At 50.2% G+C, this 71,079-nt stretch overlaps 1 protein-coding gene and 3 pseudogenes across 1 annotated transcript; 3 read left to right on the top strand and 1 right to left on the bottom strand.

Moving 5' to 3' along the window:
• The first annotated feature begins 1,384 nt into the window (after positions 1 to 1,384).
• Positions 1,385 to 4,233, top strand: LOC128847943 (olfactory receptor 6F1-like; annotated as a pseudogene).
• Positions 4,234 to 11,381: 7,148 nt separating this feature from the next.
• On the top strand, positions 11,382 to 12,300 carry LOC128847942 (olfactory receptor 6F1-like; annotated as a pseudogene).
• Positions 12,301 to 29,913: 17,613 nt separating this feature from the next.
• On the top strand, positions 29,914 to 47,993 carry LOC128848180 (von Willebrand factor A domain-containing protein 5A-like). Its single transcript, XM_054047992.1, has 17 exons — positions 29,914 to 29,969; positions 30,293 to 30,495; positions 31,041 to 31,263; positions 32,394 to 32,566; positions 33,232 to 33,346; positions 33,911 to 34,083; positions 34,197 to 34,285; positions 34,552 to 34,696; positions 35,934 to 36,013; positions 36,256 to 36,370; positions 36,572 to 36,736; positions 37,525 to 37,628; positions 37,917 to 38,125; positions 39,152 to 39,307; positions 40,605 to 40,741; positions 41,229 to 41,355; positions 41,815 to 47,993. The coding sequence occupies exons 1-17, from the start codon at positions 29,930 to 29,932 to the stop codon at positions 41,892 to 41,894; spliced, it is 2,334 nt and encodes a 777-aa protein (XP_053903967.1). The 5' UTR covers positions 29,914 to 29,929; the 3' UTR covers positions 41,895 to 47,993.
• A 16,366-nt stretch (positions 47,994 to 64,359) lies between these two features.
• On the bottom strand, positions 64,360 to 65,376 carry LOC128847278 (olfactory receptor 11A1-like; annotated as a pseudogene).
• Between the last annotated feature and the right edge of the window lie 5,703 nt (positions 65,377 to 71,079).

Genomic DNA, 71,079 nt, shown 5'->3' with positions numbered 1-71,079 from the left:
ACTGGGGAAGGGGAATCAATCTAAATTACGCAATTTCAGCTACGTGAAGGGGAAGGAAGATCAGGTGCATAATTTTAGCAATTTTACCCCTTACTTAAATGTTATTCAGTCCTTAGCCCAGCAAATTCCCATTGTATTTACCGGGATAATGCCGGATATTGCTTAGTAATTTTCACACCCATGGGGATGGCAAATGCTCTGACCAGGTCAGGATTTCATGAGCACAATGACCACCCAGTGGAACTGGATAGCTAAGCACTAGGGCTGAGATCCTCAAAGGTATAAAGGTACTAAAGAGGCAAACAGGTGCCTAGCAGGGTTTCCAAAAGCACCTTGGTGCCTAACTTCCATTGAAGTCCCTAGAATTCAAACTATACTACATTAAAGCACACTAGGGAGCCTTAGGGTAAAATTTTCTAAAGCACCTAGGTGACTTAGGAGCTTCAGTCTCATTGGCTCTTTAGTTAATTAGCTGAACTTGAAAATTTAACTATAAATCCTATTTTCAAAAGTGATTTAGGGCTAAATTAGTCAAGGTATTTAGGCACCTACTGGGATTTTCAAAACACCTAGGTACCTAAAACATTGGTTTATATTGAAAAGGGAGAAAATATAATTGTTGATTGCCTGTGTTGATTAGACTTTGATAAAAAATATTTAAGGTTGGGTGAGGGAGTTAGGCACCCAACTCCATTACATTTCATAGCTCCCTTAGGATCCTTTGCAAATTCAAATCCAAATGGGGGGGGGGAGGACTAAATTTAAATTATAAATTAACCTGATATTGTAACTTTAATGAAAAATCAGAATACCAAAAACAAGCAATCAAACAAAAATTCTGAATGTTCACTGTAAAATTCATTGATAGATTTCAAGTTAGGGACAACTTTTTCGAAAGTGGCTTCTAATTCTGAATGCCCCAAATTTGAGACTTCAGGATTAATCCATCTGTGAAAGAAACTTTTGGCCAGCACTGGGAACCAGATTTTTTTTTTTTTCTGAAGGTGTTTTAGAAACTCGGCATATCATAGTTTTGCTGTATTTGTAGGGCTTATGGTGTGTTTAGCACAGGTGTCTAGGAGTGAGGGTACCTGGATTCAGTGCCTAGCTCTTTTAGGGACGCATAGAGTAGCTTTTATATCAAAGGAATAGGAATCGGGACTCTTGGGTTCTATATCCACTCTTTGAGGGGAGTTAGGATAGTGGTTGGAGCAGAGTGGGGCTGAGAACAGTAGCGTAGCTAGCGGGGCACATTTTTCAAGGCACCGCTTTTAGGGGTTACCTTATATGGCTCCAGCGGGTGGGGCCCGCTCCTCTCTGAAGGGCAGCCCGGCCGGAGGAGCCATGGGGGGGGAGGGGGGTGGCGGGCGCGTCCGGAGGAGCGATGGGGGAGGGCGCGGCCTCCGCCTCATCCTCCCATGTCCTCGGGGACAAGGCGGCCGCTGCGCAGCGCGGGGACATGGTGGCGAGGGGGACCCGCAGCTCTCCAAACACGCCGCCGCTGCTGGCTCTGCTCCGCAGGCAGCCGCCGGCCTCTGTGAGCCAGGCGCAGCTCGCACACACACGCCCCTCCTCCTGCCCGCCCTCCCTTATCGCGGCTGCTCCCGCTCCCCGCCGCGGCTGCTGGGAGCCGATTAATAATTGATGGCAACAGCCCGGCTGCCGGAGCAGGGGCGAGGAGCACAGCCGGGCTCGGGCGGGCAGGTGGCCGCTTGCTGCTCAGCCTGCCGAGCTGCGAGCCCCGGCCCGGCGGGCACCGGGCACCAGCAGCAGAGGGGCGGGGGAAGGGCTGGGCAGGGACAATGACAGGAGGGATGAGATGGGGGTGGGAGAGGAGCTGGGTGGGCGCGGGGCAGCCGGAGGAGGAGCCAAGGGGGGCGTGGCCAGAGGAGGAGCCAAGGGGGGGGGTACCTTTTTTATGTTTGCTCCCCTGCTCCTAAAACCTGGCTATGCCACTGGCTGAGAAACAGGGCTCTTGGGGTCTATTCATGGTTCTGGTTGAGAAGTATGTTCTACTGACTAAATGGGGAGAAGAATTGCAGACTCCTGGCACAGCTGGTCAAAAATGTTTGGAATTTACAGTTTTGATGAAATTCTTCATCAGAATTTAAAATTCGGATTTAAAAGGGATGCATTTTTTGTGACTTTTTTTAAGGAAAATTTCTTCCTGTTTTCTGGTCCTCTCTGACCCTGAGCTTTGCTATAATTGGCTCATTGCATGACCTTGCACCCCTCAGTGTCAATTTGTCAAAGGAGGTTGAAACTGACTCATTATTTTCAACCACCAAAAATGAATGCTGGTTTATATATGTAAATTGTTATTTATGCTCAAAAATTAGGCAACTGTCCTTCGAACTGCAACTCTGTATAACATCCCCGCTCCAACTTGGGACTTCAGCAGGCTTAGTACTTGAGACTTTCTGCACAAAAAGAATTAAACGTCCTATTGCATTGTAGGAAGGAAATTGACAGGTACAAATCTCATGTGTTCAGTATTGACCTACCTCTGCTCCCACTGGCTCAATGATAAAAATCCTATTGACTTCCTTGGGAGCAGAATTAGGCCTATACTGAGAACTTTTGAAAAGCTCACCCTATTTAGCAGGGATTTTCAAAAGAGACTATGGGTTTTTGTTCACTTCTAACTGACTTTCAGAGAGTACTGAATGCCTAACACCCATAGGTCCCATTTGAAAATGATTTTGCTCTTGAATCTTGAATAATTTACAGGAAAAATGTTGTTTTTTCTGTTGAAATTTGTCAGGGTTTTGTCAAAAAGACAACCTCTCCACGCACACACTCAAAAACCAACTTTTTATTTGAAAATTTTCAATTTAAAACAACAAAAATATAAATTAAAATAAGATACATCTTGGGCTTTGGATGCTGACCATGGGAAAAAATATATTTCATTGACAAAAACTAAAAATTATGTTTTTCAAGAAACACCTAAAAATGGAATTTCTATCATGAAAGTTTCTTTTTTGTCAAAAGCCACTTTCCACTGAAAAAAAAGTTTCCACGGGAAAATTTATGACAAGCTTAAAATTCACCCTGTGAGCAGGAAGACTCCAGAAATGTAATAGCAATATCATATTTTCAGCCTTAAACCATTATTTCTTGCCTCTTTTACTTATCTGCTTTTTCTGTGCATCAAAATCATCTGCATCCCACAAAGCCATCGTTGTGTTTAATCATTTTAATTTCATGTCTTCATTTGTTTTGTCAGGAAAAACAGCTGATCACACTGGAAAAGGGCAATCATACCATTGTGAAGGAATTTATTTTCCTGGGATTCCCTGGGACCCAATATTTGCAGATTTCGCTCTTCGTGCTCTTCCTTGTTATGTACATCTTGACAGTCACAGGAAATGTGTCGATCATAGTCCTAGTGGCAACCAGCCTTCATCTCTGCATCCCAATGCACTTCTTTCTCTGCAATCTCTCCTTCCTGGAGGTATGGTACACCGCACCTTGTATCCCAAAGATGCTTGCCAACCTTGTGTCCCAAAGCAAATCCATCTCCTTCATAAGCTGTGTCTTACAAATGTATTTTGTTTTCTCCCTAAGATGCACAGAATATTTTTTCTTGGCTGTCATGGCCTACGACCGCTATTTGGCTATATGCTATCCATTGCACTATAGCTCCATCATGAACAGCACCTTGACTGCTCAGCTGGCTGTTGGCTCTTGGTTGAGTGGTTTCCAACTATTTCTATCCCAGCTTTTCTGATCGCCAGGTTGTCCTTCTGTGGCCCTAGGGTCATCAATCACTTTTTTTGTGACATAGCACTGTGGATAGTTCTTTCCTGCACAGATACCTACCTTATTGATCTGGTGGCCTTTATCATCTCATTCATCGTCATCCTGGGCTCCTGTGTCATAACCCTGGTATCCTACATTTACATCATCTCCACTATACTGAGAATACCATCAGATAAAGGACAGAGAAGTGCCTTTTCAACTTGCTCTTCCCATCTCACAGTCATGATTATCTGGTACGGTTCGACCATTTTCCTACATGTCAACCCTTCCATGCAGAACTCCTTGGAATTGACCAAAATAGTCACCGTCTTGAATACTATTGTCACACCCCTGTTGAACCCTTTCATCTACACACTGAGGAACCCAGAGGTAAAAGAAGCTCTGAGACATGTATTCAGGGAAGTGATGTTTTTCAAAATGTCCTGGAAGTCATTGACTGTCACAGAATATATGGTGAAAGAAAAATAAGTCTGGACATGGAAGATATACCAAAGTTTATAGTGTACTGAAAAACCCCCCACAATCCCTTAGGGCCAGAATTCTAGAGATCATTCGATGCCTAGCTCCAATGGAAATCAATGTGAGTTAGGTGACTAAATACCTTTAACAATCTGGTCCTTAGTGTCTCACATCCTTGAACATTTACGGCCAGATTGCTAAACGTATTTAGGTGCCTAATGGGATTTTCTATGAGTTTTAAAGGGCTAGATGCTTTTAAAAAAAAACCCTTAGCACCTAAATACCTTTCAAAATCCATCCCTTATGCATTATGATCCTGATACTTTGTATTTAATTTACAATGAAGAAAATTGCACATGTGCCAATTATTTATTTATATTAAAGCATGGCCTATGTAGATGATATAGATACAGATTATATTGATAGACTTGGCAGAATTCAATTTTTTTTATAATTTTGACAGAGAATATCAATGTTTATTTTTAAGCATTTAAAAAATATTGTCTATATTTTCACATTTGCAGGAAATTACTGTGGCGTGTCAGACAACAAGGTGGGTCAGAGAATAATTATTTAATGACAACTGATTTTTTGAAAAGTTAGAACTTTATAATGATTAAAACTCAAATTGTCAATATCACAAGTCAAAATATACACAGTATATTCCTAAATCAAACTCCAATAAGTTCTGAAGCAGCATTTTTCTTACTTTGCTTATCTGTACATTTCTATTTTTATTGATGGAACCATTTTTTGGGGGGGTGGTCAGTTGACAGTCTGTATGGTGAAAATGGCATTTACCGACATTTACTGATAAAAATGTAATCCTTCCAAACCTAGGTATAGATAAAGATAAACCCACAGGAACTTCAAATCAAAACCCCAGTGGAATTTGAAGGGGATTCATAATAAAGTTCCAGTTCTAGTTCCAGACTGGATAGAAACCCAGATGAGTATTTTTGTAGGCTTCTTTCTTTCTTTCTTTCTTTCTTTCTTTCTTTCTTTCTGGCATTGCAAAATTTTGTAAATATTGATTTCACAAGGATTCTGCCAGTTTAGACTGAAGATATTGGGAATAGCTTGCAAAATTTTGATTATGTCAAAACTGAATCCAGAACCTAATCCTGATTCACCTTTAAAATCAGATGCAAGTCATAATGTAATACCTTGGCTTAATGCATGAGATGGTACTTCCCCTAGGGGTTATTACAATAGCCTTCTACTTCGTCACAGCTAGAGAAGTTAATTTTTTAGCTCCATTGCTAAAGACCTGTGTCTTCTGTGTTGAAAGTTCCAAGGTCCTGGAAACCCCCAATTTATAATAAGCCTAGATCTAATCAGGATTTGAATTCACATGTTGCCTGCTCTATCCACTTTTACTAAGAATTCCTCATTGTCTTGTATTTTCACCTCCTTCTATGGCGACATATATCTAGTGATGCCTGTGGAAGTGGCTGAGAGAAAATAAGACACCTAACTTCTTTCCAAAACTTGAGGTTTGAGAAATTTCACAGAACATCTCCTTTAATTTTCTAAATGCCATTGCACTTTCTGAGTTCATTCATTGTGAATACAAATATCAAAAAGAGAAGGCCCAGAGGTGTCCTCATGCTACCTTCAACCTGACTGGAGCCATGTTGCACTGGGATTCTCAAAAGAAATGAAATATTGGAAGACTACAGAAGTTGGGAGACATTTTGGGGGAAAAAAATCATTATTGCTAAGTCCAAGCATTGACAAATCGTGAATCAGGGCCCCCAAAATCATGAGATTGGCTTTAAATAATAAATGTGTGGTTCTTTTTATTTGCTGTCAGGTTTTTGAGTCTGTAGGGTACACTTACTTCATGTTTTTTTTTTTCTCTGTAACCGTGAGTGTGTCCTGGTGGCAAGAGGACTGGACTGCAATGAAGAGAACTCAGTTTTATTCCTGGTTCTGCCATTGGCTTGGTGGGTGACTTTGAGCAAGTAATGGCTTCTCTCTGTGCCTCAGTTTCCCCATCTATAAAATGGGGATAATGATACTCACCTCCTTTTTTTGTGATCTATGGATGAAAAGAACTACCTAAGAAAAAGGGATTATGATTATTTAAAAGAAAATATGAAAGCTGATATGTTGATTCAAGCAGTTGAGACTTTAAGAAATATAACAGATATTGTGAGACAGACAGTAAAAATCATAAGCTCCTTGCCCCACTTAAATCAACTACAGAACTCAATTTCAGTGGGGCCAGGATTTCACCCCACATTGTCCACAATTTTATCTTAACCCAACATTCAAACCCTTTGAGGCTTGTCTGATGTATAGGGTCAGACCTTCAACTGCCAATTTACAGTAGATTAGCATTCTGGCTACAAGATGTACTTAAAATATATGGATGTGCTATGTACAATTAATATCACTTCATAAAATAACATGGAACCGGTTAAGATTTTGTGCAATCTGATTTACCTAATATTCACATAACGATCATTGTAAGTGGTGAGTCACTGATTCACGTAATCAGTGTCCATGTTTCCATGGAATCTTGAGCCCATTGGGTTTTGTGAGTGTAAATTCTAACATTTCCGTGCACTCACAGGTGTTAGAATAGTGAAGTGACTCCGAAATGTGCTGCTTTTGTGGATATCTATTATTTTGTCTGGGCCTGGTGCAGGCTGTTTTCAAAATGTTAAAGGTTGGGAACGTGATACGTACAAGGAAGTTTATATCCACAAATCATTCTTAACCAATTTAGTTTATTCTGTGAATTCTACTTCTATGAGACACTATGCACTTTATCCGTCTGGATTTATTTATTTTTGGAATACCTAGATAGCACAATAAATTAGATTAGATAGATAGATATTTATGGGGACACAGAAAGAGATAATTTTTGTTAATGTGATCTCCATACAGTTGATACACCTTCATTTTCCCTGATACTGGAATAAAATTTTACTGGTAACTTTGGTTTTTCTTGGCAAATATGGATGTTTTAAACGGAATTTCTAGATTGTGCTTCACTGGACCATCGGAGCACCTGAAACAATTCAGGATATATCATTTGATAGTTCACAAGGATAAAAGAATGATTCAAGTTACTGATTTCACAAGGTACTACACTCAATGTACGGTGATAGCAAGACATAGAAACACAACAATGAATGTGGATGAGGGACCTGATCACCTCATAGGATATGATTTTTATTGTGGCTTTTTGTCTAATGTGCAGTATAAATCCCATCTTCATGGTTTGAGAAGCTGATTGTTCAAATTAAAGACTTATTTGTCCTTCCTATGGAGTGATTATCAAGTTGGGATACAAGCTTGCGTACTGATGTTACATAGGAACATTGGACCAAATTCACATCTGGCGTAACTCCCTTGACTTCGGAGAATTTGCCCTCGTGTCTCGCAGGAACAGAGCGGGTGTACAAAAATCTACTTCAACATGAGCCCTATATAAATACAAAACAGGGATATACATTACACTTTAAAGTAAGAGTACTGCAGTTACAGTGTAGTTACAGTGCAATGGTCCTGTAATTACAGTGTGCTTATGTTTTTTCAATATCTGTGAGTAACAGTGAACCATATAATCAGGAAGTTTGCTGCACAACTGAGAGCAATCGCAGAGGCTGGGATTTTCAGGGCAGCCTGCAGGAGTTTGGCCCCCAGATTCCATTAACAATTTTAGCCAAAATCAATTTGATTAGGACACTTGAACTGGATCCTCAGCTGGTGTAAATCCAATGGAGCTACGCCAGCTCACACCAGCTGAAGATGTGCCCTTGAAAATATCATGAAGAACAGCCAAGTGCATTCATAATTAAATCTGTTATGTAGTTGTCCTTCAGTGTATATGATTTTCTGGAAAATACATATTGAAAAGATAAGCGTGTGGTAATTACAATGTAACTAAACTGTTATTCCAGTACCCTTATAATAAAGCATGACTGGACATGAACATTATTTACTGCTGAACACATTTTTTTTTTCATTTGACGCTTTGGCTGACCTTATAAAAGCCACCTAGAAGATTTGGACCAGATTTTTAAAGTCATTTGGGTGCCTAGTGGGATTTTCAAAAGTATCTGGTTGCCTACACCCATGAGTGTTAGGTGACTAGATGGTTTTGAAATCCCTCTAGGAACCTAAATACCTTTAAAAATCTGGCCCAAAGTCTCTTAGGTATCTTTAAATATCTCATATTTGTACTTCTTGGCACATTGTTTCTTAATTTCCCTTGTTATTCTTCCAAGTCTATTTTGATCCTCCTTTTCTACTTCTGTATATTTGTATATGGCCCATTCTTACTCTTAAATGGTTAAATAAAGTTTATATTTTTGTTTGTTTTTCCCTTGTGTTGTGGAGTGTGCATTATTTAAAAGTACGCTAGTAACGCACTGCACAAAATGATGGAATAAAGCCTAAGGATCAACCTTTATAACATGTTCTCTATGTTATCAGTGAAACCCAGGGAAATAACTCTTTGGGGATGACAACTGGGGAATCTGTCTATTTACAATTTATGAATTCTTGTTGATCCTGTGAAATTGCTGTATCATTGAATGCATCAGTGTATGTGGAGTTAGCAATCTACTGTCAGGGTTGTGTCACATATTTCCCAGAACAGGGAAAATGGAGGGTCATAAGCCTTAATAGCGCCCATTGATGTGGAAGCATCTCAGGAAAATGAAGGGTAGAGAAACTGGTCTGACCAAGATTATCTGCAAGGACGAGGTTCACTGGAGCAGGGACTGAACCTGGAGCTCCCAGGTGAGTATGCAAATCACTAGGCTATAGAGTCATTCTCTCTCTCTCTCTCTCTCTGGCCCACTAAAATTTAAATATTTTATAAAAAGTAGAACAGCTGCAACAGGAGAGAGGCCCTAAATCCCAGTGGTTAGGGCACTCACATGGAAGTGGGGTTCAGGTCCTTGCTCTGGACAGGTGGAGTAGGGATTTAAACTAGGGTCTTCCATATGCGTACGAGTGCTGTAACCACTGAGCTATATTGGAGGGCAGTGTGCTACCTCCTCCTACCCGGTATAAGCTGCTGTCTCCATTAGAGGCTTTCCAGCTGAGAATATCAAGCAGAGATAGGTGCCTCCCTCTGACCTGGATTTAGGCACCTAATCCCCTTTGAAGGGCAGAATCTAGGCTGCACTCCTTTCCATGTCATTGTCTTTTGATTAGCTGAGGCAGCTCTTCATGCCACATTCTAGCTTCTATGAATCCCATTCTTAGGTGCCTAACTCTCCCCATGCATTATATATGGTTACCCTGGGTGCCTAATTCCAAAGTGTAGCAGGGCACCTAAAGGTAGGTGCTGCAATGCGGAGCCTAAGGTCCCTTTGTGGATCTAGCCCTGCATTGCTTATGCTCAGGTCACATTTTCCAGCTTTCTCTTACAACCACGAGAGCTACAACCATCTCCCATCCCCCAGTGAAAGGTGAGATTTTGATGTAATAACATGAATCCAGAAGCTTGGTCCCTAGGCACAATACAGCCTGTGGCTTAGCACATTATCAGGAAGTCTGTAAAATTTTGCTGAGATCAAATCCACAGGGGCTGGGGAGGAATATAAAATGAGCTTCCTCCTCAAACCTTTTCACTTGCCATAAATTTGTCAGCCAAAGGCAATCCCTGCTGGCAGACGCTGAGCTTCTGAAGGGGATGAGGGTCTAACCAATATAGAAATAGACAGAGTTTTCCAGAATCTTTTGGTTATGAAATGTTCAAATATTCAATTTAAAAGACATTTTGTATGTGTGCTACTGACTGTTCCTTCCTAAGTGGAGTATGTTGCATTTGTCTTTATTGAATTTCATCCTATTTACTTCAGACCATTTTTCCAGTTTGTCAAGATCACTTTGAATTATAATCCTATCCTCCAAGAGTGAGGAATCATTAAACTGATATACACAAAGTAAGTATATCTCACCGTGCTGATTTTGGTTTTGTTTTGTACTTATGTTGTAAACCCTGGCATAAATATAAGGACATATTGGGCCTGATGCTCCTTCCATACCAGTCTGACAGTGGTGTAAATCCACTCACTTAAGTAAAGTAACTTCTGATTTACATCAGGCTAAGTGACAGGAGAAATTGCCCCATTGATGCCTATGGAATTACTCTTGCTTTATACTGTGGTGTGTAAGTGGAGAATCTTCTCCCTTTTCTTCAGTGGGCGTACTCCTAATTTGCACTGGTGTGAGTGAGTGGAGAATGAGCCCCATTTACTTTAGTAGAATTACTCTTGATTTACACCAAGGTGAGTGAGAAGGGACTAAATTGTACCTTTAACAGGTGAAATTCACTGCAGTAGTAATTCACTGAGGCAAGCAGATAAGGTCACACAGATTTATCTTAGGTAAGTGTAGTAACCCTCAACCTGACACAAGCAGCTGCAGAAAATGCTGTCCTGGGGAGAGAGATGGCCAGTGAGAGGGCAGCTCGAGCTGGGAAGGGGCTCAGAATCCGCCCGAAGGGGCAGATTGAAACAAGCTGTGAGAGGAGAAGAATCTAGATTCTGAGTTAGCGGATGAAGTGGAATTTGGGGTAGGAGGTGAATTTTATTTTATCAACTAACAGGAGAATAAAAGTCGGAGACTGGGAAGTGGGAAGGAGGAAAGAAGGAAAGTAGGAAAGGTTTCAGGTCAGGAGAAGCCGAAAAAAGGTAGACCTGGGTATGTGAGCTGACACTATTAGAGAAGGGAAGTAGAGGGAAATAAAATCTACAGGTGCACCAGAAAGAGAGTATCAAAGGATAGAAACTGAAAGGAGATATAATTGGTGTAAAAGGGGAATTGATCAAAAAATGGTGTTCGATGAAAACAGATCCTGAAAACAGTAAATCAGAAGCTCACCCACAAAGGACCGAAGGTATGTGAACAGAGAGAATGACTGTTTGAACATCTATTGACAGAATACAGTTCAAAGGTGCCTAAGGGACAAGTGTGGGCCCATTAGGTGAAGGAACCTGCCTCTCCTGACAGTTAGCATAGCCTAGTCTGCTCACCACACAAAGAGGCGGTGACCGGTATTAGGTGTCCTGACAGACTGCGACGGTGAACTCAGACCTTCCAGGGTCAGCAATATCTAATATATTTCACTGCCTGTATAACAATCTCTTGCTTTGTAACAGATGGAACATGTGCCTTGAACACAGATGGCAAACCAAACCAGAGTGCACAAGTTCATCCTCTTGGGCTTCCCCAGTAGTCAGTATTTGCAGACCTTCCTCTTCGTGCTGTTTTCCATGATGTACATCCTGACAGTCATGGGAAACATGGCCATCATAATCCTAGTGAGACCATGCTGCCAACTGCAAACTCCCATGTATTTCTTCCTCTGCAACCTCTCTTTCTGGAGATATGGTACACCACAGCCTACATTCCCAAGACACTCGCAGTCTTCCTAGGGACAAGCAGAACCATGTCCTTTACTGGCTGCATCACACAGATGTACTTCATTCTATCCTTTGGCTGCACGGAATGTTTCCTCTTATCCGTCATGGCCTATGACCGCTATCTGGCCATTTGCTACCCATTGCGCTATAGTTCCATCATGAACAGCACCTTGTCCGCTTGGCTGGCCCTCTGCTTTGGGTATGTGGTTTCCTAGCTATTTGTGTGCCATCGTATCTCATAACCAGGTTGTCCTTTTGTGGCCCTAATGTCATCAATCATTTCTATTGTGACCTAGATTCTCGGATATTTCTCTCCTGCACAGACACACATCTCCTTCAGCTGGTGGCTTTCCTCACCTCCTTCATTGTCCTCCTGGGCACCTGTATAGTAACTCTGATCTCCTATATTTATGTCATTTCCACAATACTGAGAATTTGATCAGCACGAGGACGGCAAAAGGCCTTTTCCACTTGCTCTGCTCATCTGGCTGTTGTGATTATCTGGTATGGCTCCACCATTTTCCTGTACGTCAAGCCTTCTGTACAGAACACCCTGGATCTAAACAAAATAGTCAACACCTTAAACACAATTGTAACACCACTGTTAAACCCTTTCATTTACTCTCTAAGAAACGAAGAGGTGAAGAAAGCCTTGGAAAAGGCACTCGCTGGTATGTAAAGTGTGTAGATGTCTTTGATTTGGTATAAAATAAGATATCATTAGAGCTGTTAAAATTATTTCATTTGCATTGTTTTTTAAGAAAAAAAATCTTTTCTCAAAACCAGAAACCTTTTTCTTTTTTTTTTCTTTTTGTTGAAACTGAATATTTTGAAATTCTGGTATTTTGAATTTTTGTGTTCAGCTTTCTTCTTTCTTTCTTTTCTTTCTTCACTCTGTGACTCCTCAGCTTTTGAAAAAATACATAGTGGCACAAGGAAAAAAATAATGAGAAATGAAAATGTAAAAAAAAAAAAAAAAAGCAAATCCCTGTATACCTTTCACTGTACTGCATTTAGAAGTGAAAATGGGGCTGGGGGAAAAGGATAAAGAAAAAAGAAGGGAAAAGGGGGGAAATTGCAAAATATCAATATTTGGGTTTTTCATATTTGTTTAAAAATGTTTTGCAGAAAAAAATACAAAGCAAAGAAAACAAAACAAAAACTAAATAAAAATAATTTATTTTTGGAATGAAAAATACTTTGATATTTTGAATTGTTTCACAAATGTGGGGTTTTCCCCCAATTTTTTTTAACAAATTCTAAGCAAAAAGGTAAAAAGTAATATGTCTTAGGGCTTTTGAATATGTCTCCAGCTAAACATAGGGTATGTCTACACTACGAAATTAGTTCGAATTTATAGAAGCCGGTTTTACAGAAATCGGTTGTATACAGCCGATTGTGTGTGTCCCCACATAAAATGCTCTAAGAGCTCTAGTCGGCGGACCGCGTCCACAGTACCGAGGCTAGCGTCGACTTCCGGAGCATTGCACTATGGGTAGCTATCCCACAGTTCCCGCAGTCTCCGCCGCCCATTGGAATTCTGGGTTGAGATCCCAATGCCCGGATGATGCAAAACAGTGTCGCGGGAGGTTCTGGGTACATGTCGTCAGGCCCCTCCCCCTCCGTCACAGCAACGGCAGACAATAGATTCGCGCCTTTTTACCTGGGTTACCTGTGCAGACAACATACCACAGCAAGCGTGGAGCCTGCTCAGCTCACCGTCACCATATGTCATCTGGGTGCCGGCAGACGTGGGACTTCATTGCTACACAGCAGCAGCTGCTAACTGTCCTTTGGCAGTAGACGGTGTAGCATGACTAATAGCCGTGGGGCTGGCAGCCGTAGGGCTGCTTTGCACCAGCCCCTTGCTTTTTGGTAGAAGATGGTATATTATGACTGGTATCCGTCGTCATCGTACTGCAGTGGCTGTCAATCATGGGCACCTGGGCAGACATGCTACTGTCTTGATGATGATGGCTATCAGTCGTAGTATACTATTTTCTGCCAATTGCCCAGTATTGTCTGCTAAGCACCCAGAAGAGGCCGAGGGCGATCTGGGTGCTGGCAGACGTGCGGCTGGCAGACGTGGGGCTGCATTGCTACACAGCAGCAGCCCCTTGCCCTTTGGTAGAAGATGGTATATTACGACTGGTATCCATCGTCGTCATACTGCAGTGGCTATCAGTCATGCTGCACCGTCGGCTGCCAGCTTAAGATGTAAAAAATAGATTTGTTCTGTATTCATTTGCTTCCCCTCTCTCCGTGAAATCAACCCTGCTAAACCCAGGGTTTTCAGTTTAATCTTTGGGGGGACCATTCTGTGTGACAGTTGTTTGTGTTTCTCCCTGATGCACAGCCACCTTTCTTGATTTTAATTCCCTGTACCTGTACGTCATGTCGTCACTCGGCCCGCCCTCCCTCCCTCCTTCCCCTGGTCCATCAGATACTAGTTTTGCGCCTTTTTTCAGACCAGACGCCATAGCTAGCACTGGGATCATGGAGCCCGCTCAGATCACCGTGGCAATTATGAGCACTATGAACACCACACACATTGTCCTGGAGTATATGCAGAGCCAGGACATGCCAAGGCGAAACCCGGACCAGCCGAGGAGGCGATTGCAGCGCGGCGAAGAGAGTGATGAGGAAATTGACATGGACATAGACCTCTCACAAGGCACAGGCCCCAGCAATGTGGAAATCATGGTGTCACTGGGGCAGGTTCATGGCGTGGAATGCCGATTCTGGGCCCGGGAAACAAGCACAGACTGGTGGGACTGCATCGTGCTGCAGGTGTGGGACGATTCCCAGTGGCTGCGAAACTTTCGCATGCGTAAGGGCACTTTCATGGAACTTTGTGACTTGCTTTCCCCTGCCCTGAAGCACCAGAATACCAGGATGAGAGCAGCCCTCACAGTTGAGAAGCGAGTGGCGATAGCCCTGTGGAAGCTTGCAACGCCAGACAGCTACCGGTCAGTCGGGAATCAATTTGGAGTGGGCAAATCTACGGTGGGGGCTGCTGTGATCCAAGTTGCCAGGGCAATGAAAGACCTGGTGATATCAAGGGTAGTGACTCTGAACAAAGTGCAGGCAATAGTGGATGGTTTTGCTGAAATGGGATTCCCAAACTGTGGTGGGGCCATAGACGGAACCCATATCCCTATCTTGGCACCGGAGCACCAAGCCACCGAGTACATAAACTGCAAGGGGTACTTTTCAATGCTGCTGCAAGCGCTGGTGGATCACAAGGGACGTTTCACCAACATCAACGTGGGATGGCCCGGAAAGGTACATGATGCTCACGTCTTCAGGCACTCTGGTCTGTTTCGAAAGCTGGAGGAAGGGACTTTCTTCCCGGACCAGAAAGTAACCGTTGGGGATGTTGAAATGCCTATCGTGATCCTTGGGGACCCAGCCTACCCCTTAATGCCATGGCTCATGAAGCCGTGCACAGGCAGCCTGGACAGGAGTCAGGAGCTGTTCAACTATAGGCTGAGCAAGTGCCAAATGGTGGTGGAATGTGCATTTGGACGTTTAAAAGCGCGCTGGCGCAGCTTACTGACTCGCTCAGACCTCAGCGAAAAGAATATCCCCATTGTTATTGCTGCTTGCTGTGCGCTCCACAATATCTGTGAGAGTAAGGGGGAGACATTTATGGCGGGGTGGGAGGTTGAGGCAAATTGCCTGGCTGCTGATTACGTGCAGCCAGACACCAGGGCGGTTAGAGGAGCACAGCAGGGCGCGGTGCGCATCAGAGAAGCTTTGAAAACGAGTTTTGTGACTGGCCAGGCTACGGTGTGAAACTTCTGTTTGTTTCTCCTTGATGAACCCTCCGCCCCCCCCCCACCCGGTTCACTCCACTTCCATGTAAACCAACCACCCCCACCCTCCCCTCCCCACTTTGAGCACCGCTTGCAGAGGCAATAAAGTCATTGTTATTTCACATTCATGCATTCTTTATTAATTCCTCACACAAGTAAGGGGATAAGTGCCAAGGTAGCCTGGGATGGGTGGGGGAGGAGGGATGGAAAAGGACACACTGCATTTTAAAACTTTAACTCTTATTGAAGGCCAGTCTTCTGATGCTTAGGCAATCGTCTGGGGTGGAGTGACTGGGTGGCCGGAGGCCCCCCCACCGTGTTCTTGGGAGTTTGGGTGAGGAGGCTATGGAACTTGGGGAGGAGGGCTGTTGGTTACACAGGGGCTGTAGCGGCAGTCTCTGCTCCTGCTGCCTTTCCTGCAGCTCAACCATACGCTGGAGAATATCAGTTTGATGCTCCAGCAGACAGAGCATTGACTCTTGCCTTCTGTCTGCAAGCTGACGCCACCTATCATCTTCAGCCCGCCACTTGCTCTTTTCATCCCGCCATTCAGCCCGCCACCTCTCCTCTCGTTCAAATTGTGCTTTTCTCATGTCTGACATTGACTGCCTCCACGCATTCTGCTGTGCTCTATCAGCGTGGGAAGACATCTGGAGCTCCATGAACATATCGTCCCGCGTCCTCCGTTTTCTCTTTCTAATGTTCACTAGCCTCTGAGAAGGAGAAACATTTGCAGCTGGTGGAGGAGAAGGGAGAAGTGGTTAAAAAAAGACACATTTTAGAGAACAATGGGTACACTCTTTCGTTACAAGGTCGCATTTTTTCTCTGCCTGCCGGTTTGGTATGAGAGATCACTCACGCAGTGCCAGGCAACAGATTTCGGCTTGCAGGCAGCCATGGTAAGCCACAGTGGTTTGGCTTTTTTAACCTTCTTAACATGTGGGAATGGTTTCAAACAGCAGCGCATTTCCCATATCAATGATGAATTGGGTTGGCCATTTAAAATGGGTTTTCAATGTAAAAGGAGGGACTGCGGTTTCCGGATTAACATGCAGCACAAACCCAAGTAAACCACCCCCCCGCACACACACACCCGATTCTCTGGGATGATCACTTCACCCCTCCCCCCACCGCGTGGTTAACAGCGGGGAACATTTCTGTTCAGAAGAGCAGGAACGGGCAACTCTGAATGTCCCCTTAATAAAATCACCCCATTTCAACCAGGTGAATGATATCACTCTCCTGAGGATAACAAAGAGAGATAAGGAATGGATGTTGTCTGCATGCCAGCAAACACCGGGACCATACGCTGCCATGCTTTGTTATTCAGTGATTCCAGACTACGTGCTACTGGCCTGGCGTGGTAAAGTGTCCTACCATGGCGGACGGGATAAGGCAGCCCTCCCCAGAAACCTTTTGCAAAGGCTTTGGGAGTACATGAAGGAGAGCTTTCTGGAGGATTTCCGCTCCATCCCCATACACGTTAACAGACTTTTCCAGTAGCTGTACTGGCCGCGATTGCTAGGGCAAATTAATCATTAATCATTAAACACGCTTGCTTTTAAACCATGTGTAATATTTACAAAGGTACACTCACCAGAGGTCTCCTGTGTGCCCTCAGGGTCTTGGGTGAGTTCGGGGGTTACTGGTTCCAGGTCCAGGGTGACAAACATATCCTGGCTGTTGGGGAAACCGGTTTCTCCACTTCCTTGCTGCTGTGAGCTACCTACATTACCTCCATCCTCATCTTCCTCGTTCCCCGAACCCTCTTCCCTATGTGTTTCTCCATTGACGGAGTCATAGCACATGGTTGGGGTAGTGGTGGCTGCACCCCCTAGAATGGCATGCAGCTCTGCGTAGAAGCGGCAAGTTTGCGGCTCTGCCCCGGACCTTCCGTTTGCTTCTCTGGCTTTGTGGTAGACTTGCCGTAGCTCCTTAATTTTCACGCGGCACTGCTGTGTGTCCCTGTTATGGCCTCGGTCCTTCATGGCCTTGGAGACCTTTTCTAATACTTTGCCATTTCTTTTACTGCTGTGGAGTTCAGCTAGCACTGATTCATCTCCCCATATGGCAAGCAGATCCCGTACCTCCCGTTCGGTCCATGCTGGAGCTCTTTCGCGATCCTGGGACTCCATCATGGTTACCTGTGCTGATGAGCTCTGCGTGGTCACCTGTGCTCTCCACGCTGGGCAAACAGGAAATGAAATTCAAACGTTCGTGGGTCTTTTCCTGTCTACCTGGTCAGTGCATCTGAGTTGAGAGTGCTGTCCAGAGTGGTCACAATGAAGCACTGTGGGATAGCTCCCGGAGGCCAATAACGTCGAATTCCGTACACTATACCCCAATTCCGACCCGCAAAGGCCAATTTTATCGCTAATCCCCTCGTCGAAGGCGGTGTAAAGAAACCAGTTTAAAGGGCCCTTTAAGTCGAAAGAAAGGGCTTCGTCGTGTGAACGTGTCCAGGCTTAATTCGATTTAACGCTGCTAAAGTCGACCTAAACCCGTAGTGTAGACCAGGCCATAGTCTCGTCTCCAAGAGCTGATCTAAAAACAGAATTCCCATCCAACGGGAAATTCCAATATTTCGAAATTTGATTTTGTTTTTGTGAGATTAAATCTTCTGAAATACTTAATTTTGATCTTATTGAAATGTTTTATTTTGACTTTATCACTTCAACTTTTATAATATAATCTAATGTAATATTAAAACATGTCTATAATATATTATTATATTATATTATGTTATATTATTGACACAAAACATTTAGATAATTTCCTATATACATTTTGGATGAAATCAATAGATTTCTGCAAAATGTTGCAATTTCATTGAATCAGCGTTATGAAATGGAAAAAAATCCAACCAGTAGCTGTATTATTTACTTCAATGGCTGGCTACTTACACAGAACAGAGCTTAGGTGGAAAACTCCTGTATTTTTATTACTGAAGTTTCCAAGTTCCTGTGTATGAACTCCATTTACAGCCAATTTTTAAACGTTTTTAGGCACCTAAAGATATAGATAAGAACCAAGGGCTAGATTCACAAAGAGTGTTAAGTGCCAGACTGTCACTTTAGGCACCCAAGTCCCAGAATCAGACCCCACTGGGATTCACAAAACCTGCACTCAGCTGCTGCCAAACCCTTGTAGGTGCTTACACTCACTCAGAACTTAAGTTTGTGCAGTAGAAGTTCCCTAGGCACCTACGTTTTTGCCACTGAGGACATGTCCTGTTGTCTCATTCTCTGTGCCCGTATACCTCAGCCCCAAAGCAACATGTAAATCGGGAGAAGATCGGCGTTCCTCCACCTAACTTGCATGCAGAGTCTGATTTGGTAGGTGTGCTCAGAGCAGGGATTTGAACAGAAGTCTTCTACCTCTCCGGTGAGCACTTTAACCTCTGGGCTAAGGGATATTCTGACATGGTAGTCCCTTAGGCTACATCAACACTACAGGGGGGGGTCGATTTAAGATACGCAAATTCAGCGACGTGAATAGTGTAGCTGAATTCGACGTATCGCAGCCGACTTACCCCGCTGTAGGGACGGCGGCAAAATCGACCTCTGTGGCTTCCTGTCGACGGCGCTTACTCCCACCTCCGCTGGTGGAGTAAGAGCGTCAATTCGGGGATCGATTGTCGCGTCCGGACGGGACACGATAAATCGATCCCGAGAGGTCGATTTCTACCCGCCGATTCAGGCAGGTAGTGTAGACCTAGCCTTAGTCTCTCCTGGTGCAGTTGTTTCACTTTGGATGAATAAAGAGTCATTGGGCCAGAGGGCATATGCACACATGAGAATGACTATAGTCTGGTGGTTGGTAGACTCTCCCAGTATGTGGGAGATCCAGGAGCCAGTCCCCCTCTCTAATGACACCTTAATTATTTATCCAAAGTGGAACAGCTTCACCAGGATAGAATATGGGAGAGCTACATCAGATTACCCCATCAACCAGTGTTTAGCGCACTCTCCTGAGTGTTTGGAGACCCCTGTTTAAATCCCTTCTCCCCCTCAAGTAGAGGAGGGACATGACCTAGTAGTTTTCCGCATCACAGATGAGTACCTTAACCACTGGGCTAAGGGAGGGGGCTTAAGACACACCCCCGTCCTTGGTATCTGTGATGCTTCCCAGGGTTGTGAGGCACCTCTCTACTACTTGCCCTTAGAATGAAGAAGCTTTGTCTGTGTCTGTCGGGGGTCAGCTCCCCAGTCCCACCAGCCGTGGGCAACACAAGCACTCCCCTCTCAGCCTATGCAGGCTCCGCTGTCCCTCTGCAGGTTAGCAATTGGCACTATCCAACACCTGAGCCCTCGGAGTATCTCCTTGGAGTGTCCAGGCCCTGGTCCACTGGACACTCAGCGAATTCACAGATCCACTGCTCCCAAAGAAGCAGGACACTGCTCCGCTCAACACACAGCCCTTAGCGATGTTTATAATGAAAACAAGCACAAGTTCATTTAACACAGAGGAGAGATTCAAGTGCTAGTAAATGGATATATTGAAACCAAATGGTTACATTTAAAATAAACTTATAGTAAACATTCTAGAACCTAGACTTACTTAATTAGCTACTGTCGTATCTTATAGTATTGCTCACCTGCGTTTCTCAGCCAGGTAGGCTGCAATCCCTTTTTCATGAAACAAGCCGTGCTCTCAGCTTGTCTCCTCAGTGCAGGATCCTGGATTTACCTCAGTACCCCCAGTTACACCTCCCAAATCCATTGTCTTTACTTGTAAGCAAGACACCCCCTTTGCTGGTTTTGTTTTTTTCCTGCAGCTCTTCTCTTATGTGAATTCACAACTTCTGCATTAGGCTCAGTAAAGCAAATGGACTTACATTAGGAGACACACAATACACAATGACCAGCCAGAGAGAGAAGCGTTTACTACCCCCACCAGAACAGAACCTGTTTATCACCTTCTGTTGACCTGTCTTAATGTACATACCTTAAGAACATAGTTTTCAGTATAGATACACGACTCCTTAAATATCATCTGTGCATACATTTTGCAATGATGATGACCAGTAAACTACTAGCTCTTGGTAGAGACCTTACATGCCACCCTTTGGTGAACTGTTACATAGAAACCTGACCCAGAGGATCCCTGTAAACACCTTTTGCCCTCTGCCAGTTGGCACCAATGGGTCCCTGGGTCACAGCACCTCCTATTGGCTAGTTTAGTCTAGTGTTCTGGCTTTTGTGGATCCCATTCTTAGATGTCTCCCTCTCCCCTTCCATTGTATAGGGAGCCTAGGTGCCTGACTCAGGCTGTGTGAATCCCAATGATATTCTAGGTGCCTGAACGTGAGGTGTTGTGACACTGAGTACTGCAACATCTAAGTCCCTCTGTAGTTGTGTAAGAAAGTGGGTTGTGGTAACAGAGACCAAAGATCAACCTTCCTCTTGCAAGATGGAGGTCAGTGATGCAGGTAGACCAGGGAATGTAGATTGCTACAAACAGCAAACTCAGGGTATTGTGTTCTACTATGTTTGAATATCAGAGTTTAATTGTTAGATACAAGCTCTCTGTGTCTTAATAAGAACAACAACACAGTCCTTAGAGCTAAGATCAAGGGTACGCGTAGGATAAGATTTAGAATTAGGGTTAACTTTAGAGTGATGTTTCAGGGTTCGGTTTCAAATTGAGTGTTGGATTTCAGAGGTTCATGTTAAGAGTAGATGGGGATTATCAAAGGAGACAAAGAGTTGCTAGGCATCCAGTCCTTAATTAATTTCAACAGGATTCAAGCACCTATTTCCATTCTAAACCCCGCAGTCTAAGTTGTTAATTAGCTGAGTTTGGACTAAGGGCTACATATTTCATATTTAAGGTATTTACGTCACCACCATTACCATAGTACAGGGGTTGGCAACCTTTGGCACGCGGCCCGTCAGTGAAATCCGCTGGCGGGCTGGGACAGTTTGTTTTTCTGCAGCGTCCCCAGATTTGGCCAATTGCAGCTCCCACTGGCCACGGTTCGCCATTCCAGGCCAATGGGGGCTGTGGGACGATGCGTGAGCTGAGGGATGTGCTGGCCACCGCTCAGGCCGTAGGAGAGAAGATGCCCCCATCCCCATGGGCACTACTCGGCCCCTCATTGGCAGCCTCAGCAGAGAGAGCGAGGTCTGGAGGGGCCTTGGAGACTGACTTGCCACCTTTCCATTCAATGAGTCCCCCCAGGCCAGAGGCCCATGGGTGTGGGGCTGTGAGTGGAGGGGGAAGCTCTTTCTGCCCCAGCTCTGGGCTCCCACAGGGGACTCAGGGCCAGGGAGGGCAGATCCAGCACCACCCAGTGGGACATTAAAAGCAGGTTCTGAAGAGACCCCAGAAGAAATGTGGTGGGTGAAAAAACTCCCCCCCTCCCTTCCCCACATCCGGCCAAGCTTCCTCATTTCTCTTCAATGCCTTTTTGCTACTGAGAGGCAGGGCTGATGGCTGACTGATGGGTTCTCCCCCCCTCTTCCACCACTGGCCCCTGGTTGGAGAGTGTGGGGTGAATACCCTAATGGGAGTGGGGTAACTTGGAATTGAAACATTTGCATCCACAATCCTCTCCCATTTTTGCACCATAAAGGGGCAGGAAGGAGCAAGGGGCAGTTTGGACACACACATATCCCAGCCTCAGTTCAATGTGGGGACATGGAAGGATGTGTGGAGCGAAGAATTTGCAGACAGTCCCTGGCTCCCGGGGGGGGGGCGGGAGGTGGGCGAACTGTGTAGACAGTCCCTGGTTTATAGTAGCTGGGGATGGGGAGTTAGCAGACATTCCCTGGCTGGGTTGGGGCAGGGAGGGGGGAGGCGTTTGCAGACGCTCCCTGGCGGGGGCAGGGCTGGGGCTAGCAGGGATACTTTCCCTTCCAGCCTGACTCCGGGCTTCGCTGCTCAGAGACCGAGAGAGAAGGTACCGGGGGTGCGGATCGGGCCCCCAGTAGAGCCCCCTCCCCTGGGGTTCCTGCCCCCCTGGTCCTAGCCCCCCCTTTTCTCTGGGTCCTGCCCCCTCTGTGTCCAGGGCCTCCCCACCCCCTGGTCTGGGCTCATCCCCCTGAATCAGGGCTTCGCCTCTGCAGAGTCTCCCCTCCCTGGCTGGGGGGCCCTGCGTGCCGGGGTGGGTTTGGGGGTGTTTGGAGGGAGGTGACCCCTAAACCTTCCTGCTCCACCCCCCCCCGATCCACCCCCCCCCTTCCCTTTCTTTTCGTACTTCTCCCTGCGTGGGTTTCCCGGAGCCCATCCCCGTGGCGCCCTGCCGGTGTAGCCCCACAAAATGCTCCCGCTCCCGTTTTGCTACTTTGGGTGTACTGAGCATGCTCAGTCGAACTGAGCATGCCCAGTAACCTTCGTTGTAGCCACTGCCCTCTCTCTGCCCTTACTTCTGCTAACGATTTGCTACCTCCTCTTTGGGGGGGTTTAAAAGGATTAAGGGGGCAAATCGCAGCGGGGGGGCTGTCAGGGTCTGAGCAGGGGGCAGAATTTTACTGGCCTGGGGGGTTCAAGCTACTGTAGCTAGCGGCAGAAGAGGGGCTGAAGGGCAAAAATCGGTGGTGGGGGGTGAGAGCCGGGGTTACGCGGGGGAGGGGTGACACTGCCAGACCCCGTGCGGGTACAAAACCCCCATTTAGGGAGGGGGAGGGGGGGGAACAGTGACCCCGTGGGATGAGCCACCCACTGTGCTCGCTGATCTAGGGGTGTGGGGGGGGGCAGAGGCTGTTTTTGTTGTTCTCACAGGGATGCTGCATGTCAGGGGGCGGGTTCCTGGGGCTGGGGTCTTAAAGGCACAGGCCTCCAATTCCTAGCCTGTCAAAGCTTAATCAACGCAGCTCCTCTCTATCCTATACAAGTGTTGCAGGGCCAGGGCCGCCCAGACGGGGGGGGGCAAGTGGGGCAATTTTCTGCAGGGGCCCCCACGAATATGTCGGAGGCTGCCCCCGCCTCCGTCTTCCCCCGGTGTCTCAGCGTGCTGCGTCCGGGAGCGGCCCTGGCGCACTGCAGCGCGGTGGCTCCAACGCGGTCCGGGGCCGCTCCTGGTCGCAGCACACTGAGGCTCCAGGAGAGGGGGTAAGCGCCATGGTAAGGTGTGGGCCCCCCCCCCCCCGACCCCATCCTAACCATCACCATCACCCAGCAACAGCCCATTATGTAACTGCAAATGTATACATACCATTAAAGCATTGAATGTTTTTAAATAATGTATTTCGTGTATTTTCAAATTATTACAAATTAATTTTTGAATGTATGTCACTGGTTATTTTTTACATTTCAAAATACATGTTACTATAGTATTGCAACTGTTTTTATGGAAGGGGCCCCCAAAATTGCTTTGACCCAAGCCCCCTGAATCCTCTGGGCAGCCCTGTACACGGCTACGTTACTGATCCAGCCAGGAGACTGAATGCGGTGAAATATTGTACAGACACCCCCTCCCTCCAACTCTGCCTCTCACATTTTGAATATGTAAAAGTGTCTTCTATCAGTTTCTATGCCTATATGAAATCACTGCAGTTCATTTCTCTTATATAACGTGCTGAGTTGCTAACTCCCTCCCAGAGCCCACATGTCTGCACCCCCTCCTGTACCCCAATCCCATGCCCCAGGTCAGAGCCTGCACCCCTCACTCAAACTACCCAAACTACCTATAGCCTGCAACCCTCCTGCACCCCAACTCCATCCCAGAGCCTGCACCCCAAAAAGGGATGGATTAACTTTTTGTGGGCCTGGTGCTAAACATATTTGTGGTCCCCCAGGGGGGAAATGGGGACATGGGGCATGGGGGGCAGAGTCCTCAGAGCGACGGGCTGGCCGGGGGCAATGGGAGATGGGTCATGGAACGGCAGGAACAATCCTGCTCCACCTAGCCCAGTACAATGGCACTGTTTACAAACCGGGAGCTGCCAGACGCACACTGGCCAGCCTGGCCCTGTGCTCCCATCATGCTTCTTCCCCTTCGGGGCGGGCCCATCACCCCAAGGGTGATACCAGAGTGGCCCCTTTGGTCGATCTGCTTCCTCCTGGCTAATGTGACAAATTGATCTATTGTACGATTGAGGCGCGCTGTTTCACGTATTTGTGTGTGAGTCCGTGAAAAGGGAGGTAAGCTTTGGGGGTACGGAGCATGCCCTTGAGCCCAAGGTGAGACCAGAGTGGCCCCTTTCATCGATCTGCTTCCTCCTGGCTAGCATGCCCCTGAGCCCAAGGTCATACCAGAGTGGCCCCTTCCATTTTTTCCACTGGCTTCCGCCTTCCTTATTTCCAATGACTTGTCTGCTCATGCACCTGTCACTGGTCCATGGGGTTGCAAATCAGGAGGGATGGGGTTTGTGGTCAAAAACACTCACGGTCTGCTTCCTCCTGGCTAATGTGCCAAATTGATCTCTATTGGTCAATTGAGGCGCACTGTTTCACGTTTTTGTGTGTGAATACGTGAAAAGACCCCCACAAACCCCCATGCCCAGTGCCCTCCCACAGACCACTCTGAAACCCCCCAGATCCTCTCACTGCCCAGTGCCCCCTAGCTGTAGACCCCCCCACAGCCCTCCGACAACTGCACAGTGCCCTGCCCCTCCCCGCCCAGAGCCCCCCCGCAGATTCCCTCACTGCCCAGTGCCCCCCACCGCCCCACTGCCACAACTGCACAGTGCCCCACCCAGACCCCTGCACACTTCCCAGTGCCCCAACACACACAGATCTTCCCACCCCTCACTGCACAGCACCCCCCCAGACCCACTAGAGACCTACTCTCCCACACCCTAACCCCCAGCCACAATACCCGGCCCTGATGGGAGGTGACTGTGTCTGCCAGGCTGAGCCGGCAGTGCAGCCACAGCTTGTCCTGGGGCAGGATAACTCCGGCCCTTGGGGGTGCAATCAGCCAGGCTGGCAGTCACGACTGGAACACAGGTATGGAGGGGTATGCGCTGTTTAGGAAAGACCGGGACAAAGGTAAAGGTGGGGGGGGGCATTGTATGTCAATAGTGAAATAAGCTGTAAAGAAATAATAGTCGATGGAATAGATAACACAGAGTCCGTCTGGGCAATACTCACACTGGGTAAAAGGACTACTAGAGCCTCTCCGTGGATAGTGCTTGGGGTGTGCTATAGACCGCCGGGATCGACCCAGGATATGGATAAGGAACTATTTAATGTGTTTAGAGAAGTAAATACTAATAGAAACTGTATAATTATGGGGGACTTTAACTTCCCGGATATAGATTGGGGAACAAACGCTAGTAGCAATAATAGGGCTCAGATGTTCCTAGATGTGCTTGCTGATCAATTCCTTCATCAAGTGGTAGCTGAACCGACGAGGGGGGGGCATTTCAGATTTGATTCTGGTAAGTAGTGAGGACCTTGTTGAGGAAGTGGTAGTAGGGGACAATTTGGGCTCCAGTGATCATGAGCTAATTCGGTTTAAACTAAATGGAAGGAGTAACAGAATTAAGTCAAAGACTAGGGTTTATAATTTTAAAAAGGCCAATTTTAACAAATTAAGGGGACTGGTAAGGGAAGTGGATTGGGCAAACATATTAATGGATCTAAAGGCAGAAGAAGCCTGGGATTACTTCAAGTTAAAGATGCAAGAGCTGTCAGAGGCCTGTATCCCAAAAAAGGGAAAAAGATGACTAAGCAAGAGATTTAGACCGAGCTGGATGAGCGACCGACTCAAAGGGGCGATTAGGAAAAAACAGAAAGCGTACAAAGAGTGGAAGAGGGGAGTGATCAGTAAGGAAACTTACCTTAGTGAAGTCAGGGAATGTAGAGATAGAGTGAGAAAGGCCAAAGGCCGTGTAGAGTTGGACCTAGCGAGGGGAATTAAAAGCAATAGTAAGAGGTTTTACAGCCATATAAATAGGAAGAAAGCAAAGAAAGAAGAAGTGGAACCACTGAAGACTATAGCCGGCGAGGAGATTAAAGATAATATAGGCATGGCGCAATATCTCAATGAATATTTTGCATTGGTGTTTAATGAGGCCAATGAAGGTATTAGGGATACTAGCACCATTACAGAGGGGCATTCAGGATGGGGGATTACCGTATCCGAGGTAGAAACAAAACTCGAACACCTTAATGGGGCTAAGTCGGGAGGACCGGATGATCTTCATCCGAGAATATTCAAGGAATTGGCGCGGGAAATAGCAGGCCCATTAGCGATAATATTTAATGAATCTGTAAACTCGGGGGTAGTCCCGTTAGACTGGAGAATAGCTAATGTGGTTCCTATTTTCAAGAAAGGGAAAAAAAGTGACCCGGGTAACTACAGGCCTGTTAGTTTAACATCAGTAGTGTGCAAGGTGCTAGAGAAAATTCTGAAAGAGAAACTAGTTGAGGACCTTGAGGTTAATGGCAATTGCGATAAATTACAACATGGTTTTACGAAGGGCAGATCGTGCCAAACGAATCTGATCTCCTTCTTTGAGAAAGTAACGGACTTATTAGATAAGGGAAATGCGGTGGACCTAATATACCTGGATTTCAGTAAAGCGTTTGATACTGTACCCCATGAGGAATTATTGGTTAAACTGAAAAACATGGTGATTGATATGAAAATCCAGAGGTGGATAAGGAATTGGTTAATGGGGAGACTGCAGCGGGTCGTATTGAAGGGTGAACTGTCAGGTTGGAGGGAGGTTACTAGTGGAGTGCCTCAAGGTTCAGTTTTGGGACCCATTTTATTCAATCTATTTATAACTGACCTCGGAACCGATTGCAGGGGTGGGCTGATAAAGTTTGCGGATGATACGAAGGTGGGAGGCGTTGTAAATTCGGAGGAGGATAGGGATATTCTGCAGGGAGACTTGAATGAGCTTGTGAATTGGAGTGTCAGAAATAAGATGAAATTTAATAGTGAAAAGTGTAAGGTGATGCATTTGGGGATGACTAACAACAATTTTAGTTACAAGCTGGGGACGCATTGGTTAGAAGTAACGGAAGAGGAGAAGGACCTAGGGGTCCTTGTAGACCACCCCCAGGCAGCGACAGCCCTTTTGCACCAACCATCACTATCACCCAGTGAGAGCCCATTATGTAACTGCAAATGTCTACATCCTATTAAAGTATTTAATGTTTTCAAATGTTGGATTTAGTGTATTTTCAAATTATTACAAATTAATTTTTGAATGTATTTCACTGGTTATTTTTTACATTTCCAAATACATGTTACTAGAGTATTGCAACTTTTTTTTAATGGAAGGGGCCCCAAAAATTGCTTTGTATATGATGCAAATTGGAAGAGTAAAGTAAAAAAAATCCCTTTTCACGGATTCACACAAAAAAAAGTGAAACAGCATGCCTCAATCATGCAATAGATCAATTTGGCACATTAGCCAGGAGGAAGCAGACTGTGAGTGTTTTCAACCACAAACCCCATCCCTCCCGTTTTGCAACCATCCTCCCAGAGGAAGCAGACCGGGAGTGTTTTCCACCACAAACCCCATCCCTCCCGTTTTGCAACCATCCCCCCAGAGGAAGCAGACCGGGAGTGTTTTCCACCACAACCCCCATCCCTCCCGTTTTGCAACAATCCCCCCAGAGGAAGCAGACCGGGAGTGTTTTCCACCACAACCCCATCCCTGGACCAGTGACAGGTGCATGAGCAGCCCAGTTCTTGGAACTAAGCAAGGAGAAGCCAGTGGAAAAAATGAAAAGGGGCCACAACACTACCTCCCCTTTCACGAATGCAATGAATGCAATGAATGGCCACTCCGGTCAGGAAGCAGGTCGGGATCGTTTTTGACCACATACCCCATCTCCTCCTGATTCGCAACCCCATGGACAGGCGGTAGCAATTTAACAAACAGTTTACCAAAGTGCTACGCTGCGTGGCAGAAACCGCTCCCAGTAGCAAAACGGGAGGGGAGCATTTTGTGGGGCTACACCGGCCGGCCCTGACCTGCTCCCTGCAGGCTTGTGGGCTCCGCTGGGTGCCCATTGCCGGTCGGAGCTCACCATCGCCACCCCCGCACTGTGACTCAGCCTCTGGCTCCATCGCATCCCAAGAAGCAGCTACTGCAGCAGGAGCCAGGGACTGTGAATTGTCGTAACTTTCACGCCGACTCCCTTCCTCCGGGCTGAGAATTAGGCATCAGAGTTAAATGCCGGGGACAAACAACCAACCCCCAGCTCCCCGCTGAAGCCGTGTCCCGGCCTCAGCCCTTTCCCAGCCTACGGAGCTTAGCCCAGAGAAGGTGAAGAGGCCTGGCCCCCCGGCTGTAAATACCTGCTGGGGGTGGTGGCACTGCAGCGTGGCAGTGGATGGTCTGACGCCATCCCCTGGCTGGGAGTTGCAGGCAGAGGAATTCACACTAGGAGGGAGGTGCACCTGTCTGGCAGGGAGGGGAATTAGCTGCTGGCACAACTCCCTGAGGGCTGGGGTGGATTCTCCATTCCGGGCTGTGCGTGAAGCTGGACGGGAGGTTTGTTTAGAAGATCTGCCTTCGTTCCCCCCACAGTTCATTCCGGGCCCTCCCCAGTGTGCGGGTTTGCTCAGGTGATCCCAGTCTTCCCGTCCAACCTTCCAGCTGGGAATTTTCCAGACGACTGGAGTGGTGGCAAGCTGAAACGTGGCTTGGGGAGTGGGGTTCAGAGCCCCTCTTGGTCACGGCAGCTCTGGCGTTCCTCGCCCCCATCCAACCCTCAGCTCCCCTCTCCTCCACAGAGACTCCCCCTGTGCTTCAGAGCTGGGTTTCTGCTGTGGGAGAAATCAACCGGCTGCCGTCCTCTTGCCCCCTCGTAAGGCAGCAAATCCGAGGCCCAGGCTGGACGGTTCCGGGGTGGGGAGCAGGTGCGGCCGAGGGCTGGATTTCGTCCTCGTTGGGGTGGGGGGGTTATGGCAGCCACTCCGGCCCAGAGTGAAAGCTGAGTAAATAGCAGGGTTGCGTTCCTGCCAGGAACGGCCGGGAGCCGGAGCCTGCTCCACAAACCTCTGCTTCTCTGCAGGGCGACAGCGGGGAGATGGGTCTAGCTGGGTTAACAACCCCCCAATGACCAACCCGGGTCCCCCACAACTGTTCCAGGGGCCCCCCAGGGGCTCAGAATAGAACCCAGGACTCCTGGCTCCCAGTCCCCTCGTTCTAACCCACTAGCCCCCCACCTCCCTTCATTCCGTCTGACCCCCCCCACGCCTCCTTCCTTCCATCTGTCCGTCCGTCCATCCATCCATCCATCCCCATACACTCCCCCTACATTTCTCCATCCATCCCCCAACTCCCAGCCGTACCCCGGTCCCCGCCTGCCCCTCCCTGCTGGGGGCTGGCGCCGTGGCGTGGGGAGGCAGGGGGCCCAAGAGGAGCCATGACTCTGATCTCAGGAGCTAGGCCCCGTGAGCCTGCGGGACTCCCTGCCACAGGACCTGGCTGAGCAAGGGGGTGGGGCTGGGGTCTCGGAGCCATCGCTAGGGGGGATGGGGGGTTGGGGCACCCTGTGCCCATCAATTTCCATGGAAACCCTGTATCTCACCCCCCACCTTCCCCCACACAGATCCCCAACCTCAGAGCCGAGATGGAGCTGGTCAGCGGGCTGCTGCTCGTCAAGAAGCCTGGTGAGTCAGGGCTGTGAGGGGCGGTGCCATGAGGGGGAGGGTGGCCCCATGGCTGACGTGGCCCTTCGCCCCGGTGCCCATGGGGGGTTTGTGGGGGGGCCATGGCTGACGTGGCCCCTCACCCCACTGCCCACAGGGGTTTGTGCGGGGACCCATGGCTGACGTGGCTCCTCACCCACCGCCCATGGGAGGTCTGTGGGGGGGCCATGGCTGATGTCCCCCTCACCCTGGTGCCCGTGGGGGGCCCGTGGCTGACATGGCCCCGCGCCCCGGTACCCATGGGAGTCAGGGGGGGCCTGTGGCTAATGTCCCCCTCCCCCCAGTTCCCCTGCGCAGCAGCTCGGTGGCGGTGTTGATCCGAGGCTTCGTGGCTGACGTGAGCTGCGAGCTGCTCTACAGGAACGAGGAGCCGGGGCCCGTGGAGGTCGTGTTTAAGTTCCCCGTGGATGCCGAGGCAGCTGTCTACGCCTTCCAGGCCCGTCTTGGGGGGGCCTGCATCCAGGCCCAGCTCCACAAGAAGAAACAGGTGCTCGGGGGCAGTGGTCCCGGGGGGGAGAGAAGAGGGGACGGGGCTGGGGGGATCTTGGGGTGACCCCGTCTCTCCCGGCAGGTGCAGGAGGTGTACAGGGAAGTACTGGCCGGGGGGCAGGGGGATCTCGGGGGGCAGGGGGAATCTCGCTGTGACCCCGTCTCTCCAGCAGGCGCAGGAGGTGTACGGGGATGCGCTGGCTGGGGAGCAGGGGGATATCAGGGACAGGGGGATGTCGGGGGGCAGGGGAATCTCGGGGTGACCCCATCTCTCCCGGCAGGCGCAGGAGGTAAATGGGGAAGTGCTGGCAGGGGGATCTCGAGGGGCAGGGGGATCTCGGGGTGACCCCATCTCTCCCAGCAGGTGCAGGAGCTGTATGGGGAAGTGCTGGCCGGGGGGCAGGGGGATGTCGGGGGACAGGGGTATCTTGCTGTGACCCTGTCTCTCCCAGCAGATGCAGGAGTTGTATGGGGACACGCTGGCTGGGGGACAGGGGGATGTCGGGCAGGGGGATCTTGGGGTGACCCTGTCTCTCCCGGCAGGCGCAGGAGGTGTATGGGGACGCGCTGGCCGGGGGGCAGAGCTCGTTCCTGCTGCAGCAGGAGGGGATCAGGGGCGATGTGTTCAGCTGCTCCCTGGGGAATCTGCCCCCCGGGGAGGAGGCGGTGCTGACCCTGCGCTATGTCTGCGAGCTGCTGCTGGAGCCTGACGGGGCCGCCCGCTACGTGCTGCCGACCGTGCTGCGCCCCCGCTACACGCCCTCCGGTGAGACCCACAGATCCCCTACCCCCGTCACGGTGAGACCCACAGCCCCCCCCCCCACGTGCCCCATGGTGAGACCCACCGATCCCCCTGCCCCTCCCACATGCCACACGGTGACCCCTCCCACGTGCCACACGGTGAGACCCACAGCCCCCCCATGCTCCCGCTCCGCGCCCGACATTGAGACCCACAGCCCCCCGTGCACCCGTTCCGCGCCCTCCAGTGAGACCCACAGCCCCCCACCTGCCCTCCGGTGAGACCCACAGATCTCCTACCCCCGTCATGGTGAGACCCACCGATGCCCCCCCACGTGCCCCATGGTGAGACCCACCGATCCCTCTGCCCCTCCCACATGCCACACGGTGACCCCTCCCACGTGCCACACGGTGAGACCCACAGCCCCCCCGTGCCCCCGCTCCGCGCCCTCCGGTGAGACCCACAGCCCCCCACCTGCCCTCCGGTGAGACCCACAGATCCCCTACCCCCGTCACGGTGAGACCTATAGCCCCCCCCCCCACGTGCCCCAGGTGAGACCCACAGATCCCCCTGCCCCTCCCACGTGCCACACCATGAGACCCACAGCCCCCCCCCACCTGCCCTCCGTGAGACCCACAGATCCCCTACCCCCCTGTCACGGTGAGACCCACAGCCCCCCCCATGCACCCCATGGTGAGACCCACAGATCCCCCCCATACTCCCTTGCACCCTATTCCCCAGCTGTGTGCCTCCAGCCATGCTGCACCCCTTTCACATGCCCCATGTTGAGACCAGACCCATAGGCCCCATAGATCCCGCATAGCTCCCTGTACCCCATAGCCCCCAGAACCCCTGCTACACACCCCATGGTGAGTGACCCCACAGCCCATAATCCCCTGAAACCTCCATAGCCCCGTTACGTACCCCACAGTGAAAGAACCAAATAGCCCCCATAACGCCCCGTAGGCCACTACTGTGTGCCCCTCGGTAAATGTCCCCCAGGCCTGAAATCCCCACCCCAGGGTATGTGACCCATCCCAGTCATCCCAAAATCCCCTGATATCCCAGCCCAATATCCCCCCAATATCTCATACTCCCCATCCTTCCTCTGCTCTCTCCCAGCCCCCTGGCCCTCACCCCTGTGTCTCTCTCTGCAGGGTGGAATGGGGAGGACGTCACCCAGGGGATCCCGCGGGTCCCCCAGGGGAAGCTGCCCTACACCCTGAGCCTGAGTGCCACGCTGCAGTCGCCCCACGGCATCGACCGCGTGTTCTCCAACTGCCCCCTCACTCCCCTGAGCTATACGGCCGGGAACCGAACCACTGCCCAGGTAAGGGTCCCGGCCATCCCCAGTGGGAGGAGGGTGCTGGGGGGGAGGGAGGGGAGGCTCTGGGCTGAGGGGTGGGTGCCAGGGAATGGGACTGAGGGCTGGGGGGGATTTGGGGCGAGGCTGGGGGGCAGGTCCCAGGTGGGTGGGTTCTGAAAGGGGGAGTATGGGCCAGACTTTGGGTGATTGGGGGACGGGGGGATCGAGCGACACCAACGGATCTGGGGAATTTCCCAGTTTCTCTGGGGAAAATCTGGACAGGCTGAAATCTGCCAGTTTGGGGATGAAATCCCTGGCAGTTTCTGGGCTCTGTTAGTGTTTAGTTTCTCGGATTTTCCCTCTCCTTGTTTCTCAGTGGAAGGAAATGGAGGTGTGGGGGACCAGGAAAATTTTACCCCCAAATTGGAAAGATTTAGCCCCCCCCCCCCCCCCCCCAATGTCAAATATTTGCAATTTTTCACCAGGAAAAGCCAAGTTCCCGCATTGGCCTTTGGGGTTGTTTTTCCCTCTCTTCTCTCCACTGAACCCGGGGGGGCCCAGCCAGCGTTCCCAGGGTCAACCCCTCACCCCGGCTTCATGCAGGGGGCACCGAGCCAGGCACGAGAGCCAGCAGGACCCTGTCCCCCCAGGAATCGTGTGGAGGTGACTGTGTGTCTGTCGCCCCCCAGGTGTCGCTGGCCCAGGCCCCACCATGGGACCGGGACGTGGAGCTGCTGGTCTATTATGTGGAGCCACACAAACCCAGCGCAGTGCTGGAGGCCGGGCTGCCTGGAGCCAAGCCAGGTGGTGGAGGGGATCCTGCACCCAGCTACCTCTGGGCGGGGGTGCAGAGGGGGATCTGGGGGATGGGGATCTGGGGGGGGTGAGGTAGGTGCTGGGCGGTGACATGGGATCAGGGAGGCACAGGGCAATGAGGGGGATGACTGGGGAATGGGGGGTCCTAGGGCTGATGGGGGTGGGTGCTATGGGAATCTGGGGGCAGGCGAGGGTTGGGGGACAGGAGCAGGGTGTCTTGGGGGAGCTGGGGATGGGGTGTGTGTGGAGGACAGGGGACGGGGGGGGGCCTTGGGGGAGCTGGCATTGGCAGAACGGGGTGTCTGGGAGCAGGCAGGCACTGGGCAGCACTGCAGGTTTGGGGGACACGGGGGAGAACTGGGGATGTGAGAGCAGGCACTAGGGTGCTGGGTATTGGGGGTGGTGGGGGATCTAAGGCAAGAGAGGGGTGGGGGGAGGGACAGAGCTGTGGGGGTGGGTCTCTGGGGGCAGTCGGGGGTGCTGAGGGGGCGGCTCACGGGGGCTCGACCCCATACCTGCCCCATTTGGGGGCTGGCTCCCATCTCCCCGCAGGCTCCCTGATGGGCGACCCGGCCGTGATGGTGACCCTGCTGCCCAGCGTGCCCGAGGCGTTGCCAGCCCAGAGCCGGGCCGGGGAGTTCATCTTCCTGCTGGACCGCTCCGGCAGCATGGCGTGCCCCATGGACGGCAGAGTCCGCTCCCGCCAGCGCATCAACATCGCCAAGGTACGGCCAGATGGGAGGCTGCGCTAGATGGGCCCGTGGGGCCACGCCCGGGGGAGCTGCCCAGGCTGGCTGGGCCCATGGGGCTGACTCTCCATCCATCTGTCTGTCCCCAGGAGACCCTGGTCCTGCTGTTGAAGAGTTTGCCTCTGGGCTGTTATTTCAACATCTACGGCTTTGGGTCTGAGTTTGAGTCCTTCTACCCGTGAGTCCGAGGGGCAGGGCAGGGAGGAGGCTGGTTGGGCTAGGGGGCAGGGCTGGTTAAGGGGCAGGGGGTGTCTGTGAGTTAGGGGGCAGGGCTGGTTAGGGGGCAGGGCTGGTTAGGGGGTGGGGGTATCTGGGTTAGGGGGCAGGGGGTTTCGGTGGGTTAGGAGCAGGGAATATCAGTGGGTTAGGGGGCAGGGCTGGCTGGGGGCAGGGTGTCCCTGGCTTCGGCTGTCCCAGCCCCAGACCTGTCATCGCCCCCCGCAGGCAGAGCGTGGAATATACCCAGCAGACCATGTCCGAGTCCCTGCAGCGCATCCAGCTGCTCCAGGCTAACCTGGGGGGCACCAAAATCTTGGAGCCACTACGAGCCATTTACCGCAGCCCCTGCTGGGACGGCCACCCACGCCAGGTACCAGGGGCACTGGGGCCAGCTGGAGGGGCGTCCTGGGGCAGGCTCGGAGAGTGATTGTGGGGCCGAGGGATGATGTGGGGGGTTTCAGAGAGGGATGCGGGCCTGGTGGGACAAACTCATAGACTTTCAGGACAGAAGAGACCATCGTGTTCATCTCATCAGGCCCCAGCTCCTCGCCCCCACCGTGACAGCCCCTCACCCCCCTGTGACACTGCTCAGCCCCTCGCCCCCCTGTGACAGCCCCGCCCCTCGGGCTGAGTCACTGCACCCCCAAACCATGAGTTACAGGCATCAGGTCACAGCGACTCCCCCCAGTTGCTCCAGTTCAAACCAGTGAGTGCCCCGGGCCCCAGCCTGCTGAGGGAGACCAACCCCCTAGGGTCTCTGCCAATCTGAGCCGGGGGAAAATCCCTTCCCCACCCCACACGTGGGGGTCAGCTTGCCCGGAGGATGGGGGCGAGACCCCCTCCCCCCCAGCCAGCTCCCTGGGAAGGATTCTCTGCAGTAACTCTGAGCCCCCCCAGTGCCCCAGCCCTGCCTATGGGGTGTTTGCTCCCAGCTGTCACATGGGCCATACGCCATCGCAGGCCCTTCCTTGGCCGCCCCCCCCTGCTCCCCTCGGAGGCTGTTCCTGAACTTCCAAGGGGGAGACCCCGGGAGAGGGGATCAGGGAGGGGCTGGGGGTTCTGGGGGGCAGCCGACAGGGGCTATGGGGTGGCTCAGAGTGGGACTGGGGCTCTGGGCCAGATGAGGGGGCCAGTGCCTCTGGGGGTGTGAGCGGGGCGGGGCGGGGCAGGTAGCAACCGGGGGGGTACCTCTGTATAGAGCTGGGAGGGGCAGTGCTTTGTGCCGCGCCCAGCTCTGGGGGGTGCCCTGCAGCCCGGGGGGGCAGGGAGGACACACGTGGGGGGGGGGTCAGGAGGGAGCTCCTGGAAAGGTGCCCACAGCAGTCGGTGGGTTCTTGTCTCCAGGGGTCAGTGAACAGGTGATGGGTGGGGGTTGGGGTCATGCCTAGGGGTTGAGGGTCACAGAGATAGGGGAGAAGGTCAGCGGTCCTCGTCGGTCATCCCCTCGGGAGATCTCTGGGAGGGGAGGGATGGGGCCGGGGGTCTCTGGGAGGGTCAGAGGGGCAGACTCTCCAGGGGGGCTGCTCCAGTTCCCAGCGGGGAGGGGTTGTATCCGGGGGGTGTTTGGTCCCTGGCTCTGACAGCGTCTCTTCCCCCCCCCCCCCCAGCTGTTCGTGTTTACGGATGGGGAGGTAGGGAACACCCAGGATATCATCGCAGAGGTGCAGCGTCACCGGGGGACCCACAGGTAATGGGGGTGCCTACCCCCCGAGCCCTGTCCCTATTAGCATTGCCATCATGTGGACCCTCCCACACCATAGTCCCCAGCATCTGCCCAACCCTTTACCTCACCCTACCTCCCAGCCCCGCCAGCATGGGGAGCCCAGCCAGCCCTACTGGCCCCTCTCCAACTGTCCTGTCCCGCCCTCCCAGCACTGGATGGGCCCCACCAGCTCTGCCCCCCAGCCCTGAACTCTGCCCCCCCTGCAGGTGCTTCTCCTTCGGCATCGGGGCCGGGGCCTCCACAGCTCTGATAAAAGGCATCGCCCGGGCAGCAGAGGGCAGCGCCGAGTTCATCACTAGTCAGGACCGCATGCAGCCCAAGGTGAGAACCCAGGAGTCCAGGCTCCCAGCTCCCCTGCTGTAACCCACCAGCCCCCACTCCTCTCCCTGCAGCAGGGATAGAACCCAGGAGTCCTGTGTCCCAGCTCCCCCACTCTAGGCCATTAGACCGCACTCCCCTGCAGAGCTGGGGATAGGACCCAGGCATCCTGGCCCACCCTATGTGTGCCGGTGTCTCTCCCAGGTGCTGCAGTCTCTGAAGCGGGCCCTGCAACCGGCGGTGACCGGGATCTCGCTGAGCTGGGATCTGCCCCCTGGGATGCAGGCGGAGCTGCTGCGCCGTGGCCCCAAGGTGATCTTCGATGGGCAGCGGTGCCTCGTCTACGCCCAGCTCCGTGGGCAGCCCCAGGTGAGAGAGTGAGGCCCCTGCCCTGGGACACCCCCAGGGCTCGGGATCAGTGACTGAGCCAGGAGCCCCCCAGTCTCCTTCTGGGCAATAACTCTGACCCCTAACGATGGCCATTGGGCTGGAGCTCTCTGTGCTACCCCAGCCCCATTGTTCTCAATGGGGATAGTTAACTCTGACCCCTAACGACGGCCATTGAGCCAGGGGATCTCTGTGCTACCCTAGCCCCATTGATTTCAGTGGGGATTGTTAACTCTGACCCCTAATGATGGCCAGTGGGCTGCAGGTCTCTGTACTAGCCCGGCTGCATTGATCTCAGGGCAGGTCTACACTACAAATTTACATCGGCGCAGCTGCACTGCTGTAGCACATCTGGTGAAGACGCTCTAAGCCGACGGGAGAAGCTCTCCTGCTGACATAGCTCTGTCTACACGGGGGGCTAAAGTCGGTGTAACTATGTCGCTCAGGGGTGTGGATTTTTCATGCCCCTGGGCAACATAGTTCTACCAAAGTATGTAGTGTAGACGAGACCTCCAGTGGGGCTCGATAATTCTGACCTCTAATGATGGCCACTGGGCTGGAAGTCTCTGTGCTACCCCAGCGCCATTGAGCTCAATGGGGATTGTTAACTCTGGACCCTAAAGGCAGCCATTGGGCTGACTAGGCTAGCCCCCCAACTGGTGTCAATTGGCCATATTTGCCCTCTTTGTTCTGTAAGCTGGGTCTGGGGGATCCCAGGGCATCTTCTCCCCTGTCGCATCCCCCCTCTGACTACCTTTCTTTGCCCGCAGCCCCCAGACACTCCCATGGGGGGTGTCACCCTGCAGTACCGCATCCAGGACCAGACCTACAAGGAGACGCTGCAGTTCCCCCTGCAGCCACAGGATGGAGACAGGTGACAGCAATGCTCCCCAGCTCCTATACCCCCGCCACAGGCAGCTGGGTCCTGCCCCCCCACGACCCCACTCCAGCGGAACAGACGGGGTGGGATCTGCCCCCCTGGCTCCCAGCCCCACTTCTGTGACCACTAGACCCTACTCCCTTCCCGGCACCAGGATAGAACCCAGGAGTCCTGGCACCCGCCCCCCCCCCCCCAATCCCACTAGACCCTGCTCCCCTCCCCGCAGCAGCTGGAACCCAGGCGTCCAGGGCTAACCCCGTGTGACAATCTCTCCCGGCACAGGCTGCCCGTTCACCGGCTGGCAGCCAAGTCGCTGCTGCTGGAGCTGGAGGGGACCATGGGGGCCGGGTCAGAGGGGGACCGGCACCGGGCACTGGAGGCCAGCCTAAGCTCGGGGGTCATCTGCTCCCTCACGGCTTACGTGGGGGTGGACACGGAGCGGGGGCAGCCGGTGCAGGGGCCGCTGGTGAGACGGGACGTCCCGCTGGCAGGTATCCCCTGAAGGGGTCGGGGCTCCCGGTGGCAGGGGGGGACCCAGCATGTGGGGAGAACTCGGGGGGGGGGGAGGAAGGGGGAGGGAAAACCTAGCACCAGGGGGAGGGATGGGGGAACCTGGTGTCGGGGAGGAGGGGAATTCCGGGAGGGATCCCAGCACGGGGGGATCCCAGTGTAAGAGGGGGGACCCAGAAGCATGGGGGGGCGTCATGCTTATAGAATAATGTCCCTTTGCCCCTCTCTCTGACCCCCCGACTCCCATTGGGCTGTGCTGCCTCTCTCTGTTCCAGGGCGACAGCGACCCCAATGCTCACACCCCCGGGGCATGGGGAGAGCAGGGGTGCTGGCAGGGTGAGATGGGGAGTAGCCCACAGGGCTTGCCCCCCCTCCTCCTCCCAGCCAGGAGAGTGGGACCTGTGCTTCCCCACAGACACATGGACAGAGACAGACAGGCAGGCGGAGACCCAGAGTCAGACAGGGACAGAGACCGAGAATCAGACAGATGGGGACAGCCCGGAGAGACGCAGAGAGAGAAACAGACCCAGTCAGACAGATGGACTGACCCAGACAGCTGCAGGGACAGGAGAGGCGGACGCATCGCTGTCATGAGCAGACCTGGCTAGCGGGGGCCTCTCGCCCCCCAGCATCCTGCCCTCATCCATGGGGCGCAGCACCCACCCCTGCATCCCCTGAGCCTGGAGGAGGGGTCCCAACTGAGGGGAGAAGAATGGGGCTATGGGGACTGGATCTGGGGGTCACAGCCGGGGGGTGGGGGAAGGGGCAGGAGCTGGGGACATCCCGGCTGTGATGGAGCTGTGGGGAGAGGAGGATGGGGCTGGGTGTGTGGGGGTCCCAGCTCGGGGAAAGGGAATGGGAGGGTATGGGGGAGAGGTCCCAGGGTCCCAGCGGTGTGTTGGCTCTAAGTGCCTGGGTGGGGGATGGATTTCTCCTCCCTCCCTTTGCTTCTCTGTGTCTGTTTGTGTGTCCGTCTGTCTCTCTGTCCATCTGCTCCCTAAATTTAGATTTCATCATCGACTATATGGAGGTGAATGACTGCGTCTCGATAGGACAGGTCTCAATAGACCATATTTGCGAGCGGCCGGCGAGCATAGTGCGCATAGACGAACCGAACCACCGCAGCATCTTCGGGCGCCTGTCCCGTGCATTGCGTGTGGCACGTGAGTACCACTGTCACGAGTGCCTGCACCTCCCGAAGTCCAGTACTGGCCATCCCCTCCCTTGGAATTGCCTGTCCTGGCTCCGTGGCCTCCCAAAGCGCAGCTGGGGGGGCCCCCAACACAAGGGCAGACAGTCCTACAACCAGGGGGCCCCGCAGGAGATGGCACCCCAGAAAGGTGAGGGGGGCAGGGGCTGGAAGTCAGGACTCCGGGGGTGGGCAAACGCCAGGGTGACGCTTCATCGGGTAAGAGACGGACGTGCCCTGAAGGTCACGGAGCTGTGCAAGTATTTAAAACTACATAGAAAATAAAGGAAATTCCTGGGCGAAAAACCTTTATGTCTCTGCGGGAGGGGGAATCCTTAGCTGTTTTTTTTTAAGTGTCGTGAAGCAAATTATCTTGAAACAAAATAAATAAAAAAATAAGGAAACCCCCAGGCAAAAAACTCTGTGAAGCTGGAATTTGGGGTGTAAGTTTGTATCAGTGAGCTAAGTGTGTGTGTTGGGGAGGGAGGGATCAGTGATCATTTTTAGTGACAGAAATGTCTCTGAGCAGTTTTCTCTGAAATAAACACAGAGGGAAATTCCCAGGAAAAAAAACCTTGTGAAACTGGGCCTAAGCTTGGACGTTTGTACAGACGAGTTCAGGGGCAAAAGTCTTTATTGGCACATTCTGGTTTATAAACGAAGAAACCCACGAAAGGCAGAAATTTTAAAGTGAAGGCTAACCTTAAAACCTGAATGTGGAGAGTCTAGAAATACGAAGTTACTGTAGCCCAGATAACTTTAACTCTGCCCCGTAACCCTGACCCATGCATGGCTATAATATCATATAGATTCTGTAACATCCCGTCCCCCGCTACCCCTTTAGATGCTTGTGAATCCCCGGATGTAGGTCTGTATCACAGGTTGTAGTGAGTGATGTTCCCGGGGTCAGATTGTATTTGAGAAACACCCTGGGGTCGTGGAATTAATGGCTGGGCTGGGTCATTCACAGGGAATTAGGTGCCCATCTCCGATTGAAAGTTAATTGTAATCCCATGGGTGCAAGAAGGGGCACAGTTAAGGATGTCTGTGGAGGGGTTAAGGGTGCAGAAGAGCAGGTAAAGGGTGCCCATGGATGAGGTAGTGTTAAGGGTGCAGAGGAGCAGGTTAAGGACACTCATGGAGGGACAGAGTTAAGGACACACAGAGGGTCAGAGTTAAGGTTGTTGGCTGTCCCCCTGACTGGACAGGCCATGTCTCTGTTCTGTACCCACAACCCTGTACCAGCCCCATCTCCCCATGTCTCTCCCCAGGGCGGGAACCGGAGGAGTCTCCCTTGCTGAGGCTGGTGTCTCTGCAAAATGCCGATGGCTCGTGGGACCTGGACCCCCGGCTGGCTGCCGTGCTGGGGGTGAACGAGACCGACACCAGGAGGATGATACCCAGTGAGGTGAGTGGGGGTGGGGGTGCAGAGGAGAGAGGAGAGGAGAGATGGGGGACAGGTGCCATGGGTTGGGCCTGTTCTCTCCTCCCAGATGAGATTGGCGGTGACCCAGGCTTGGGGGGGTGGAATCTGAGGGTGACTCGATTAAATGATCCCCTGAACCTGGAGCCCAGTGGGCAAGACGGGCCCAGGTCAGGGGGCTGGGAACCCCCTAATGGGGTCAGAGCATTGGATCGAGGGGGCCCAGGGTCAGGTGGAGGCGCCCAGGCCGGGCCCTGTCTCAGGCCGTCTCCCTACCCCCTGGGCATGGCACTGGGCATCTGGGTAGGGGGTCCACAGTGCTGGAGTGGGGGCACTAGGAACCCTCTGAGTCCGGGGGGAGGAGGCTGGAGTGGGGGGGGTCCCTATGCCAGGGGGAGGGCTGAGTGGGGGATGGAGGCCGGGGGGGCAGGCCGGGCACTGACTCAGGCTGTCTCTCTCCTGCCCCCCGCAGGACGTGACCCCCAGCGTCTGGGCCACGGTGCTGGCCGTGGTCTGGCTGCACACCCGGGCCGTGGGGCAGCGCGACGAGTGGGAGCTGCTGGAGGCCAAGGCTGTGGGCTGGGTGCGGGACCGAGCAGGTGAGAGGAGGCCGGTGGGGTAGGGGGCAGGGACAGTGTCCAGGGTCTCAACCCCGAGAGCCCCTGCCCATTAGGGCCCCTGAGCCTGGGCCCCAGGAACCTCCATCCTCACCTCCCTGTCCCCATGGCCCGGAGCCATGACCCTGCCCTCCATGTCCCATAGCCCAGCCCCCTTCAGGGCCTTGAGAGCCTGTGCCCCATGGGTCTCAGGGCCCCCATCCCTGAGATTTCTGCCCCCCAGGCCCCACAGCCCAGCCCTCAATAGCCCCCAGCCTTTCCCCATCCCACTCCCAGCACCCTGCCAGGGTTTCCGTTCCCCGTCCCCCAGGGCCTTTACTTCCCAGCTTCCCATCCCCCATGCCAGTCCCCCACATGCTGTGAGCTCTCTTCCCTTTGCCCCCAGGCCCTCCCCTTGTTCCCCAGGCTGGTGTCTCTCCACTGACCCTCCTCTCATTTCAGGGGCCCCGCTGAGCAAGTGCCTGGAAGCCGCCAACGCCCTGCTGGGCTGTAGCGTTAGCCCTGCTGTCTTCGGGCTCTGAGCCTCCCCGGGATCCCCATGCCCGCTCCCCAAACTACCCTGGGCATTCAACCGGGAGCCCTGAGGGCCAACAGTGGGCACTGGATGCAGACCCACATGGCCGCCCTGTGCCCAACCCGGAGCAACCCCCCAGCTGGGATCCCACCACTGCCACCAATTCGGATGCATCTGCCTCCCGCTGGCTGAAGAGGAGCCATGGCTGCCCCCCGGCTCCACCCCACACTGACCCACTGTTCAGTGACCCTCATGCTGCTCACAGCCGCTGCCTCCTCTCAGCATTGTGGGGGAGTCCTCAGGATCGCCTGCGTCAATGTTGCAAATTTCTTTGCTTTTTCAAAATGACTGAAGGGTCCCTCTATAAACAGACCCTTTGCCCCACCCCAGAGGTGGCTGCACTGACCTCACCCTGCATGAGCCATCCAGTGTAAACCTAGTCACATCTATGCGGAATTCAGCTATTGGACAGACAGACAGACCAACAGGATCTTTGCTTGTCCAGACATGACCTCATTTTGTCATAATGGCAGATTTCTCTTTGCTAGACAATCCTGAACGCAAACAGGAGCGCAGTGATTCACATAATTCTTCATTTCCTCTCTGTCTAGGTCTGGACTAGAGCTGGTCAGACATTTTCTAGATGAACAGTGTTGTGTTGGCAAATGCGATTCCATGGTGAAGGCTGAAAGGTGGAAGCAGGCAGCAGATGGAGGAAGCTTGTGCCATGCTGCATGTTGTGAATCTGTCCCCATTCACCAGCTGCTGAATTCTCTACCACAGAAGAAATGCTTAAAAACCTGATTATCCATCTTGACGGTTAATGCTCATGCTGTGTCCATCCTGGGCAGCACCGGGCCCTCCTCAGGACATCCTGGGACTCAAGCAAACGATGAAAGACATCAGCTGGTTTATTCCCTGGAAAGAAAGTGCTATTTTTATCAAGAAACTGCAGGAACATAACGAAGAAGCAAACAGTGTTCCCACTTCATGTTAACCAGCACTGACCCCCTTGGAACAGCTTTCACCCTATGACTCTGTGCTGGGTCACGTCCCTATTTCAGCCTTTCTGTGTCTGAGAAGGCAACTCAACAAATTCAATTTACAGCACCTGGAGTCCAATCACAGCTACCTGCCCCGCATTGCGCAGAGACTCTAGGGAAGGATTAAGATACCAGGTAATTGATTAATTGCCTTAAGCCCTGACGGAATGCCGCCCTGGGACTGAGATTTCCCCAAAGGCCAGATAGAATTCGGAGATCCTAATTCTCACTTCCCGCTATGAATAGTGGAACTTCGATACCAGCGGTGATATCCTGGTCCCATTGAAATCAAAGGGTGTTTTGTCTTCGACTTCAGCGGGCACAGAATTTCAGCCCATATTACTAGGCTTTTGCAAATTTAACCCTGTGGCTGGGATTTTGGAAGACGTGGTTGAGGCACCCAGTTCCAGGGGATTTGGCCTCTTTGAAAATTCCAACCTACTATCCTGTTCCAAACCCACTGAAGTCAGAGAAAAGGCTCTTTCAGAGAGAGCTGGGGAACCAGCTTCCATTGAAAACTCCAGCCGGAGTGAGTCTTTCCAATGGTCTTCAGATAAACTCCGTTGGTAGAAGCTGATTGCCTAGCTCCCTTCGGCGCCTTTGGATATCCCAGTTTCCAGCTGACTCCAGTGGACTTTGAAGCATGCCCAGTATGGATACCTGAGCCTTTAGCTAGATAGAAAATCCACACACAGAATAACAAAATCATATGATCGTCTGTACTCACAGGTATGTGGCCATAAACAGCCTCACGTACTATAGCCCACCCAGTAATGTATGAACCCTCCAGCCTGTAATGTCCTGTCTGTGCCCATCTGTTCCCATCTAGTCCTGGGTCCTAGGTTCTCTCCTTGGTTCTGGCTGGGCTTTGCATGCTAGCGACTAGAGCAGGGGACTGGCCCATTGCGTTCCCGGGTTCTGTTTTGGTTCCTGGAAGCAAATGTGGCCTAGTGGGTCGAGCAGGGGGGACTGGGATTCAGGACTGCGGTAAAAGTGTCACAAAGAAACCATAATAAAGACAATTAACAGATGTAAACACACTGAGCATAGCAGGTGTCACCCATCGGTCTTACAGGGCCCCAGCAGGTCAGAGTCTTTCCAGTCTTCTGCCAGCCCAGAAGGTCCTGTCCATTCGATGGGTCCAAGTCAGTTCAAACTCATCCTTTCAGAGCAAAAGTCCTTTCTTTGTTTCCTGGTTTCTGGAAAAGCCAGCCTGACCCAGTCTGCAAACACCCTCTTCTCCCCCCACCCCCCGAGGGGTGGAACTTCTCTGGAGTGGATCAGTCTCCGGGGGAGGGGGGGGGGAAGGTCTACACTGCATTATAAACCCGGGCTTGTGGACTCGGTGTTTCCAAGTCCGTGCTTGAGTGTCCACACTGCATTGGAAGCCTGAGTTTACAATGCTGGACCTGGGTCTCTCAGCCTCGCTAACATGTCCATACTGCACTGTGCAGACCTTCTGACTTGGGTCTGCGGATTGACCCGCGTCCACACTGCACAATGACAGGGCTTGGACCAGAGTCTCAGCAAGACTTGGGCTCTGACCCATCCCCCTAGCAGCATACTAGGACCCAGGCCCAGAGTGTTTGCTCCACTGAGTCAGACTGACCTGTGTGCATGCAGAAAGGGGCCTTGGGCTCAGACGTGAGTCAGAGCCCGGGCATAGGGTGCAGTGTAGACATAGATGGTGAGTTGCTTTGCTTTACTCCCCCCGCCCCATTTTTGGTTCCTGGAGGAGCTGGTGTAACCCTCCCCCCCTGGAGTTATGTACAATTCCTGGCCCACAGCGATACATAAACTTAATACAGTGTGGACCCCAAAATATTGATGGGGTGCGATATCTAAGACTGGCCTGCAGAGAGCATCCCAGTGATGCACTGGATTGGGGAACATGGGTGCTGGGTTCAATTCTCAGCTCTATCACCGAATCATAGCGTGACCTTGGGTAAGTCACTTCATTGCTTTGTGCCTCCGTTTCCCCTTTGGAAAATAGGGATGATGATGATGATAATATTCCCACTTCCAGAGGTGCTATGAGAATAACTCGAAAAGTACTTGGGAGTCAAATACAACAGTGCTGGGTGCAGTATAATACCTAGATACATGAAGAGTAACATCTTGGTCAGTTACTGAACCAGAAATAGTTATGAACAAGAAACTTCACTTATCAAATGTATATTTCACAACTCCTCTTGGAATAAATAATTTAATCTTTGAGTCAGCTAGAGTAAACCTAGACCATCCCTGACAGGTGTTTGTCCAACTTGGTTTTAAAAACCTCCAGTGATGGGGATTCCACAACCTCCCTTGGAAGCCTGTTCCAGAGCTCAACTACCCTGAGAGTTAGAAAGTTTTTCCTGATATCTAACCTGAATCTCCCTGCTGCAGATTAAGCCCATTGCTTCATCTCTTACCTTCAGTGGAAATGGAGAACAATGGATCCCTGTCCTCTTTAGAACAGCCCTTAACTTATTGGAAGACTGTTATCAGGTCCCCCTCAGTCTTCTTTTCTCAAGACTAAACATGCCCAATTTTTTAACCTTTCCTCACAGATCAGGTTTTCTAACTCTTTGATCATTTTTGTTACTCTCCTCTGGACTCTCTCCAATTTGTCCACATCTTTCCTAAAGTGTGGTGCCAATAACCGGACACAGTACCCCAGCTGAGGCCTCACCAGGGCCGAGTAGAGCAGGACAGTTACCTCCCGTGTCTTACATACAAAACTCCTGTTAATACACCCCAGAATGAGATTAGTGCTAGGGCCTGTGTTATACATGAGGGAAGATGAGATGGTCACAAAGTTTCCAAGGCCAGAAGAGATCAATGAGTCATCCCCTCCCATCCAGTTATAGAATAGAATCATAGAATATCAGGATTGGAAGGGACCTCAGGAGGTCATCTAGTCCAACCCCCTGCTCAAAGCAGGACCAATCCCCAACTAAATCATCCCAGCCAGGGCTTTGTCAAGCCTGACCTTAAAAACCTCTAAGGATGGAGATTCCACCAGCTCCCTAGGTAACCCATTCCAGTGCTTCACCACCCTCCTAGTGAACAAGTTTTTCCTAATATCCAGCCTAAACCTCCCCCACTGCAACTTGAGACCATTACTCCTTTTTCTGTCATCTGGTACCACTGAGAACAGTCTAGATCCATCCTCTTTGGAACCCCCTTTCAGGTAATTGAAAGCAGCTATCAAATCCCCCCTCATTCTTCTCTTCTGCAGACTAAACAATCCCAGTTCCCTCAGCCTCTCCTCATAAGTCATGTGTTCCAGTCCCCTAATCATTTTTGTTGCCCTCCGCTGGACGCTTTCCAATTTTTCCACATCCTTCTTGTAGTGTGGGGCCCAGAACTGGACACAGTACTCCAGATGAGGCCTCACCAATGTTGAATAGAGGGGAACAATCACGTCACTCGATCTGCTGGCAGTGCCCCTACTTATACAGCCCAAAATGCCGTTAGCCTTCTTGGCAACAAGGGCACACTGTTGACTCATATCCAGCTTCTCGTCCACTGTAACCCCTAGGTCCTTTTCTGCAGAACTGCTTCCTAGCCACTCGGTCCCTAGTCTGTAGCAATGCATGGGATTCTTCCGTTGTAAGTGCAGGACTCTGCACTTGTCTTTGTTGAACCACATCAGATTTATTTTGGCCCAATCCTCTACTTTGTCTAGATCCCTTTGTATCCTATCCCTACCCTCCAGCGTATCTACCACTCCTCTCAGTTTAGTGTCCTCTGCAAACTTGCTGAGGGTGCAGTCCATGCCACTCTCCAGATCATTAATGCTGCTATAATGGTGCTTCCTTCTCATTCATTATCCTTTGCTGCCCTCGGGTGACTGCATGAAGCAACCAGAATTTCATTGACATCTGCCGTATTCGCCATCTTTTCTCTTTACTGCTTCGCTTCCAAGGGTAAGCATCAAGGGCTGGTTGGGGCACTTGGACTGTGGATGGGATCGCAGAGCCCCAGGCACCTGTTAGGATACAGATATTCAGGCCTGTCTGTAAAGGCCTATACTTTAAGAATTTAGGTGTATTCTTATCACTTAGGATATGTCTACACTACGAAATTAGGTCGAATTTATAGAAGCCGGTTTTATAGATATCGGTTTTATACAGTCGATTGTGTGTGTCCCCACATAAAATGCTCTAAGTGCATTAAGTCGGCGGACCGCGTCCACAGTGCCGAGGCTAGCGTCGACTTCCGGAGCGTTGCACTGTGGTTAGCTATGCCACAGTTCCCGCAGTCTCCGCCGCCCATTGGAATTCTGGGTTGAGATCCCAATGCCTGATGATGCAAAAACAGTGTCGCGGGGGGTTCTGGGTACATGCCATCAGGCCCCTCCCCCTCCGTCAGAGCAACGGCAGACAATCGATTCGCGCCTTTTTACCTGGGTTACCTGTGCAGACAACATACCACGGCAAGCATGGAGCCCGCTCAGTTCACCGTCACCATATGTCATCTGGGTGCCGGCAGACGTGGTACTGCATTGCTACACAGCAGCAGCTAATTGCCTTTTGGCAGTAGACGGTGCAGTATGACTGGTAGTCGTCATCGGCTGTCTGGGTGCCGGCAGACGTGGAGCTGCATTGCTACACAGCAGCAGCTAATTGCCTTTTGGCAGTGGATGGTGTATTACGATTGATATCCGTCATCGTCATATTCCTCAGTGAGTTCAATCAGAGGCACCCGGGAAACTTCTTCAGCAGATTCCTCTGAGAAATACTGAATCAAACTTTCCACTCTGGGCATCTGATTCTTCATTTTGTCTCCTGGAGACCCGGCAGTCCTATTGAACCGTCTTGACGATGATGGCTAGCAGTCGTAGTACAGCATTTTCTGCCAAGCACACAGAAGATGCTGATGGCTATCAGTCATGCTGCACTGTCTGCTCCCAGCTTAAGATGTAAAAAATAGATGGACCCTATTTGTTCTGTATTCATTTGCTTCCCCCTCCCTCCGTGAAATCAACGGTCTGCTAAACCCAGGGGTTTGAGTTCAATCTTTGGAGGGGCCATTCTGTGTGACAGTTGTTTTGTTTCTTCCTGATGCACAGCCACCTTTGTTGATTTTAATTCCCTGTACCTGTATGCCATATCGTCACTCGCCCCTCCCTACCTCCGTCAGACACTAGTTTCGCGCCTTTTTCAGCCCAGACGCCATAGCACTGGGATCATGGAGCCCGCTCAGATCACTGCGGCAATTATGAGCACTATGAACACCACACGCATTGTCCTGGAGTATATGCAGAGCCAGAACATGCCAAAGCAAAACCAGCCGAGGAGGCGATTGCAGCGCGGCGACAAGAGTGATGAGGAAATTGACATGGACGTAGCCCTCTCACAAGGTACGGGCCCAAGCAATGTGGAAATCATGGTGTTACTGGGGCAGATTCATGCCGTGGAACGCCGATTCTGGGCCCGGGAAACAAGCACAGACTGGTGGTACCGCCTCGTGTTGCAGGTGTGGGACGATTCCCAGTGGCTGAGAAACTTTTGCATGCGTAAGCGCACTTTCGTGGAACTTTGTGACTTGCTTTCCCCTGCCCTGAAGTGCCAGAATACCAGAATGAGAGCAGCCCTCACAGTTGAGAAGCGAGTGGCGATAGCCCTGTGGAAGCTTGCAACGCCAGACAGCTACCGGTCAGTCGGGAATCAATTTGGAGTGGGCAAATCTACTTTGGGGGCTGCTGTGATCCAAGTTTCTAGGGCAATCAAAGACCTGCTGATATTAAGGGTAGTGACTCTGGGAAACGTGCAGGTCATAGTGGATGGCTTTGCTGCAATGGGATTCCCAAACTGTGGTGGGGCGATAGACGGAACCCATATCCCTATCTTGTCACCGGAGCTCCAAGCCACCGAGTACATAAACCGCAAGGGGTACTTTTCAATGGTGCTGCAAGCCCTGGTGGATCACAAGGGACATTTCACCATCATCAACGTGGGATAGCCGGGAAAGGTACATGATGCTCGTGTCTTCAGGCACTCTGGTCTGTTTCGAAAGCTGGAGGAAGGGACTTTCTTCCCGGACCAGAAAATAACCGTTGGGGATGTTGAAATGCCTATCGTTATCCTTGGGGACCCAGCTTACCCCTTAATGCCATGGCTCATGAAGCCATACACAGGCAGCCTGGACAGTAGTCAGGACCTGTTCAACTATAGGCTGAGCAAGTGCCGAATGGTGGTGGAATGTGCATTTGGACGTTTAAAAGCGCACTGGCGCAGCTTACTGACTCTGATAGACCTCAGCGAAACCAATATCCCCATTGTTATTGCTGCTTGCTGTGTGCTCCACAATATCTGTGAGAGTAAGGGGGAGACATTTATGGCAGGGTGGGAGGTTGAGGCAAATCGCCTGGCCGCTGATTACGCGCAGCCAGACACCAGGGCAGTTAGAAGAGTACAGCAGGGCGCGGTGCGCATGAGAAGCTTTGAAAACAAGTTTTGTGACTGGCCAGGCTACGGTGTGAAACTTCTGTTTGTTTCTCCTTGATGAACCCTTCCCCTCCCCTCCTCCCCCCCCCCCCGTTTCACTCTACTTCCCTGTAAACTAACCACCCCACCCTCCCCTTCCCCCTTCGAGCACGACTTGCAGAGGCAATAAAGTCATTGTTACTTCACATCCCATGGATTCTTTATTAATTCATCACACAACTAGGAGGATAACTGCCAAGGTAGCCCGGGATGGGTGGGGGAGGAGGGAAGGAAAAGGACACACTGCAGTTTAAAACTTTAACACTTATTGAAGGCCAGCCTTCCGATGCTCGGGCAATCATCTGGGGTGGAGTGACTGGGTGGCCAGAGGCCCCCCCACCGTGTTCTTGGGCGTCTGGGTGAGGAGGCAATGGGACTTGGGGAGGAGGGCTGTTGGTTACACAGGGGCTGTAGCGGCGGTCTCTGTTCCTGCTGCCTTTCCTGCAGCTCAGCCATATGCTGGAGCATATCAGTTTGATGCTCCAGCAGCCGGAGCATCAACTCTTGCATTCTGTCTGCAAGCTGACGCCACCTATCCTCTTCAGCCCGCCACTTGCTCTCTTCAGCCTGCGATTCAGCCCGCCACCTCTCCTCTTGTTCATATTGTGCTTTTTTGCACTCTGACATTGACTGCCTCCACGCATTCTGCTGTGCTCTGTCAGCGTGGGAGGACAGCTCCTTCTAATCTTCTCTAGCCTCTGTGAAGGAGAAGCATTTGCAGCTGGTGGAGGAGAAGGGAGAGGTGGTTAAAAAAAGACACATTTTAGAAAACAGTGGATACACTCTTTCACGTTAAATTTTGCTGTTCACATTACACAGCACATGTGCTTTTGTTAGAAGATCGCATTTTTCCTCTTATATTGAGGGCCTGCCGGTTTGGTGTGAGAGATCACTCACGCAGTGCCAGGCAACAGATTTCGGCTTGCAGGCAGCCATGGTAAGCCGAGCAGGAACGGGCACCTCTGAATGTCCCCTTGATAAAATCACCCCATTTCAACCAGGTGACCGTGAATGATATCACTCTCCTGAGGATAACAAGGAATGGATGTTGTCTGCATGCCAGCAAACACCGGGACCATATGCTGCCATGCTTTGTTATGCAATGATTCCAGTCTACGTGCTACTGGCCTGGCATGGTAAAGTGTCCTACCATGGTGGACGGGATAAGGCAGCCCTCCCCAGAAACCTTTTGCAAAGGCTTTGGGAGTACATGAAGGAGAGCTTTCTGGAGATGTCCCTGGAGGATTTCCGCTCCATCCCCAGACACGTTAACAGACTTTTCCAGTAGCTGTACTGGCCGCGATTGCCAGGGCAAAGTAATCATTCATCATTAAACATGCTTGCTTTTAAACCATGTGTAATATTTACAAAGGTACACTCACCAGAGGTCCCTTGTGTGCCCTCAGGGTCTGGGAGCATGCCTTGGGTGAGTTTGGGGGTTACTGGTTCCAGGTCCAAGGTGATAAACATATCCTGGCTGCTGGGGAAACCGGTTTCTCCGCTTCCTTTCTGTGAGCTATCTTCATTGTCTTCATCATCATCTTCCTCGTACCCCGAACCCGCTTCCCTGTTGTGTGTTTCTCCATTGATGGAGTCAAAGTACACGGTTGGGGTAGTGGTGGCTGCACCCCCTAGCATCGCATGCAGCTCCGCGTAGAAGCGGCATGTTTGCGGCTCTGCCCCAGACCTTCCGTTTGCCTCTCTGGCTTTGTGGTAGGCTTGCCTTAGCTCCTTAATTTTCATGCGGCACTGCTGTGTGTCCCTGTTATGGTCTCTGTCCTTCATGGCCTTTGAGACTTTTTCTAATATTTTGCCATTTCGTTTACTGCTGTGGAGTTCAGCTAGCACTGATTCATCTCCCCATATCGCAAGCAGATCCCGTATCTCCTGTTCGGTCCATGATGGAGCTCTTTTGCGATCCTGGGACTCCATCATGGTTACCTGTGCTGATGAGCTCTGTGTGGTCACCTGTGCTCTCCACGCTGGGCAAACAGGAAATGAAATTCAAAAGTTCGCGGGGCTTTTCCTGTCTACCTTGTCAGTGCATCTGAGTTGAGAGTGCTGTCCAGAGCGGTCACAATGAAGCACTGTGGGATAGCTCCCGGAGGCCAATAATGTTGAATTCCGTCCACACTACCCCAATTCCGACCCGCAAAGGCCGATTTTAGCGCTAATCCCCTCGTCGGAGGTGGAGTAAAGAAACCACCTTTAAAGGGCCCTTTAAGTCAAAAAAATGGGCTTCGTCGTGTGGATGTGTCCAGGCTTAATTTGATTTAACGCTGCTAAAGTCGACCTAAACTCGTAGTGTACACCAGGCCTCAGCTAGTTATAGGGTATAAAAGAGAGAATCAAAATCACTGTTTGTGAAAGGGCCTTCTCGTCCTGTGACAGACTGAGGCTCTGTTCTTAGGCTAAGTAAGGCCTTTGGCTAAGCAGCAGAGGCAGCCATAAGCTGAGAAGTGAACGATCACATCCTCACATTCCAAACCAGTCACATGGAAATAAGATGCTATTGGGCTGTTAGGAATACAATTCTGTCCTGATATTCCTATCACCTCCAGAGAAAGGAAAGAGCCTAGAACATGTAAAAGGAAATTTAGTTTGATAGTTTTCTGTCTGTTAAGAACTCACTTATCAATAGACACAGCTGGGAAACCCTTATGTCTGTATAGATGTAGTTGTGAAATCCTCACTTCTGTATTGTTTTGTATGTTTGTTTGCATGGTCTCTGTCTGGTTCTGTAATTGTTTCTGTCTGCTGTATAATTAATTTTGCTGGGTGTAAACTAATGAAGGTGGTGGAAAATAATTGGTTAAATAACCATGTTACAGTATGTTAGGATTGGTTAGTTAAATTTCAGTAAAATGATTGGTTAAGGTATAGCTACACAGAACTCAAGTTTTACTATATAGTCTGCAGGCAATCAGGAAGTAAGGGGGGAATGGGAACAGGGAATGGGGGTGGGGAAATTGGAATAATGTTTTGCACAGGGATGGCTCTGTGGTGTCAGAGCTGGGAAGGGGGCCACTGAGGAAGGAAACTGGAATCACACTTGCTGGAAGTTCACCCCAATAAACATTGAATTGTTTGCGCCTTTGGACTTCGGGTATTGTTGCTCTCTGTTCATGCGAGAAGGACCAAGGAAGTGAGAGGGTGAAGAAATAAGCCCCCTAACAGCACCCACCAAGATTTGCCTTTGTATTGTTGTCATCAGCAGGTAACGCACGCAGGCCCCAATCCTGGTGAGGCGGGGGCCAATGGGAGGTTGGCTTTTGAGCTCAGTGGGGACAGGTCTTACCCCCATTGTGTATCTAGGTAGGTAAATGCTTCTGAGCACTGTAGTGTCTAAGCACACGCAGGATGAGGTGAGTCAGAGGGAGGTGGGATGTTAGATGGAGTGGGATCTGAGTTACTACAGAGAATTCTTTCCTAGGTGCTGGCTGCTGAGTCTTGCCCACATGCTCAGGGTTTAACTGATTGCCATATTTGGGGTTGGGAAGGAATTTTCCTCCAGGGCAGAGTGGCCGAAGCCCTGGAGGTTTTTCGCCTTCCTCTGCAGTGTGGGGCATGGGTCACTTGCTGGAGGATTCTCTGCACCTTGAGTTCTTTAAACCACGATTTGAGGACTTCAATAACTCAGACATAGTTAGGGGTTTGTTACAGGAGTGGGTGGGTGAGATTCTGTGGCCTGCATTGTGCAGGAGGTCAGACTAGATGATCATAATGGTCCCTTCTGACCTTAAAGTCTATGAGCTACGGCCAGGTCACACCAACTGGGGATCTGCCCAGTGACTCCAATGGAGCGGCGGCTGATTGACTCCAGCTGAGGATCTGGCCCAAAAAGTTTAAGGCTGATATTTTCCAATCCTGACTAGGTGATTTCCCATTGAATTTAGTTTGAAAACATCAACCTAAGTGACCTGCTCAGTGCCACACAGGGAGTCTGGGGAAAAGCCAAGAACTGAACTGTGAGTTCCAAGGGCCAGTCCAATGCCTCAAACACACGCTCAGCCGTCATCTCCCCGCTGGGATCAGAGGGTGAGGGTCTCTGGCCTGTGCTATGAACGGAACAGACTATATCACTGTGGTCCCTTCTGGCCTTAGAACAGCTGGGAATCCATGAGTCTCCTAGCGAAACTGTGATCCAAGCTGTTCAAAACAATCGTTTAGCATTAAGTGTCCTGCTCCTCAATGAAAATTGCAACCTCTGCTTTTCCCAAATGAACAAATTAAGGAAGAGTTTAGCACATGCTAAGTATTTGATCAATTGATTTGTGGCCAACATTTTCAAATTTGGGGACCTAAAGTTGTTAATAATTAGGCTGGAATTAGGCACCTAAATCCAATTGAAAGCAGATTTATAGAAGCTAGATGTCCAAATCCCATTGAAATTCAAAGTGCCAAACTTAGCTCTCATTTGGTACAACTGTAGACCTGAGCCCCAGCCCCATTTGGGGGAAACCGAGGCACAGAGAGGGGCTGGGTCACACTTTCAAAATCATCTAATCCCAGTGTCCAGAGGGGCAGATTTTAAAAGCATTCAGGTGCTTTGTGGAATTTTCACAAGTGCTTAAACAAGTTAGGTGCCTAACTCCCCTAGAAATGAATAGCAATTGGGCATCCAAATCCCTTAGGCAGTTTGAAAATCTTAGCCTTAATGTCTCTGTTTTAGTGTGTTTTTTTTTTTTTCCAGGATTGCTGGGCAGCCCTGGCTCCCAGACAGGTCACTGAGAAATGCAGGTGTCCAACACACCTACAAATCTGGCCACTTTGATTAATAGGGATTTTTGCTGGCTACCTTTAGGCACCTGAGTTTGAAAACTTTTGCCTAAGTGATTTGGCTGAGGTCACAAAGGAAGTCAGGGCCAGCTCCAATATTAAAGCTAAGGTCTCTGGATCCCCATCACGTGCTCCAAACTATTATGATGAATTCTTCTTCTTCTTCTTCTCCAAACTTACACCAGTGAGACCAAGGTTAGAAACTGACCTGTGGAGAAAATCAGGGTCTCAGATGCCCCAATGTAAAGCTGCATTAGCCCCACTTAAGTCACAGAGGTTAATTCTAATTCACACTATGAAGACCCAGAACTATAATAGAAGCTTAAACATTTTTGGTGATCTATTACTCTGTGTATATGTGAGGAAGGGGGAATTTTTGGTGATATATTTATGACCCCGCTACGTGCCTCGGTTTCCCCTATCTGGGGCGTGGTTACTCAGTGGGGGGGGGGAGGACTACGTGTGTTTTCAGGAAAGACTAAAAGACACAGGAGTGTATGTGTCAGCTCCCTGTCTGGGAGGCATGAAGAGTCCTTAAGGAACTGGTTGAAACTGACCAAGAGGAACAAAGGGGCCGGAGAGACAATGCCAGTGCTGCCTGGATTCCCCCTCTTCTCACAGGGAAGCTGAGCAAAGACACCCCCTCCCCCCAACCTGGAGAATGAAGGACTGGGAAGGGGTGAGCTGGGGGGTCAGAGGTGACTTCTGGATGCGCTCGCTCTCTCTCTCATAGGAACTGACTATGGAGGTCAGACAGACACACACAGACACAGCCTGGACACGGGGTTCACGCCGGCTCGGCGGGGCCCCGGGCTGACCAGAACGGATGACATTTTCACCTTGATTTCTTTGTACTAACCTAAGAGCTTCCTAGGCTGTGTCCACGTGTATAAATATACCCGACTGTTTCGCAAACGTTGCCTGAGTGTCACTACGAATCCTGGGGGAGGCGCTCGAGTCCCTGCCAAGTGGACACGTCTCTCCCAGGAGTCTGGCTCCGCTGGACAGAGCTCACAGGATGAAGCAGGGGGGCTGGAGCCCCAGAGGGTCAGTCCAGCAGGTGGTGAGGCCACATGGCCTCCCCTGAAGGGAGAGTGAGACCCTTTGGGGGTCTGGCCCATCGAAGGGGGGCCTCCAAGGGACTGGTCCAAAGCTGGGGGTGCAGCACCGATCCTGTGGATCTGGGACAGTATGTGTGTGAGGCTGTTCCCCCTGCCTGAGGCTCTGGGATCTGCTGTGTATTTGTGTGTGTGTGTCTTGTTGTTGTCCCCTGCTCAGTGTGTGGGTGTAGGTGAATGCATCCCTGCTGTCCTCTTCTCTTGCTCGGTGTGTGGGTGTGTGCGTATTTCCTTTCTGTGCCCTCTTGGAAGGAAGGACACTTATTCTTTGTGAGTGTGTGTGGGGAGAGGGGGGGAGTGCAAGCTGCTTTGTGATGCATGGAGACAGCTCAGTTCTGGCCCGGGCCTGGCCTGGCAGGGGCTGCTGCAGCTCAGAACTCCACAGAAATACCAGAGCTCTGAGGATGCAGGGCCTGGGCCAGGCTCCTTAGCCTGCGTGCTGCAGACAGGAGGGGAATGCTGCAGGAGGAGAGCTGCGGATCACAACAGTGGTGCATTGACAGAGCTCTGGGGGGGGGGTGGGGGGCAGTGAACTTGGATCGCAGAGGGTCAGGGTGGAGGGGAATCATCAGCGCTGTGTGTTTGGGGCAGGGCAGCAATGAGAGCTCATTTCTGTGATGTATGGGCAGCGTTAGGACAGGCACAACAGGGGTATTGTAGGTCAGGGCTGAGATCCGTCAGCAGAGCTGTAAGGGAGTCAGGGCTGGGACAGCAGGGGGCTGTGGGTCAGGATTGAGGGGCACCAGCCCAGCTGTGTGTGTGTGAGCCCAGAGATGGAATGGGGTGGGGCAGAAGGGGGCTGTGGGTTAGGAGCGAGGACATTAGCAGAGCCTGGAGTTGCGGGCAGCACAGCAATGCCCATCAGTCAGTGAGGCCTAGAAACCTGGAATTGCCTTTTGCTCGATGCCTCTGGGCCGTGCCGCCTTTGCTAATCTCCTGGGAAACTGAGGTTTGTTTACCTGTCTGTTTCACTGCAGCCACCCCCTCAACCCCCTCACATTCCCTCCCTTCCTGGGGGTCTGATGGAATTTACAAAGGGAGGGATCACCTGTCACGGGCGCTAGGAATGAACGGCTCGACCCCTTTGGCTTTCCCATCAGGGCTATCTGCCATAGGAACAGACCTGTCCCTTCCTTTGTCTAATTTTAATCAATGCCTCTGACTTTCTGTTCTAATCAGCCCCCACGAGACTGCCACAGAGACCGGCATTTCCCGGCAGCGTTGCCATTCTAATGGCCCTCAGCGGGACCCATTAAAGCGACAAGTAACTTTGTTTCTGCTGCTGGCCCGTCATTCCTCGAGAGGGTTGTCAGCTCTCCAGGCCGGGCCCAGCCCTGTGCTGGGCTGAGCCCTTCTCGGAGCGCTCATTAAGCCATGTGAAGTTCTAATGACCGGTGTGTCCTCTTGTAGGTCTCTGTTCACTCACAGATGCTGCAGGCTAATTGGAGAGAGTTCTTCTTAGAAGGTTTGCTTATGGGAATGGTTTTAACGAGCACATAACGAAGCAGCCTTTTTTTTTTTTTTTTTTTTTAAATATTTTTGTCCTAAGCAGGGCATTAGTAAAATTAACATGTTTCAAATGAAATTGATCCAGGTTGTATAGAAGGACACCATTGCCTCCTGCAGCACCTCCTTGCAGCTGAGTGTGGCTCTGCTGTGTGTTGCCTCAGTTTCCCCCCCATGAGATCACTTTGACTTTAAGGCCAGAAGGGACCATCATGATCATCTAGTCTGCCCTCCTGCACATCGCAGGCCACAGAACCTCACCCACTCACTCCTGGAATAGACCCCCAACCTCTGGCTGAGTTACTGAAGTCCTCAAATCTTTATTTAAAGACTTCAAGTGACAGAGAATCCACCACTTACACTAGTTCAAGCCAGCAAGTGACCTATGCCCCATGCTGCAGAGGAAGGCGAAACCCCCCTAGGCTCTCTGCCAGTCTGACCTGGGGAAAACCCCCAAAAAGCCTGCATGTTCCTATGCTAACTTTTGAATTAATCACACATGTATCTCTATGAGTTAATGCTCCATTCGCCTTAGTTAACAGCATTGTCAAAAACAGCAAGGAGTCTGGTGACACCTTAAAGACTAACAGATTTATTTGGGCATAAGCTTTTGTGGGTAAAAACCTCACTGTTCACGGCAAGAGAATCTCTCCTGACTCATGCCAAGGAGAATAAACACATGCAAAAAAAAAAAAAAAAAAAAAGTGATATAATATCCCCTCTATTAGGGTGGGATTTTTGAAGGACTTTGAGGGGGATTTAGGGGCCCAGCTCCCCTGGAATTTCAGCTGGCCCCATGAGCCCCTTTGACAATCCCAGGCTCTATCATTTTCTTTACTAAATTGGTGTTTATGTCATGGGAGGCAGTGGCTGGGGAGCTGGGAGCCTGCCGTCTATTTCCATGCCTACCACTGACCCGCTGGGTGACCCTGGGCAAATCGCATGACCCCTCCGTGCCTTGGTTTCCCCATCTGCAAAAGGGGGTTAGCCACACTTCTCTTCCTTTGTAAGGTGCTTTGAGCTCATGAACATTGCACTGGGTGTGTGGGTGTGATGGAGTGTCCACCCCACACAAGCCCTGAGTGGGTTAATGTGGGCTGGGAGGGGCCAATTAACCTTAGATGCTGCGTATGGAGGGAAACCAGGGCTTTATAGGGCCCAATGGCAGATGAAGCCCAGCTGCGGGAGGAGCTGGGGTAGCATTATCAAGCCAGGAAGCCCAAGCAGGAATGAGCTGCTGGGAGGCAGGATGTCTGCAGTTGTTCCCTGAGGAGACAGGGAGTTGGCCTGGGATAAGGAGGAGATCCAGGGGGCTAATAAGCCCTGAAGTTCTGCCCTAAACTAGGGAGTCTTACAAGAGGCCTAGAGGAGTGAAGTAGCCAAGGGGTGTAGAGGCAGCTCCAGGGGTGAACCCAGAGTTAGGCAAGGAGATAGAGCGCTGGGCTGCAACAACAGGGTCTGAGACTGAGCAGGCCTAGTGTGCTAGTCAAAGGGTACCTGGGCTGGAAGCCGGAGTAGCAGGGGGACCTGGGTCCACCACTGGCAAAGTGGATGTCCACAACCAGCTAAATGGCAGTAAAAGGCTGTGTGTGTCTGCACTAAGGTCAGGGCTAGCTAATGCGCATTCACAGAGATGTCCTGGCCAGTCCAATTAATAGTCCCCACACAGCACTGCAATATTTTTGGGGGAGGGAGGGCCCTTCCTACCTACCTACCTATGGGGGTCTGACCTCTTCTCCTTGTCTTCTCCTACGTGAATCAGGTTTGGGTGGAGCTTGCCTTTCTGTGAGCCTGGGGAGCCCTTGCCCCTCTGGATGGGAGAGCTGAGAACAGGCAGGCTTGGGGCATGTGCCAAGGACACACTGCTGCAAATGGGTGTGCTTGATGCACCAGAAACTCTCCAGCTCTGGGGAGAGGGGAGGGGAACCCCCACTGAAGTGAATGGGGGCAGTTCACGTGTCTCAGAGCTGTGCTTTAAGGCTGTATTGAGCCCCCCTGGGTGTTCTCTTTCAGCTGAGAACCTCTCATGGAGATGAGTGGGCCACTTCCCACCTCTCTGAGCCCACTCCGCTGCTGATGGATGGTTGGATTCCCCCTCCCCCCTGCTTCCTACAGTAATGAAGAACCAGGGCAGCTCTGCCCTAGCCAAGGTTGGGAAGCCCTTCTTGTTAAGCGAATGACTCCAAGTGCTCTAAAATTCACCCTATACCGGAAACCTACTGACCACTATACTTACCTATATGTCTCCAGCTTTCATCCAGATCACACCACACGATCCATTGTCTACAGCCAAGCTCTAAGATACAACCGTATTTGCTCCAACCCCTCAGACAGAGACAAACACCTACAAGATCTCTATCGAGCGTTCTTACAACTACAGTACCACCTGCTGAAGTGAAGAAACAGATTGACAGAGCCAGAAGAGTACCCAGAAGTCACCTACTACAGGACTGGCCCAACAAAGAAAGTAACAGAACGCCACTAGCCGTTACCTTCAGCCCCCAACTAAAACCTCTCCAGCGCATCATCAAGGATCTACAACCTATCCTGAAGGATGATCCCTCACTATCACAGATCTTGGGAGACAGGCCAGTCCTCACTTACAGACAGCCCCCCCTAACCTGAAGCAAATACTCACCAGTAACCACACACCATACAACAAAAACACTAACCCAGGAACCTATCCTTGCAACAAAGCCCATCACCAACTCTGTCCACACATCTATTCAGGGGACACCATCATAGGACCTAATCACTTCAGCCACACTATCAGAGGCTCATTCACCTGCACATCTACCAATGTGATATATGCCATCATGTGCCAGCAATGCCCCTCTGCCATGTACATTGGCCAAACCAGACAGTCTCTATGCAAAAGAATAAATGGACACAAATCTGACGTTAAGAATTATAGCATTCAAAAACCAGTCGGAGAACACTTCAACCTCCCTGGACACTCAATTACAGACCTAAAAGTCGCAATTATTCAACAAAAAAACTTCAAAACCAGACTCCAACGAGAAACTACAGAACTGGAATTAATTTGCACACTGGACACCATTAAATTAGGCTTGAATAAAGACTGGGAGTGGCTGAGTCACTACACAAACTAAAAACTGTTTCCCCGTGCTAATTTCCCCCTACTGTTACTCACACCTTCTTGTCAACTGTTTGAAATAGGCCATCCTGATTATCACTAAAAAAATTTTTTCTCCTGCTGATAATAGCCCACCTTAATCGATTATTCTCATTAGAGTTGATATGGCGACCCCCATTTTTTTCATGTTCTTAGTGTGTGTATATGTATATATGTGTATATATCTTCCTACTGTATTTTCCACTGCACGCATCTGATGAAGTGGGCTTTAGCCCATGAAAACTTATGCTCAAATAAATTTGTTAGTCTCTAAGGTGCCACAAGTACTCCTCGTTCTTTTTACTTTTACAACTCTGATGGTTCTCGGGGTGCCCAGGGCTGGGAGTTGCCTTGTCACCCCCTCCCTCCAACACGAGGGAGTCTTGCCTGTGCTGGCTGAGTGGGAGCTCCTGACACAACCAGCCCATCAGCCACTCTCCTCTGGGCTCCACCAGCCCTGCAGGCTGACAATCAATGCACCCTCACTCCTGCGTCCCTTCAAAGTCCCCCTTCTGGCATCCACCCCAATCGCTGGATTCCCAAAGACCTCAGTTTCACCTTCCCCCCCCACCCCCGGTCCTCTGTCACACAGCACTTGAGTTCAGTCACAGTAAAACAAAAGTGAATTTATTTAAGAAAGAACAGAGATTCACCCAGAAACAAGCGTGAGTGACAGAAGCAAAAGGCTACATACAAAACAAAATCATAAAATACAAACTAGGGCCTGTGCTTACTAATAGTCATCTTTCCTATCTAATGAAGAAGATTCTCACCCCAAAGTTCAGTCTCTCACAGTGATTGCTGGCCCCAAGGAGCTAGGACCTAATCTTTCATAAAGCACCCCTGCTCGGCAAGGTACCTCCTCAGCGAACGGGTGCAGAGTCTCTTTCTCCTGTGATATATGGACTCATTCTTTTGTCTTTATTCCTGGACAGGGCCAGCCCCTCACTGTCATATCGTCTTTTTCACTTCCATGGGGTTTTGATGTTTATAGTGTCTTTGGCTTTCTGTTGATTGTTCTGGATTGATGCAAAGGTAGACAATGGAGTGATACATTACATAATAGACGAGCCAGGGAGGGAGGACAACTCCCTCCCAGTTAAATGGGCCATCATTGAGACACATGATTCCCTGCTAACTCTTACTCCAAGACCATAAAGGCAAAATGTTCAGTATAGCTACATTATTCCCTAAATATTACCCTTATGTACATCTCGCAAAAATTGAGTATTGATATGTTACAAGCTTTCAATGGACACCTTGGATGTTACCCTTTATAGATAAACACCATGAAAGTGATGTATTAGTTGTTGTGAGTTTTTCAGGTCTGAGACAGGAGTTGCTTGTAAACAGCAAACTCTTTGCCAGTTGGCACCAATGAGCCTCTGTGTCACAACAACCCCTTCACTGTTGCATGCACGATACCAACTAACCCTATACTTTCCCTACCCATCTACCCGAATGTCCACAGCTCCTGGCTACACCAATCCCTCTCTCCCTTCTTCAGTCACTCCAGTCCCCTGGGGTTCACCCCAAAACCCCCCACAGGGCTCCTAACCCCTTTACCCTGGCACCAGCATCCCAACTTCACCGTAAGTGGGGCTGGGGACCTTTCTCCCCTCCTTAGACTTTCCCTAAGGAACAGACCTAAGTGGTGGGGGGGGGGGGTGTGATTGTGATTCTGGACCCCTCTCTCTTTCCTCAGCTGAGTAGAAAGGAGCACAGTGCAAACCACCTCCAAAGATTTTAACTTTTTGAAACAAAACTGAAAACAACAGAACGTTTTTTGAGAGAGAGAGACAAGATGAGTGAGGTGATATCTTTGATTGGGCCAACTGCTGTTGGTGAGAGAGACAAGTTTTTGAGCTCTTATTCAGTCTGGAAAATGAACTCAGTATCACAGCTAAATACAAGGTGGAACAGACAGTTTATCATAAGTAGTTAACAAACATTTCAAGAGACCATTCAAGTTGAAATGGTCCTTTAACACCCCTCCAGTCATGGAAGGGAGGGCCGGAAAGGCAGGGGTGTGTGTGTGTGTGTTGGGGGAGGGGGTTAGTTGGTTACAGTTTGTAGTAATAAGCCATAAATCTAGAGTAACTATTCAGTTCATGATTTTTAGTGTCTTGCAATGTTATGAATTTAAGTTCCCAGGCTCATCTTTTGATGGGGTTGTGCAGATTTCTTTGAGAATGAGGACTGAGAGGTCAGAGATAGAGTGATCACTTTGTGAAAAGTATCATTAAACAGTTATGATCCACACTCGATGGGGATCACATCCTGAAAGTAATCTTTCCTGAACCCCCACTTCTGGCTTTCAAACAGCCCCCCCATCCTTTCCAAGCTCATCATCAAAAACAAGTTCCCCACAGATCAGTACACACCAACTCAAAGCAGCATCAGATCTTGCCAAAACAACAGATGCAAAAGCAGCAGACATATCTCCACTGCTACGATGAGTAATACTCCCCCCAACACACCTTTCAAGATCCATGTGTCCTACATGTGCCTATCACGACATGTGATGTACTTCATCCAGTGAATCAAATGCCCAGACAACAGCTATGTGGGTGAAACCAGACAATCACTATGCTCTCACCTCTGGGTGAACACTTTTCACAAAGAGTTCACTCTATTGCAATCCCTTGAAATATGTTAACTACTTATGCTAAACAATCTGTTCCACCTTGTATTTAGCTGACACACTGAGTATATTTCCCAGTCCTGAAGAAGAGTTCTTCTGTATAAGCTTGAGTCTCTCACCAACAGAAGATGGTCCAATAAAAGATATTACCTCACCCTCTTTGTGTGATGGGATCCCCAGGTTACAACCTGGAGGTGTGGGACCGCTGTGTCCCCTTAACTCTCCAGCTTGGGCTGTCTCTCACAATACTATGCCAGTGACAAGCAGCAAACTCCTCCAAGTGCTGTGATCACTCAGCCATCAGCATGTGGGGACCCACACCCAGTTACATTGCATGAATGTTCTCTAAGCCAGTTATGAATTATACAGAGAGAGGCATCAGCCAATCATGCCAGCCTTGCACCCTAGAAATATACCATCTTACACTGCTCCCTTGGACAGTGCAAGCTCATTCATTAATTCACTATGCCAAAAAATGAAAGTAGATGTGCAACAGCCATTGTTAAGCTGAGCTGAGATTTCCCCAAGCACATCAACCAAAACCACATGGTTTTAGGTAAAATATAAAACAGATTAATTAACTACAGAAAGATAGATTTTAAGTGATTATAAGAAGCAGGCATAGAGATCAGAGTTGATTACAGAAGAAATAAAAATAAATTTGCAGTCTAAATTCTACAAATGAAGCAAGATTTGAATCAAACAGTTTCTCACCCTAATAGATGTTACAGGCAGCTCACAGTTCTCTATACACAGGGTGGAAACTCTTCCCAGCCTGGGACCAATCTTCTCCAGTTCAAAGTCGTTGTCTTCCAGACAATCTTGCAGGTGTTGAGATGGTGGAGGAGAGAGGCCAAGTGGTGATGTCATTGACCCTCCTTATACTTTCTCTCCAGGTGCTAGAAAGATCCTTGCTGTGACGTGGGGTTGGGCAGTACCCACTGCTTAGGTGACCTCTGTGGAATCTCTGGGAGAGTGGATTCTTCTTGATGGGCCATCAACGCCTGTCTGGCCAGTGATGGTTACCCCTTTGTTGTTACCGAAAGGCCAGCTTTGGATATCGCCAAACCTCACTATATTTCAGTAACACATTTAGGAATACTTCATAACATCACATACAATGATAGTACCCACAATTCAACAGGATATTACTGTTCAGCAGATCAAAACTTCTCAGAATGATACCTCCCAAGTCATACTTTCTACCAAACACATCATAATCATATCACAGAAATAACAGGAGTACTTGTGGCATCTTAAAGACTAACAAACATGAAAGCTCAAATAAATTTGTTAGTCTTTAAGGTGCCACAAGTACTCCTGTTCTTTTTACAGATACAGACTAACATGGCTGCTACTCTGAAACCAATCATATCACAGTGGTGAATATGGGGATCCAGGGTGCTATTTTGAGGTACAGAGGGTCACACCTTGTCTTTGTAATATTCTGGGACCAACACAGCCAGAACAACAGTTCTTTTTTTTTTTTTTTTTTTTACAGTTTCCATCTGAAGGTTTTCAGATGTCAGTTGCCAAAAAGGGGGAAAAAATCATTTTTCAGGTTTGTTATTTTGATGAAAAGTCAAAATCTTCTCTCCCCTCCTCCCCCTGCAAAATTCCAACCATCTGTATCTCTCTTATATTTATATATGTGTGTGTGTATGTGTACGCACACACATGTCTTGTATACTGCATTTCTGTATCAGGGCCCACTTAGACCCTCCTTGTTTCACAATAGAAACCAGATTGATTGATTCTCATTTCATTCAACTAGTCTGAATTCTTTGTGAGGGCCAGACATTTCCTGACAGCTTTTCTCAGGGCCTCCTTGACCTCTCTGTTTCTCAGGCTGTAGATGAGGGGATTGGCCAGGGGAGTCAGGACTGTGTAGCAGACAGAGAACACTTTGTTCAGGGCTCTCAGGTTGCTGGATTTTGGTAGCATGTAGACAATCATTAGGGTCCCATAGAAAAGTGTTACCACGATGAGGTGAGAGGAGCAGGTGGAAAAGGCCCTTTGCCTCCCGATGGTGGAAGGGATTCTCAGGATGGTGCTAACTATACAAACATAGGATGTCAAGGTTAATAGAAATGGGGAAACTGCATCTGGGAAGGAAAATATATAAAGAACCAGCGTCATCTGGCTGGTGTCGCTGCAGGAGAGCTTTAGCATTGGAGTGAAATCACAAAAGAAATGGTCCATTTCATTGGGGCCACAGAAAATTAATTGTGACATAAAACACATTGTTATTGTACAAGGCAGAAATCCAATTATCCAACACCCCGCTGCTAGCTGGAGGCACAACTTGCCATTCATACATATTCCATAGTGCAGTGGTTTGCATATGGCTAAATACCGATCATAAGACATCGCTGCCAGGAGATAACACTCTGCAGTTGCTAGAAAACAAAAGAAAAAAAACTGTGTCATGCAACCCACAACAGAAATGGTTCTGTCCCCAGTCAGGAGACTGGCCAGCATCCTTGGCAGGAGGGCAGAAGTGTAGCAGGTCTCCAGGCAGGACAAGTTGCCCAGGAAGAAGTACATGGGGGTGTGAAGGTGCTAATCCGTCACAACTAGAGCAATGATAAGGATGTTCCCTGACATGGTCACAATGTAGATCACTAGGAAAACCAAGAAGAGAAGGATCTGCAGTTCACGGAGATCCCCAAACCCAAGGAGAATGAATTCGGTGACATCTGTTTGATTTTCCGCCTCTCCTTTCTCCATGAGCTGCATCCTGTGACAGTGAAAAGTAATGAACATCAAAAGATTTGGCTGTACCATGAAATTAGATCTTTTGATCTTGTCAGGGTTCCCTCCCCACTCTAAACTCTAGTGACCAGACCTTTGGGTTTTTAGGACACTAAAAACGCAATCAGATTCTTAAAAACAGAACTTTATTGTAATGAAAAAGTAAAAGAAGCACCTCTTTAAAATCAGGATGGAAAGTAATTTACAGAGTAATCAGATTCAAAACAGGGAGGATTCCCCTCTAGGCAAAACTTTAAAGTTACCAAAACAGGGAAAAACCTCCCTCTTAACACAGAGAAAATTCACGACCTAAAATAAAAAATGATCTAATGCATTTCCTTCCAATTACTTACGATTTGTAATCTTAGATGCTAAATGCAGGTATGGCTTTAGGAGATGTATTTTCCCTGCCCTGGTTCCTGGCTGTCCCAGAGAGAACAAAGGAACACACAACAAAAACCTTCCCCCACAGATTTGAAAGTATCTTCTCCTCTTTATTGATCCTTTTTGTCAGGTGCCAATCAGGTTATTTGAGCTTCTTAACCCTTTACAGGTAAAGGAGGGATTTTATGCTACCCTTAGCTGTATGTTCATGACACGCCCCCCAAATCATAGACAGTGCTGGACAGCCTGCTCCACAATGGCTGTAATTTCTTCCTGGAGCTCTAGGAGAAAACAGAATTAATAAGACACATGCAACCCTAGATATACTACTGATTATATAAAAACTAACAATATTTTCCACATTTCAAGGACGATTTTAACCAGTTGATTCTGGAAAACTTTCATGGGAGAGTGCATCAGCCACTTTGTTAGAAGCTCCTGAAATGTGTTGTATTTCAAAATCAAAATCCTGAAGAGCTAAAGAGCTAAAGAAGTTTTTTGTTATTGTCCTTGGCGGTATGAAGCCACTTCAGCGCAGCGTGGTCGGTTTGCAGGTGGAAATGCCGTCCCCCAAACGTATGGGCGTAGCTTTTCCAGTGTGTACACAATCACGTAGCATTCCTTTTCGCTGATTGACCAGTGGGTTTTCCTCTCAGACAGTTATTTCCTGAGCAACATGACAGGATGGAATTCTTGGTCTGGTCCTTCCTGCATTCAAACTGCTCCCACACCATGCTCGGACGCATCTGTGGTTACTAGGAAAGTTTTGTCAAAGTCTGGTGCCCTTAGCACAGGGTCAGACATGAGTGTCGCTTTAAGCTGGTTAAAGGCCTTCTGACACTCTTCAGTCCACTGAACTGCATTTGTCTGTTTCTTTTTTGTTAGGTCTGTCAGTGGGGCAGTGATTTGGCTGTAATGTGGTACAAATAGCCTGTAATATCCGGCCAAGCCTAAGAAGGATTGGACCTGTTTCTTTGACTTTGGGACAGGCCACTTTTGGATAGCATCCACATTGGCCTGTAGGGGGTTGATAGTTCCTTGACCTACCTGGTATCCAAGGTAAGTCACTCTGTTTAGGCATATTTGACACTTTTTAGCCTTAACAGTTAGTCCTGCCTCCCTTATGTGCTCAAAGACTTTTTGCAGATGCTCCAGGTGTTCTGCCCATGAATCAGAAAAGATGGCCACATCGTCAAGGTAGGTGACTGCAGATACTCCCAATCCCACTAGGAGACTATCTACAAGTTTTTGGAAAGTGGCAGGTGCATTTACAGCCCAAAAGGGAGCACATTAAATTCATACAGCCCTACATGGGTGATGAAGGCTGACCTTCCCTAGGCGGATTAATCCAGCGGTACTTGCCAGTACCTCTTGTTTAAGTCTAAGGTAGAGATGAACTGGGCACATCCCAGTTTCTCCAATAGCTCATATGTGTATGACATTGGATAGTTGTCTGGATGAGTTACAGCATTTAGCTTACGGTAGTCCACGCAAAAGCGTATCTCCCCATCTGGTTTGGGAACTAGAACCACTGGAGATGCCCATGCACTGTTAGAGGGGCAGATTACACGCATCTGTAGCATGTCCTGGATCTCCCGTTCTATAGCAGTTTTGGCTTGAGGAGACACCTGGTATGGTTGGGCTCTAATTGGGTGAGCATTACCTGTGTCAATGGAGTGGTATGACCGTTTGGTCTGTCCTGGGGTGGCTGAGAACATGGGCATGAAGCTAGTGCAAAGCTCCTTGATCTGCTGTCACTGCATACATCCAAGGGTCATGGAGAGATTCATCTCTTCCACGCCACCGTCACTTTTTCCTTTGTAGTAGACACCTTCAGGCCACTCAGTGTCATCTCCTCCTTGGGTTGTAAACTGACAAACCTTTAATTCTCTGGAATAAAAGGGCTTTCGAGAATAAACATGGTACAATTTAGGCTTTAGGTTTGAGGTGGGGGGTGCTATGAGATAGTTAACAGCTCCCAGGTGCTCCTGGACTGTGAATGGCCCTTCCCAGGACACTTCCATCTTATGGGCCTGGAGCGCCTTGAAGACCATGACCTGGTCCCCTACTTTGAAGGAACGCTCTCTGGCATGTTTATCATACCAAGCGCTTTGCTTTCCTAGCTCTTAGTTCTTGGAGAAGGCATAAACCCCTCCCATTGCTGCTTCACCAACTGTAATGGCCCCTTAACCTCGCAGTCATACACAAGTTCAAATGGTGATGTGGTACAGCCCTGTAGACAAAGAGCAACTGCTGCAACACTAGGTCCCAATCACTGAAGAGCTCATTTATGAATTTATGTATCATGGTCCCCAAAATTCCATTAAACTTCTCCACCAGGCCATTTGTTTGATGGTGGTAAGGGGTGGCAACCAAGTGGTTCACCCCATGAGCTTCCCAAAAGCTTTTTATGGTTCCTGCCAGGAAATTAGTTCCCGAATCCATAAGATGTCGGAGGGCCAATCTACCCTGGCAAAAATGTCTGTTAATGCCTGGCACATACTTTTAGCATTGGTGTTGCTTAAAGCTACTGCTTCCGGCCATCGGGTGGCCAAATCCATGAAAGCCAGTATGTGGGTGTCTTTCCTCTGGGTGTCTTTTTTGGAAAAGGACCCAGAATATCCACAGCTACTCGCTGAACGGGAACCTCAATGATGGGGAGTGGCTGGAGAGGGGCTTTGACCTGGTCTTGGTGTTTTCCCACTCGTTGGCACACCTCACAAGACCGGACATAATTAGCAACGTCCTTGCCCATTCCTACCCAGTGGAAGGACTTCCCCAACCGGTCTTTGGTTCTGTTCACCCCAGAATGGCCACTGGGATGATCATGGGCTAAGCTCAAGAGCTTTACCCGATACTTAGTGGGAACTACCAACTGCCTTTGAGGATGCCAGTCTTCCTGGTGCCCACCAGAAAGAGTCTCCTTGTATGAAAGTCCTCTTTCTACAACAAACCAGGATCGGTTAGAAAAGCTGAGAGGCGGTGAGTTGCTCCGTGCTACTGTCCAAAATCCCTGGAGGCTTTCATCTGCTTCCTGCTTGGCCTGGAACTATTCCCTTGATGCTGGGGACATCAGTTCTTCACTGGATTGTGGACTTGGGCTTGGTCCCTCTGGAAGCGATATAGGGGATGTGGCTGTTTCCGTTGACTGTGAACCACTCTCTGCTGGTGCACTATGTTGTGTTTCAGGCTCCGGTTGAGCCTCTTGCACAGGTTTAGCTGCTGTTGCCAGTGTGGGCTCAGTGGTGCCCTCTGGTGTTGGGGTCGCAGACGGGGTTGCAAGTGCTGGATTCAGTGTTGGCAATGATTCTGGTGCTGGTTTCTCCACCAGTTCCAGTTCTGGGACTGGCTCTGACTAGGTCTCTGCAACTGGATCCACTACTGCTGTCGCAGATGTTGGCATGGGGTCTGGTTCCACCAGCTTAGTCTGGGTCTCTGGTAACACAGACTGGGCCCTTGTAGAAGGCGCAGGAACAGAGCTAGGTGTGAAGCCTTGCTTAGCCTGGCTGTGGGTGACCATTGCCACCCTCTTGGCTAGCTTCACATGGTTGGCTAAGTCTTCTCCCAGCAGCATGGGAATGGGATAATCATCATAGACTGCAAAAGTCCACATTCCTGGCCAGCCCTTGTACTGGACAGGCAACTTGACTGTAGGCAAGTCAAAAGAGTTTGACTTGAAGGATTGAATCGTCACTTGGGCCTCTGGGTTGATGAATTTGGAGTCCACTAAGGACTGGTGGATAGCTGACACCTGTGCTCCAGTGTCCCTCCACACTATAACTTTCTTCTCACCCACACTCACAGTTTCCCTTCGCTCTGAGGGTATCTGGGAGGCATCTGGGCCTGAGGACCTTTGGTGTGACCCTGGTGCGATGAACTGTAATATATTGGGGTTCTTGGGGCAGTTGGCCTTTACATGCCCCAACTCATTACATTTAAAACATTGTCTAGCTGACTGGTCACTAGGGTGAGGTGGGTTGTTGGAGAATGGGATGATAAGGTGTCTGGGGTTTTCCTTGGGGTGTAGTTGGGGCCTTGGGCTGCCCCCGGTGATATGGTGTGGTCTCGGGGTGTCCCTTCTGGTATGCACCCAAACTGCAACCCGGGTTGTTCCCCTCTGCTACCTCCACCCATTTTGTTCTGATTTGCCCCATCTCTCTGACAGTCTGGGACTGCTCGTATTGATCAGCATAAGAAGTAAGACTTTCTGCTAAGTCCATTTTCCTCTTATCCCATAAACACCGTTTTACATCATCATTGGCCATAGTCAGGAACTGCTCCTGGACAACCAAATCACACATTCCTTGAAAGCTAGTTACATCCCTGACTTTGACCTATTTATCTAACAGATTCTTCGTCTGGTTTATATAAACCCTCTTAAGGGCTCTAAATTTTACTCTGTAAGTTTCAGGTGCAATTTGAAATTGTTTCAAAACCAAATTCTTAAATTTACCAAAGTCCAAAGCATCCTCAATAGGCATCTTGTTGAATATGTGCAGAGCTCTTCTAGTCAATTTTGCTACCAATGTGGTCATCTTGTGATCGTCAGGAATTGCATGGAGGGTGCACAGTCTCTCAAAGGTGATGAAATATTCAGCAATATCACTGGATTCATCATACTGTGGACATAGTCGCTCCCATTTGTGGAATTCTGGGGAAGTGGAGCCAGCTGCTGAAGGGCTCTGTCGTTTCCACTCCATCATCTCCAGTTCGTGCTTCCTCTCTTTTTCCCTCTCCTTCTCAGCATGCTGCCTCTCTCTTTCCCTCTCCTCCCTAGCAGCTTTTTCTCTGCTGCTTGTGCATCAATCTCCCATCTGAGTTCCAGCTGTCTTTCATGTTCCTTCTTTCTTTCCTCATCTTCAAATCTGGCTAATTCCAGTTTTTTCTGGACATCACTTTCTGTCATCCTAGCATTTCTGCACTTAGCCTAGCTTAACCTGAGAGCTAGAAAGAAAAACAAAACAAAACAAAAAACAAAAACAAAAACAAGCTTGTGAATTCCCTTGCAGGACTTAACTACTCTGCCCTGAGGCAGAGAAAAAAAAACTCCAGCTGCTCTTAGCTAAAAACAAACAAACATTAAAAAAAAGCCAACCCTCCCTGCTTTCCAAGCAGCCAAAAGAAAGAAAAAAAAATAATTCTTTTAATATCCTGAGATTTGTGCTTCTGGTTCAAAATGATCCCACCGCACTGTCACCATGTCAGGGTTCCCTCCCCACTCTAAACTCTAGGGTACAGATGTGGGGACTTGCATGAAAGTCCCCCTAAGCTTATTTCTACCAGCTTAGGTTAAAAACTCCCCAAGGCATAAATTCTTCCTTGCCCTTGGACGGTATTGCTGCCACCACCAAA

This window comes from Malaclemys terrapin, chromosome 13, assembly GCF_027887155.1.
Source record: "Malaclemys terrapin pileata isolate rMalTer1 chromosome 13, rMalTer1.hap1, whole genome shotgun sequence".
NCBI classification, from domain to species: domain Eukaryota; kingdom Metazoa; phylum Chordata; order Testudines; family Emydidae; genus Malaclemys; species Malaclemys terrapin.
This window is presented reverse-complemented; position numbering and strand designations above follow the sequence as displayed.

Bases quoted from the DNA above. Each gene is read 5' to 3' on its own strand.
- LOC128848180 (XM_054047992.1), top strand. From the start codon at position 29,930: ATGGAGCTGGTCAGCGGGCTGCTGCTCGTCAAGAAGCCTG. The intron at 29,970-30,292 runs GTGAGTCAGGGC...CCCTCCCCCCAG, and splicing joins GCTGCTCGTCAAGAAGCCTG to TTCCCCTGCGCAGCAGCTCG. The intron at 34,697-35,933 runs GTACCAGGGGCA...CCCCCCCCCCAG, and splicing joins GGGACGGCCACCCACGCCAG to CTGTTCGTGTTTACGGATGG.